The 71,271-nt window shown below is 38.1% G+C and overlaps 7 protein-coding genes and 1 pseudogene across 10 annotated transcripts; all 8 read left to right on the top strand.

Annotated features, from left to right (window-relative positions):
* Window positions 1-19,440: 19,440 nt before the first annotated feature.
* Window positions 19,441-20,930, top strand: hoxd13a (homeobox D13a). Its single transcript, XM_019109364.2, is given in 2 exon segments — window positions 19,441-20,143; window positions 20,552-20,930. Coding segments are annotated over 2 exon segments (783 nt in total). The 5' UTR covers window positions 19,441-19,590; the 3' UTR covers window positions 20,782-20,930.
* Window positions 20,931-23,728: 2,798 nt separating this feature from the next.
* LOC109095887 (homeobox protein Hox-D12a) lies at window positions 23,729-26,040 on the top strand. Of its 3 annotated transcripts, none has more exons than XM_042730735.1 (3): window positions 23,729-24,783; window positions 25,171-25,193; window positions 25,466-26,040. In XM_042730735.1, exons 1-3 carry the CDS (start codon window positions 24,222-24,224, stop codon window positions 25,601-25,603), a joined length of 723 nt encoding a protein of 240 aa, XP_042586669.1. In that variant the 5' UTR covers window positions 23,729-24,221; the 3' UTR covers window positions 25,604-26,040. The 3 variants fall into 3 exon arrangements, with proteins under 3 accessions (XP_042586669.1, XP_042586670.1, XP_042586668.1); XM_042730736.1 differs by having other exon boundaries at window positions 23,730-24,783; window positions 25,287-25,599; XM_042730734.1 differs by having other exon boundaries at window positions 23,755-24,783; window positions 25,171-25,599.
* Window positions 26,041-28,081: 2,041 nt separating this feature from the next.
* Window positions 28,082-33,244, top strand: LOC109095888 (homeobox protein Hox-D11a). The gene is made up of 3 exons (XM_019109555.2): window positions 28,082-28,358; window positions 28,608-29,898; window positions 30,695-33,244. Exons 2-3 carry the CDS (start codon window positions 29,115-29,117, stop codon window positions 30,925-30,927), a joined length of 1,017 nt encoding a protein of 338 aa, XP_018965100.2. The 5' UTR covers window positions 28,082-28,358; window positions 28,608-29,114; the 3' UTR covers window positions 30,928-33,244.
* Window positions 33,245-34,518: 1,274 nt separating this feature from the next.
* hoxd10a (homeobox D10a) lies at window positions 34,519-37,396 on the top strand. The gene is made up of 2 exons (XM_042730732.1): window positions 34,519-36,070; window positions 36,803-37,396. Exons 1-2 carry the CDS (start codon window positions 35,353-35,355, stop codon window positions 37,075-37,077), a joined length of 993 nt encoding a protein of 330 aa, XP_042586666.1. The 5' UTR covers window positions 34,519-35,352; the 3' UTR covers window positions 37,078-37,396.
* A 1,326-nt stretch (window positions 37,397-38,722) lies between these two features.
* On the top strand, window positions 38,723-40,572 carry LOC109096138 (homeobox protein Hox-D9a). Its single transcript, XM_042730733.1, has 2 exons — window positions 38,723-39,906; window positions 40,243-40,572. Exons 1-2 carry the CDS (start codon window positions 39,366-39,368, stop codon window positions 40,482-40,484), a joined length of 783 nt encoding a protein of 260 aa, XP_042586667.1. The 5' UTR covers window positions 38,723-39,365; the 3' UTR covers window positions 40,485-40,572.
* A 7,750-nt stretch (window positions 40,573-48,322) lies between these two features.
* On the top strand, window positions 48,323-63,925 carry hoxd4a (homeobox D4a). 2 transcript variants are annotated; one of them, XM_042730731.1, is made up of 5 exons: window positions 48,323-48,451; window positions 50,612-52,699; window positions 53,102-56,867; window positions 61,190-61,252; window positions 63,777-63,925. In XM_042730731.1, the coding sequence occupies exons 2-3, from the start codon at window positions 52,231-52,233 to the stop codon at window positions 53,401-53,403; spliced, it is 771 nt and encodes a 256-aa protein (XP_042586665.1). In that variant the 5' UTR covers window positions 48,323-48,451; window positions 50,612-52,230; the 3' UTR covers window positions 53,404-56,867; window positions 61,190-61,252; window positions 63,777-63,925. The 2 variants fall into 2 exon arrangements, with proteins under 2 accessions (XP_042586665.1, XP_042586664.1); XM_042730730.1 differs by lacking the exon at window positions 48,323-48,451 and having other exon boundaries at window positions 49,743-52,699.
* On the top strand, window positions 63,856-65,239 carry LOC109095885 (homeobox protein Hox-D3a). Its single transcript, XM_019109551.2, has 2 exons — window positions 63,856-64,330; window positions 64,491-65,239. The coding sequence occupies exons 1-2, from the start codon at window positions 63,877-63,879 to the stop codon at window positions 65,237-65,239; spliced, it is 1,203 nt and encodes a 400-aa protein (XP_018965096.2). The 5' UTR covers window positions 63,856-63,876.
* A 750-nt stretch (window positions 65,240-65,989) lies between these two features.
* On the top strand, window positions 65,990-67,568 carry LOC122138429 (annotated as a pseudogene).
* The last annotated feature ends 3,703 nt before the right edge of the window (window positions 67,569-71,271 follow it).

Genomic DNA, 71,271 nt, shown 5'->3' with positions numbered 1-71,271 from the left:
TCAGCCGTAAAACAGTGATTCAGTCCAAATTCCCTATAAAATCTTAAATTATTCCCTTTGAGCTAAATTGACATGTTTCCCTTACACTACAGAACTTGGCGAGCCAGCCAGGAGAGAGGGTGCAGCAGTTACTGAGGTGAATAATCATTGAAATAAGCACATACAGTGAACTAGACAAAAATGGATGTTGTGGAACGAGAAAATGTCAATGTGCAAAATCCAGTGATTGTTAGTGGCATAACTAACTGAACTAGATGAAGCTCTAGAAACATATCTGCAGAAGATTGGCTCTATTTGACAAAATGTATTAACTGATGACCCACACTCAGAGTTTCGTCGTAATGCAGTAATGAGTTCAGTAACACAATTCTGCTATGTCCAATCTCAAGCCTCAGCTGCCCCTAACCATCATAAGCCCCACTGATGCAGACACAGTGTTCCATGTGCACACACTGAGTAGCGTGTACACTCCTACCACTAGTAGCGCCACCAAATGTTACTTGGAGAAACTGCAGGCAATAGCAAATGCCAATGAAGAATCCATTCAGGATGTGCTCCAAAGAGAGTTGAATAAGATGAGTGAAATTAGGATTTCAGTTGATGCATCATCCAGAACAGAGCCCGAGACAGAGCACTGCCCTTGTAAATCAAGCTTTTTGCCACATACCACTTACACTCCTCAGCACCCAGGAAGCAAATCACCACCTCAACAGAGAACAGAGTTTCCTGCAGAGATATTGACTCACCCACCGAACAATAACAAACCCAAAAACCCAGCCAGGGAAGCCATGGGCACTGCATCACCGCACTGCTCAGAGGATGTTGATGACAGTACTACTGAGGCTGTATCATTGAAATTGCCTATGACTGCTGTACACCCTCCAGGTATCCAGAGGGTGGAGACGGAACACTTGCAAAAAAGAATGACTCCCTGTCTACACACAATGCCCTGTTTCGCCTAAGAGCCTTTTCTGGAAGGAGCCCCCATCCAAGCAATGAGCCTGATCACCTGGCCATCAAGTATTGACTACCTGTTGAATGATTCATCCCTTCCCGAGTCGCACAAGATTCTGGAAAGCCTACTACTGCCTGCTTCAGATATCATTAAACATGTGAACCCAATCGCCCCATCGTCAGAGTGCCTTAAGCTGCTAGAGTCTGTCTATGGTTCAGTGGAGGACGGAGACAAATTATTAGCTAAGTTTATAAGCACCCTGCAAAATCCTGGTGAAAAATCATCTGCCTACCGCCACAGATTGCACGTGATCTTGAGCACTACCATCAGATGTGTAGGTGTTATGGAGGGTGAACGAGACTGAACTGCTGAAGCAGTTCTGCAGTGGCTGCTGGGACAACACCCTGATAGCTGACCTGCAGCTTGAAGAGGAAAGCAGACTCACCTCCTTTTGCTGAATTAGCAATGCTCATCCGCACGGCTGAGGATAAGCAAACCTCTAAGGAGGAGAGAATGAGAAAGCATTTGGGTATGAGCAAGTATTCATAAGTTCCCCTCAAACAGAGGGTGGCAATGCACCAACAGTCTGTTTATCCGTCCAGCGCATTTGAAGAGGATGTTGCTGAGACCCCAGCTCCTAACAATGCAAAGCAGAAAGCATCTAAGCAGAAAGGCAAGGTCCAGTGTCCTGACATGTTGGAAGTGGGCATTTTAAGGAGGGAAATTGCTGGCATTCAAAGTCAAATTGCAGCTTTCAATGCAGCCGCTATGAAAGAAAAAGGACATTGTACTGAGACAAATGAGTCTGAGGAGTTGAAAAACAGATAGCGGCGCTTAAAGTCCAAGTCGCTGCTTCTGGAATGCAGAGAAACCAGTCTGAAAGATTCCTTAGTCAGAGAGAGAACCTGAGTAAACCTGGTGCCAGTGAAACCAGAAGAAACGGAAATGGGAAGCCAAAACACACTGAGATTAGAACCAAACGGCCTCGGCCATGGTATTGCTTCTGTTGTGGAGATGATGGCCATCTAGCCATCAACTGTGAAAATCCCCCAAATCTCTCTAGAGTTGAAGAAAAGAGAAGGAAGATGAGAGAAAGGCAGGCTGTGTGGGATCTCCAACATGGATTCGCCACAGAGTCTTTAAATTAAAGGCAGTCTCTGTTCCATGGCTGACGGGGACTGAAAAAACTAAACAATACCCTAAGCAGCGACGAGTGTTCCACAAACAAGATGACATCAGAAATTCATTGAAGTTACCAGCTGGACTGGTAAGAATGAAATACACTGCACAAATCAAAGTCGAAGAGAAGGAAGTGAGCTGCTTGTTGGACACAGGATCTCAGGTAACAACAATTCCACTGTCTTTCTACAACAGTCACTTGTCACAGCATCCCATGCAACCATTGAACCACCTGTTGGAAGTTGAAGGGGCAAATGGACAGGCTGTTCCCTACCTGGGATATGTTGAATTAACTTTGAAGTTTCCTCGGGAGTTTCTAGCAACAGAAGCTGAAGTTCTGATATTGGCCCTAGTAGTCCCAGACCTTACACAGGTGCCCCAAATCCTCACTGGCACTAACACTCTGGATGTCTTGTATGCAAATTACATGCAAGGAACCACACTCAAAGCTAAGTCATGCTACCATGGATATCAAGCCGTGATAAGTGACCTGGAGGCAAGACAGCAACGAGTTGGTGCGAGTGTCTTAAGCCAAGTAAAAGTGAAGGGAGGTATGCCTGAAGTGGTAACAGCTGTTCTAAACTGGTGTGTCAGCATCATCGGGCCACTGTCAGAGACTTTGGTGACCGTAGAGCCATCAGCATCATCATCTATGCCTGGTGGACTGCTAGTAGTGAGCTGCTTGCATTCCCTACCTCAGAAGCGCAATGTTCAGATACCGGTAGTTCTGAAGAATGAGACCCAAGTTGATTTAACAATACCTCCTAGAGCTGTGCTGGCCAAAGTGTGTTTGAGGGAAGAAACCCTGTGAGTACTCCTGTGTGCAAAGATGCGAGTCCTGCACAAGCTAAGAACGTCCCTGATTTTGGTGACTCTCCCTTATCAAGTTAATGGAAGGAGAGAAAAACAGATCTAGTGAACTCCAAGCCAGATGTGTTCGCGCTGCACGATTTGGATTACAGCCACACTGATAAGGTAAACACCACATCAATCTCAGTGACAACACCTTCAAGCAGAGGTCTAGGCCTATTCATCCCCAAAATGTTGATGCAGTAAGAAGGCATCTCAAAGAACGCAGGTGCCATCAGAGAATCAGAATCTCCCTTTGCCTCTCCGATAGTAGTGGTAAAGAAAAAACAACAATGTACGTCTCTGCATTGACTTTAGAAAGTTAACTTTCACATACCATAAAAGACACGTATGCTCTGCCAAATTTGGAAGAAGCCTTCTATGTTCTATCTGGCTCCAAATGGTTTTCAGTCCTCAACTTAAAGTCAGGCTTCAACCAGATCGAGGTGGAAGAGGCTGATAAACAGAAAATGGCATTCGTCTGTCCTTTAGGGTTCTATGAATTCAACCGAATGCCACAAGGGGTCACAAATGCACCAAGTTCATTTCAAAGACTAATGGAGCAGTGCATGGGCGATCTTAACAGGAGAGAAGTATTGGTCTTCATTGATGACCTTATAGTCTTCTCTAAAACTTTAGAGGAGCACGAAGCCCGACTCCTGAAAGTCTTAAAGCGAGTACAGACTGAAACTTTCGCCCACAAAATGCAAATTCTTCCAAACATTGGTCCGATACATAGGCCATATTAGATTAGATTAGATAAGATTAGATTCAACTTTATTGTCATTGCACATGTGGGTACAAGGCAACAAAATGCAGTACAGGGGAAGAAGAAATACAGCATAACATTGGGGAAGGGAGGAGAAAAAAACAACACCCAGACTATGCTCCTTTGGGAGTACAGTGTGAGAACAGGAAAAAACACCTTAGCAACAAAAGCACATAATCAATACAGCATAAACACATGACTTTGCAACAAGGGAGGGGAAAAGGGGGGGTCGAGGTAATCCAGCACAGGCAAGCCACCATCTGGTCCTGCAGCCCTATGGCGCTGGTCGCAGACCCGCTTGTCAGACTGGCGGTAAAAAGCAGCGAAGGCGAGGGATGGGGGGTGGGGGATTGAATGCATATTTGTATATATGTGCGTATGTGTGTGTGTGTGTGTGTGTGTGTGTGTGTGTGTGTGTGTATGTAAGAGTTTGTGTATTTGTAGGCCTGGAGAGCTGGCATTCAAATCTAAGTGCCTCAGTCCGCAGATTGTGATAGCGACACAGCAAGTTGCCATGGAGACAGCCTTGATCAGGTCCCAGACAGAGTCAACAATCAACAGGTGTCTGTGGAAGTGGACGCTGCAGTGCTCGTCCAGGGTAGTTGTTGTTCCCAACATTGGCCTTGGCCGAAGCCAGTGCTAGTAGAGGGGAGCCGAAAGAAGATAAGATTGCGATTGTTTGGTCTTGGGGCGAGTAGCCGCATTCCAATTTACCGGTTACTCTCTTTGTCCATTCTGGTCTCCAAATCCATCCATTTTCCTTTGCAAAGCCGTGAGATTCTCCGTGATGGTATCCATACTGCGGTTAATAGTCTCAGTCTCAGTGCTGACCACTCTGCCCACTGCTTCAATCATGACGGGCAGCCTTATGAGGCTTTGGACAGCTGTTCCCGTTTTCTGAATTCTTCGATAACCCAGGGCAAAGCCTAATCCAATCAGCAGAAGACCTGTTATCATGGTTCCGAATAGGTAGATGTCTTCAATGTCCTCCACGGAAAGAGCTGCCAGACACACGACCCGCCACCTCTCCCACGCATCCATCGTGTAGCCAGCTGCGAACGTTCTGGCAGGGCAGTCAGGTTCCCCCAAACCCAAGCTTCTTGTCAAGAAGATGGTGTCAATTGCGTTGAGAGACCAGTCGATCAAATCCATGATTTTTCAGTGTGGAGAGCAGTGCAGAGAGAGTCTCTCAAGTATTAGACAATAGACGAGACGAGAGAGCAAGCAGGGAAGGTAAGGGGGAGGAGAGGGAGAGAAAATGTGTCTGCCTTCGTTGAGAGTCAAATGAGAAATATAGTATCTCAAAATGGAGTTGAGATGGATCCAGCCAAGATTGAAGCTCTCAAGACCTGGCCAAGGCCCAGAAACCTCAAAGAGCTCAAATATTTTCTCGGATTTGCAGGATACTACAGGAGGTTTGTTCAAGACTTCTCTAAGATCACAAGACCTCTCAATGACCTTACTATTGGATAAGCCCCTCTGCAGAAAAAACAGAGAAGATGGTATTGACAAATTTGCACAACGGCATGGGCCATCTAGGAATCGAGAGGACCTTGGACCTGGTTAGGTCCCAGTTTTACTGGCCAAAGATGGCGATGACTGTGGAGGAGAAGATAAAGACCTGTGAGTGCTGTGTGAAGCGAAAGACCCCTAGATAATGACAAGCCGGCCCCCTCGAGCTAGTCTGCATGGACTTTCTGTCGCTTGAACCTGATCGGAGTAATATGAAGGATATTCTAGTAATCACCGATCATTTCACCAGGTATGCTGTAGCGATACCCACTAGAAACCAGAAGGCTGAAACCATGGCAAAATGCTTGTGGGATAACTTTCTAGTCCATTACAGGTTTACAGAGAAACTCCACAAAGATCAGGGGCCCGACTTTGAGTCGAAGCTGATCAAGGAACTATGTAGCATTGCAGGAATCCGTATAGTGAGGACGACACCTTACCATCCCCGTAGCAACCCTGTGGATCGCATTAACAGGATGCTGCTTCAGATGTTAGGGACGGAAGGACTTTGTAAAACTGTTAGTTCACTGATATAATTGCAATTGTAATGACTCTACAGGATTCTCACCTTACAAGCTGATGTTCAGGAGGAAGCCCCGGCTACCAATCGATCTGGCATCTGGTTTACCTGCTGACAAGTCATCCCCATCTCACTCATGTCAGGAATTTGAAGGATCGCCTGCAGGAGAGCTACAGGGTGGCAAGTGAGAACAACTCAAAAGTGGCAAGACGTAATAAGAAGAGATTCAATGAGCAAGTGGTCGCCTCATCCCTTGAAATCGGAGATCAAGACCTGGTAAGGTATGTCAAGCTGAGGGGAAAATATAAATTTAGATTTACATTTACATTTAATCATTTAGCAGACGCTTTTATCCAAAGCGACTTACAAATGAGAACAGTAGAAACAATCAGATCAACGAGAGAACAACAACGGTATACAAGTGCTATGACAAGTCTCAGTTAGTCTAGTACAGAACACGTAGCCAGGGTTTTTTTATTTTTTTTTTTGAATATGATAGACAAGAAAAAGAAAAAGGTAAGTACTAGTATTAGTTGGTTAAGTGCAGGTGAAAAAGATGAGTCTTTAGATGTTTTTTGAAAATGAGTAAAGACTCAGCTGTTCGAATTGAGATCGGGAGGTCATTCCACCAGCTGGGAGCAGTCCAGGAAAAAGTCCTTGAGAGTGGTTTTGAACCTCTTTGGGATGGCACCACAAGGCGTCGTTCACTTGCAGAGCGCAAACTTCTGGAAGGTGCATAAGATTGAACTAGTGAGTTTAGGTAAGTTGGCGCCATGCCAGTGGTCGTTTTGTAGGCAAGCATCAGTACCTTGAATTTGATGCGAGCGGCTACTGGTAGCCAGTGTAACCTGATGAGGAGAGGAGTAACATGAGCTGTTTTTGGCTCATTGAAGACAACCCTCGCTGCTGCATTCTGGATCAGTTGTAGAGGCTTGATAGTACATGCAGGAAGGCCCGCCAGGAGAGCATTGCAATAGTCCAGTCGGGAGAGAGAAAGAGCTTGGACAAGAAGTTGGGTGGCTTGCTCTGACAGGAAGGGTCTAATCTTCCTAATGTTGTATAAGGCAAATCTGCAGGACCGGGTCGTTGTAGCAATGTGGTCTGTGAATCTTAACTGATGATCCATCACAACTCCTAGGTTTCTGGCTGTGTGGAAGGAGTTATAGTTAACAAACCCAGCTGTATAGAGAAGTTGTGATGAAACGATGGGTTAGCTGGAACAACCAGCAGTTCAGTCTTAGTAGGGTTGAGCTGAAGGTGATGGTCATTCATCCAGCTAGAAATGTCACTCAGACAAGCTGAAATGCGAGCAACTACCGTCGGGTCATCTGGTTGGAATGAGAAGTAGAGTTGAGTGTCATCAGCGTAGCAGTGATAGGAAAAGCCATGCTTCTGAATGACAGATCCTAATGACGTCATGTAGATGGAGAAGAGAAGCGGTCCAAGTACTGAGCCTTGAGGAACCCCAGTAGCAAGTTGTTGTGACTTAGAGACTTCACCCCTCCAAGACACCATGAAGGATCTATCAGAAAGGTAGGAGTTAAGCCACTGGAGTGCGGTTCCAGAGATGCCCATCTTTCTGAGGGTGGACAGGAGAATCTGGTGATTAACGGTGTCAAAAGCAGCGGACAGGTCCAGCAAAATGAGTCGCAGGGCTTCAGTAACCGAGAGCAGGGCAGTCTCAGTTGAGTGGCCACTTTTGAAGCCAGATTGGTTGCTGTCCAGGAGGTTGTTCTGTACAAGAAACATAGAGAGCTGGTTGAACACAGCTCGTTCAAGTGTCTTTGCAATGAATGGAAGAAGGGATACCGGTCTGTAGTTTTCTAGAAGTGCTGGATTTAGAGATGGTTTCTTCAGCAGTGGGCTTACCCGAGCCTGCTTAAATGCTGAGGGAAATGTTCCAGAGTGAAGAGAGGAGTTGATAATGTGAGTAAGTGAAGGTATGACTGAAGAACAAATCGCTTGAAGGAGGTGAGTGGGGATCGGATCCAGTGGGCAAGTAGTAGGATGACTGGAGAGGATAAGTTTGGAAACGTCCGTCTCTGAGAGTGGAGAGAAGGAGGATAAAGAGTGAGCATTGGTCGTTGTGAAGTTATCCTCAGTCTGCGGTGTGGAGAATTGAACACTGATGGTTCTTGTCTTATTTGTGAAGAAAACTGCAAAGTCGTCAGCTGTAAGAGTCAATGGAGGAGGAGGTGGAGGTGGATTAAGAAGAGAAGAGAAGGTTTTGAAGAGTGTCCGAGCATCACAACAGTTGTTAATTTTGTCGTGGTAGTATGATGTTTTAGCAGTGAAAACGTTTGCAGAGAAGGAAGAGAGGAGAGACTGATGTCGGTAGAGTTTCTTGATTTATGCCATTTCCTCTCTGCAGCCCTGAGTTTAGAGCGATGTTCACGGAGTACATCGGACAGCCAGGGGGCAGATGGAGTGGTGCGTGCTGGTCTAGACGACAGTGGGCAAAAGTTGTCCAAGCAAGAGGTTAAGGTGGAACAAAAAGTGTCCGTAGCACTGTTCGTGTCCAGAGCTGAAAACTGCGAGAGTGAAGGAAGTGAGGATGAAACCACAGAGGATAGGCGAGATGGAGAGAGTGAGCGTAGGTTCCATCGAAAGGTTACCCGCGTTGGAGCGTGTGCCGCTTCAGGAGTAAGTGCTAGGTTAGCAGTAATGAGGAAGTGGTCTGAGGTGTGCAGTGGAGTAACTAAAGTGTTTTCCACTGAGCAACAGCGCGTGTAGATGAGGTCCAGTTGGTTGCCCGATTTGTGAGTCACTGTAGTAGACACTCGCTTGAGATCAAATGAGGCGAGCAGAGTGTTGAAGTCAGCAGCCTGGGGTTTATCTAGGTGGATGTTGAAGTCACCAAGCAGTACCAGAGGAGTACCATCTTCAGGATAGTTTGATAGAAGCACGTCCAACTCCTCCAAGAAGTTTCCCAATTGACCTGGGGGACGATAAATGACCACAAAGTGGATTTTAACAGGGTGGGTTACAGTAACAGCATGTGATTCAAATGAACCGTTACCTGTAGGTGGTGGTTGAAGATCAAATTTCCAATCTTTCGATATAAGGAGACCAGTACCTCCACCCCTCCCAGTCGTACGAGGGGTGTGGGAACAAGTGAAATGAGTGGAGAGGGCTGCGGGAGTGGCAGTGTCCTTAGGTTTGATCCAAGTCTCAGTCAGTGCCATGAGGCTGAGACCGGAATGAGTAGCAATAGAAGAAATGAAGTCTGCTTTGTTAACAGCGGACTGGCAGTTCCAGAGACCAACTGGAATAGAGAGCGTTGTAGTAGAGATCAGAGGGACAGGCCTTAGATTTGTCGGACAGGCCTTCCTTCGACGTACATAGCGTGATCTCCGAAGTGTTGGTAGTGATAGTAGAGATCTGAAAGCACATAGTGACTACAAGTGACCAAAATAAGTATTTGAGGATGAGCTGTACACAAATTGAAGGGGAGAAAACCAATACTCAAGTGCCCTGAAGGGCTGCCTCCACCGCTGACTCACGCAGGTAGAGTCGATGGTCTTTACACTCGTCGGTCTTCACACGAGGAGGCTTCACACGAGGGCTGCCGCGACCGCTGCCGCGGTGACACCTACCACTTATATATTTGCCTGATTACCTGTGATTGAAGTCAGCTAGTCACGCCTCCCTATTTAGCAGACCGAAACTGTCCAGTCCAGCAATAGGCAAACGCAAAACCAAACACCACTTCATACGTATTTACCAGGGTAAGACACACAGTAATTAAAGCAAAGTTTCCCTAGCAACGATGATCACGCAGTAGTCTAATGAGAAAACGAGGCAAAAACACTTACAAACTGCTGTCCTTATCTGTCGCTCGACTGTTTTCTTCTGACAAGCGCTTACAAAACAGCTCTTTAAGTAGTGCTTACCGGCTTACTGGCTATAGTCACGCCTCCCTGTTTAGCAGACCGAAACTGTCCAGTCCCGCGATAGGCAAACGCAAAACCAAACGCCACTTCACACGTATTTACCAGGGTAAGACACACAGTAATTAAAGCAAAGTTTCCCTAGCAACGATGATCACGCAGTAGTCTAATGAGAAAATGAGGCAAAAACACTTACAAACTGCTGTCCTTATAAATTGGCAGATAAGTGGGAGAAAGAGATTTACATCATGGTCAAGAAAGCTGTTGACTTACCAGTCTATACCATTCAATCAGAGGGCAAGGATGGACCACTTCGCACATTGCACAGAGACTTGCTACTACCCTGTGGATTCTTGCGAGAAAATGCACCTGAGGAACCAGTAAGACCAAAGACACCTTGCAGGCCTAGAACTCGAGCAAACCCTAGTAAAGAAAACCCTGAAAGTATGTCTGAAAATTCTGAATTTGAAGATGACTCTACAAGTTATACACCCGAGTACTTACCAATGAGCCAAAAAAAGCTCACTTTACTCCTCTCCTCATCAGGTTACACTGGCTACCAGTAGCCGCTCGCATCAAATTCAAGGTACTGATGTTTGCCTACAAGGCGACCACTGTCACAGCAACAATATACCTAAACTCACTAGTTCAAACTTATGTGCCCTCCAGAAGCTTGCATTTAGCAAGTGAACGGCAGCTTGTGGCGCCATCCCAAAGAGGTTCAAAATCACTCTCACAGACCTTTTCCTGGACTGTGCCCAGCTTGTGGAATGACCTCCACCGGAGTCTTTACTCATCTTCAAAAAACATCTAAAGACAAATCTTTTTCGCCAGCACTTGACCAACTAATACTAGCACTTACCTTTTCTATTCTATTCTATTCTTGGAAAAAAGAAGAAACAAAAAAAACTTGCTACGTGTTCTGTGCTAGACTAACTGAGACTTGTCATGGCACTTGTATACTGTTGTTATTCTCTCGCTGGTATGATTGCTTCTATTGTTCTCATTTGTAAGTCGCTTTAGATAAAAGTGTCTGCTAAATGATTAAATGTAAATGTAAATCCAAGTGTTGAAAGTAGAATTCTCCCCAATTCTAGACCTCAGAAGCAGTCAAGTGTCGGAATGATGACAGAAGTATCTCCTGAAATGAGAACTGTGATTAATACAGACCCTGAGCAACCTACTCCAGTGAAGTCACAAGTGAACTCACCCGACATATCTGTCACTGGGGAGAGAAGTCCGCTGGATGAGCCTGAAAGAGGGAATACAGAGGTGATAGATCTTGTAGGAGCAGATGTGTTAAGTGACTTACCTGTAGGAGATGACCCAGGACTAGTGGAACAGAGAGAGGAATTAGATGAACCAGCATCTAAGATCTCCAGTGAAGATGATAGGACTGACGTCCTGCCGCACAACGAAGTTGTTGATCAGAGAAACCCTCAGAGTGACCAGACAGTGGTTGACCAGTTTGGAGAAGGTGTCCTGAGGTGTTCACAAAGCTGCCATGAGCCACCAAGAAGGCTACAGTACCCTCAATCAGGTAATCCCCTTTCTCTGGTCATACAGTACTTACTGCAGGGACTCAGTACAGCGTTCACTGCATCATTGGAGGATTTTGACTGCCCTGGGGAAGCCTCTCCTATGCAAAGTTAATTGAAGTGAAGTGACATACAGCCAAGTATGGTGACCCATACTCAGAATTTGTGCTCTGCATTTAACCCGTCCAAAGTGCACACACACAGCAGTGAACACACACACACTGTGAACACACACCCGGAGCAGTGGGCAGTGGATGTCCCTCTGCTGTGATTTTGCAGCCTAAATGATGCAGTGGACCTGCATAGCTTCAAGCAGGGAGAATTTAACCTGGGTAACCCAGGCTGTCAGTGAAGAAGATAAAAGATAAGAAAAAATTTAAGAAAAGAAAGTATAATTCAAAAGAAAATATAGGAAGTTATTTGATCATTAACAGTGTCAGAATGAGGGTCTCTTTAAGAGCTAGTAATAGCAGTAAACTGAGTAAGCCCCACCTACCTGCCTCTTTCTAAACGTGTGAGAGAAAGTTGTCAATTTTCCTAAAGATGAGAGAGAAAGTGAGACAAGGCAGCTGCATGGAGTAAACTTCAAACCCCTCCACATTAAATAATTCATTTAGAGATACAAGTGATCGGATGCAACAGAAAAATAGAATTTCTGGGCTGATGCTATAACACAAAGAAGCTGTTGCCGGACTGAGAAGCGGATGAGACGGGGGCTTGTGAAATAGAGACCAATGCAGATGCACAGAGCATCAAAGTTCCACAACTGAACTTCCTTATCTGAAAATATATCAGTTCCTTTCCTTGGTCAGTTACAATTCAAACACTAACTTGATATTAATGCATGGAAAGTACCACAAATTTGATAGAGAATCAATACAAGGTGTGTTTATATAAGGCTGCGTGTGTGCCGAAGTTGATAGCATATGGGCTAAAGCTAACGCATGTGTGAAAATGCTAATGAGCTAACAAAGTATCATAAAGGATGGGAGTTAAGTGTCAGTGTGTTCAATAAGTGTTAAAGTGTTGAGTTAATTATTAGTATTATTTGAAGTGCACACATGATTTGATGCTGAAATTGTTTGTCATGAAGATTAATTATTGTTCTGTTTTTGTGAGATTTGAGTTCTTCTGTGATGAGTTTCCTGATTCATGGTGAACGCACAAGGTGCAATTTGTATGTGGCGAGCCACCCACGGAACCGTTTTCTCTGCTGAACTTTGTTTTTGAGCCACCAAACTGGTAGGAGAATCCTTTACTTTTTGCTTTTGGATAAACGGGACCTGAACTCATTGAGAACTGTTATTTTCATTATTTTTCTTCTGGATTCACGATCAAAGGACATTAACTTTGAACTAGAACTGTTTCAAAAGAATCAACGGTTCTTTGAACTGAATCATTTGAGTGTTCACAAAGCTGAAATGCTATTGATTTACAAAGGGAAAAAAGTAATCTATTGAATTTGCAAGAGAACTTACTGAATCACATTCTGTACATTGAATCACAGTGAGTGTTTATTTGAGTAATTGAGTAATTGATTGTAACATTTTGTTTGAGAGTTAAGTTACGTTTTTTTTTTTTAATTTAATTTCTTTAGGGTAACAAACAAACTATTTAAATATTTTCTCACCTGCAGTGTTGCCTTCCTCTCTCCAGTGGTCGCACCTTTCTTCTGATCAATTGGCCCATACAAAACATTATAATAGTGTGACACGCTAAACACGTTACACGCTACAAAATGACTAAATGTAAATGTTGGAAATTTTAACATTCATGTTGATAATACAAATGATGTATGAGGACTTGCGTTTACTGACCTAATGAACTCTTTTGGAGTATAGCAAAACGTCACTGGGTCCATTCATCATTTTAATCATACACTAGATTTCCTTTTTCTTGAATTGTGCATGCTGCGTATTACTGACATTAACTATATGGCTCCGTATTATTGTCCAGGAAGAACTACTGTTCCATCCACTAAAGATAGATTCAGAAATAACCTGCCTGATTTATCTCAACTGGTCTGTGTACCATAAATACACATAAACTAGACGAAGTGACTAGCAACATGGGTCTTCTCTAATTCATTAGAAGCTGTTGCCCCCATCAAATTGAAAAAGGTTAGAGAAAAACATACTGCACCATGGTGCAACAATAATACCCATTCTCTCAAGAAAGAAACTCATAATCTTGAGTGCAAATGGAGAAAAACTAACTTGGTAAAATAATTTTTACCATTTTGATAAAATAGATATCAGGTATACAATAAAAAAAATGTAGATTCCATATCATCTAATACTTCAGCTTCATTCATCACACCCAAAGAAAAACTGCAGTGCTTTACAACTATAGGACAGGAAGAGCTAAATAAACTTATCACTGCATCTAAACTAACAGCATGTTTATTAGATCCTGTACCCACTAAATTACTGAAAGAGTTGCAGCAGAAGAGCTGCTTCTCAATATAATAATATTAACTCATCGTTATCTTTAGGTCACGTCCCAAAACTATTCAAGCTGGCAGTTATTAAGCCTCTTATTAAGAAACCACAACTAGATCCTAGTGAACCGGCAAATTACAGACTCATTTCAAATCTTCCGGTCGTGTCTAAAATTTTAGGAAACATTGTGTCTGTTCAATTGTGCTCCTTCCTGCAAAAAAAATAAATAAATTTATCTTTCAGAAGAAATTCAGTCAGGTTTCAGGCCCCACCATGCGGGGGAAGAGAGGGGAAAAATGAAATTACGATCTTCTCCCAGAACCTGTGCGAACACTGAAAGCATGTGGAAAGTTGTGGGATCATCAGTGTGTTCCACCAGACTTCCATCCAGTTCTTGGGATGCTGCATTAGACCAGAGGTTGTGCAGATGGCTACAATAAAAGTCCAAGCTAAACTCAACAGACCACTTCCACCCACAATAAATGAAATTCAATGTTTCCTAGGTTTTGCCAACTTCTACTGATGTTTCATCAAGAATTTAATTCTGATCATGGCACCTTCAACCTCTTTCTTCTGCTCCAATACCAAGTCCAAACTGTCCTGGACCAAGAAAGCCTATGACTTGGGTGACCATATGGGCCATTTTAACGGGACATGGTTTGGCAGGTTTTGGCTTTTTGCAATGTGCAGATTGATCATTGTATGACATTTGCGAGAGCTAACGAGCGCAGAACAGAAGGCTTCTTATGCTTTCTAATCGCTCTCGGGGTACTTTGTTGTCATACAATGATTGGTGTGCGCAGCACCGCTTGAGGTCGCTGGAGCTGTCCTTTTTCAACACGAGAAGAATCAACCAAAACTCCATCCATGTGCCTTTTTTCTTACTATCTTTACATCCACTTATATCTTCCAGTTGGGAAACCTCTTCCTATGACCCATCTCTGGTCACACCTAGGAGTGAATTTTATTACCAATCTTTCCATCCAAGAAGGATTTACATGTGTGCTGATGTGTTAGACTGATTTTTATAAGTGTGTTAGCTGGAGTCATTTCCTATCTTAGACCTTGTATGCACAAAACTCCCTCTGGCAGGGAGTTTGCAATAATGCAATAATGAACGTGATAATGTGTAACTTGTCAGTGGACTATGGCTCTGTGTAGTAAATGCTGCTCCATCTGAAAGCAGTTGATGGAAATTGACTATTAATCACAGAACCGGCTTTACTGACGAGATACACATGATCATCGCATTTAATTATTTGCACAGCCCTAGGCTGTTGTCTGAAGATTTACTCTAATATTGTACCAGCCCAGGAAAAAGGTTTGGCTCTCCACCTGTTACATCCAGTTCTAGCAGCTCTCACACAGGTTCACCCAAAAATGGCATCACATTCAAGCCATCAAAGAGGTCCTTATCGATTTATAGTATGCAAGTCAAGGGGTGCCATCATTTTGTGGTAAAAAAGGAGGAACAGGAAACAAATAATTAGGAACCGGTGTTACCGAGGTGGTACTAAAAAAAGTACCAGGTACTGTACCCAGTGGAAAAACCCCAAAAAGTGAACCGTACCAAGCCATATAGTGCCTTAAGGGATAGTTCACCCAAAAATGAAAATTCTGTCATCATTTACTCACCCTCATGTCGTTCCAAACCTGTATGAGTTGCTTTCTTATGTTGAACATAAAATAAGATATTTTGAAGATTGCTGGTAATCAAACAGTTGGCGGTTGCTATTGACTTCCATAGTAGGAAACAAAAATACTATGGAAGTCAATGGTAACTACCAACTGTTTGATTATTGTTAAGAAAGGAACTCAAACTGCAGTGGAAACGCAAACCGTGCCGAGCCTAGTCCTACCATGCAGTGAAAAAGCACCATTAGAATGATTTCTGAAGGAACGGGACACTGAAGATCGGAGTAATGATGCTGAAAATTCAGCTTTAATCACATAAATAAATTAGCCTAACATTTTAAAATATGTTTAATAGAAAACCACTTTAAGTATAATATTTCATAGTATTAAAATTTGTTACTGTATTTTTGATCAAACAAATGCATCCTTCTTTCAAAAGATAAATGAATAAACAAAAAGTATTAATTATTTTAATCTTTTGACCGCCAGTGTGTGATGCATGTAAAACAGGCTAGCAAATTATATTTTTTAATAGGCTATAATTCCGAATCACGGCTCTTGATGGTTGTTACTAAGTCTTCAGATTTATAATGTTCTAGGATAAGTTTGATAATTATATTTTATGGATTTTTAAAAACTTTTTCTTAGACAAGTGAAATTACAGAAGACAGCCTGGATATAGATTTACAAACATTCACTCTTATATATTGTGACGAATAACGCAAATGGCATTAAGAGATTCGAAAATGCCAGTAGTAGTTTGTATCCCTGAAAATTAAAGTCTGTCTTTTAGCTTTTTTTTTTTCTTATTGTAAACAATTGTCAAATATTGCCGAATCGTCTCGCTATTCAGCAATTCGACTCGCCTTCTTCAATTTGATTGGCTAATTAGAATGTTTGATTCAAGTGGGCCATGCTGGCCATTCGTATGGGCCGATGGAAGGCTATAGGCTATACGTACATTTAGCCTACTATAATTCATTCTTCATATTTACGCAATGGGCCTGCCCACATTGTACAGCGGCATTGTACTGATGGCATGTCTGCCACTGGCCCCAAGTGTCTTCTTCTGAAAAGTGCAGGGTTCATGAACTGCAAACATTCTTTATCTTTATTGGGTCTGCACTTCAAAAGTATCCAGTTAAATATGTAATCCACCTAAATTTGAAAACTTGTATTAGCATTATCACGCACCCTTAAATCATTATAAAGTCATGTGGACCAATTTTATCATTAAACATAAAAGAATGTTCACACTCTGTTCAACAATTGAAACTCTGTTTTATAAAATGTCAGAGGAGTGATCTCCAAAAACAGACAAATACTATAACCACTAAAAAGGCAAGATACATGGCGTCTGCACAAGATTCAAGCCCTGCGTATCGATGTTCATATCCTAAATAGTATTTGAGATTACAATAAGTTTTTCACAAAGCATAGTATGTTGAAAAGAGTATGCTAAAAGTCTCCGGATGTTCTACTATTTCAGGTCAATTTTTGAAGTGTGGAACTGTGCACACTCTAATGGCTAAAATCGCCCATACTCCATTGCGCTTTGGCGAAGGATTCGGTCCAGAACTACAAACACGAAAAACGCGTTAGAAAAACTACAAATGTAGCGGATGCGCGCGATCGACGGTCAGGTAGAGAGGTTTACAAAAAGGGGTTTGAGTCACTAATAGTCAACATTTAACCTGGAAATGCGATATGCCAGACCCAAGAATTCAGAAGAGCTGAAGGTCACTATCAGAGCAACCTGGGCTCTCATAACACCTGAGCAGTGCCACAGACTGATCGACTCCATGCCACGCCGCATTGCTACAGTAATTCAGGCAAAAAGAGCCCCAACTAAGTATTGAGTGCTGTATATGCTCATACTTTTCATGTTCATACTTTTCAGTTGGCAAGATATCTAAAAATCCTTTCTTTGTATTGGTCTTAAGTAAGATTCTTATTTTCTGAGATACTGAATTTTGGATTATAATCATCAAAATTAAAAGAAATAAACATTTGAATTATATAAGTCTGTGTGTAATGAATGAATATAATATACAAGTTTCACTTTTTGAATGGAATTAGTGAAATAAATCAACTTTTTGATGATATTCTATTTATATGACCAGCACCTGTATGTGTGTGTGCATATATATATATATAAATATATATATATATATATATATATATATATATATATATATAAATCGTTATCCGTGTTTTATCTCATCTGCAACAGCAATGTGAACTTTTATAAACATCCATTAGGTCGTTAACTTTTAAATGCATCATTATGCAGAAAATTAGCAGAGTTCTCGCATGAAAGACCCGCGACTGGCAGATCAACGAGCTACTTCTTTTCTCTACGGTAGGAAGTTTAATTAAATGAAATGTGGAGGATGTTAACTGTGTCAAGATGGTTAACAGGCCAGTTTACAGTGACAGGGTGCGTGTAACAGGTGCGACAGAGCGGTCCCTTAAGACGCAATGAATGACGTGAATTGTATGTCCCAAAGCTTGCCTACTCTTCTACTACACACTCAAAAGTGTGTACTTTTTCTTCACCAAAAGAGTACATACATTAAGAGCATAGTAACTAGGCACATTGAGACGCAGGGAAGGTCTTCTGAGGCCACACCAGAGAGTTGTCATGGACTGATTTTATGGTGTAGTCCAACTTTAGTGATATTGAACTCTCCTATTTTTAACAAAGGCCTAATTATGTCTTAGACTACGCGTTGTCTGTAATAATAATAATAATAATAATAAAAAAAAAAAAAAAAAAAACTTACCTCAATGTTTTAGTAACCTATTGTATTATTATGCTAAGTGGTGTTAACATTTCTCTGCGCATAAATGAACCGGTAAGTCACTTTTTAGTCACAGTCCACCAATTTATACGTGAGCGTAGCAATGTGAAAAATGATTTCAATGATATCGTTATGGTTTTAGTGTGGATCCCGTTATTCTATATACAGTTTAAGCGAATTTAATGTTTATAATTAAAGTTATAGTTCAATCTTTTAGAACTGTGATTTTGACGATTTGCTTTACGACACGAAGTAGGGACACACAGTTAATGGCACAGTTACCATTAAAAAGTACAGTAAACACACTTTTAAACAAATAAAATCCACCTGTGAAACAGAAACCCTACCTTAATTATATAAAACCATACCTTTGCAAAAATATATCTACAAATTAATGTAAATTGTCTCATTTTCGTTTACAATAATAACATTAATTGCGTTTCCATGTAATTTTTCAGTTGTTTAGGAAACGGCATCACTTGAGTGTCGGACATTCATAGTGGGAGAATTATCCGATTTGAATGAACGCGGCAATCGCCGGGTACTTTATGGCATTGTGAAAGGCATGTTAGTTTTACTGCTTTCTGTGGAATGTCAACAAACTACAGGCTTCTTGTTAGGGCACTACAGAGAAAAAAAACTGCAGGTTGTCTGGTTTCGTCTCTCATTGTGTGCTTTTGAGGGCTCACAGGTATTAAGGAATAGGGCCTACATGCGCACAAAATCCCAAAAGCGATTGTAGATCTCAAAGTTTTCAGGAGTATTAGAATGCTAAAGTGCATCATAAGCAGACAAACTCCTAACCACAAAATTACACTTAGCCTACTCTTACTTTTAATATATTCTTTATACAGACTTGTTCAATTCAATTCAATAAATTTGCTGTCGTGCATGGAAATCAGTTATGTGTTGCGCAACACAATTGTCTTTACATGCATTTTCACAACATCGTCTTCCTCTATGACGCTGTTATGACCATCATTAACAATGAACAAAGAGTAGGCTGCTGAAGGCAAAGGCAACTTCTCCTCCGTAATACTTTCCAGAACCCTGTCTATGTATATCTGGATCTTGGAGCCCTGGCTAATATATATATATATATATATTATATATATGCAGGTCTAATATGAGACATTTCCACTGCTGTGCTGCCTAAGCTATACAAGCTTTGATTGTGATTTAATAGTTTTAAAATATACCAAATAAATAGTTGTACCATGTTTAGTCCCTTGATTAAACTGCCTTAAACTAGGTTCACGCAAAGTCAAGTGAAAACTACACTGTGGTGTTGTCCAAATTCAGCTTAACTGTTTGCATGTCACATGGTGACAACTATCCAATCAGGTAACAGGTTATCTGACCTACGTAATTAGTCCGGAAAGTAAACATAAAAGCTATTTATAAATGGAGATTGTTCTCTGTGCACAGTTTTCTTGGTTTGAGCTCATAAAATACTATGTGTTAAATTACAAAGCATATACAGTGTGTGCAAGTAAATATGGAAGCAAGGGGGTTAAATGAGGAGTTCAGAAATGTTTACCCGTATGCCTTTGGGGCGCACTCAAGCCGGTCTGTGTCAGAAACACCAATGCTCTCCTCGGCGGAACGACCGACTGCGACAAGCGCTGAGTCTCTCACTCCTTACGTTTCTTTTCCAGCCAACATCGGCACTAGCTCCTCGGTCACTTTTGGATGTCGTTTCGGAAATAGTTGTTATGGTTGCAAAGTTCCACAGAACGCCGTGTTTCCGTCTAGTGTTGTAAATCAAAATGCGAATGGACAGTCTGCCAGTAAACCCGTGGACTATAGTGATTGCTGGCTTAAGGAGTTCGCTTTTTACCAAAGTTACACAGGTTCCTACTCAAGAGGCCACCCTGCCTATATTGATTTACCTGTAGTTCATAGGACAATGACCGGAGATTCCAGACATGAGACTTGTTTGACAATGGAAGGCCACCAGCCGTGGAACCCTTAAAACAACCGAAGTCCCAAACATCATCACACAAAAGACCAGACGCAGAGCCCGCATTTCTGGAAGCCATCATTAACAGGTAAGACTTGTGAGATCTGCTCAGTGAATCACTCCTCGCCTCTTTTCATTAGTTTTTGACACCGCCTTATTAAATCACATGATCATGTCCGTATTAAAGCAATTAAATGAATTCTTAAAATAAATAAAATGCACGGGGTAAGTACGCCGAAATTAATCAGGACAAAAAATAAAAACGTTCCCTGTTAAGTAAATAGAGTTCCTTTGAACATGACTTTCTTTGGATGGAAATTTACAAGACGCCATTATTTTGATTTTACATTAATGTTTGCATTTAGATTATTGGAAGGTGTTTCTTTAAAAGGCCGCGTTAAGGTAAACTGCAATAAATGTTACATCATTGTTAATCTTGGAATACTGAAAAGAACAAAAGACAGGCCTGTGATTATAATGATTTGTATTTCCTCAGAGGGGAGAGCGGTTTCATTCTGTCAGCGCGGGAGAAAGAAGCGGGTTCCTTACACAAAGCTGCAGCTGAAAGAGCTCGAGCGGGAGTACACCAATACTAAGTTCATTACAAAGGAGAAGAGACGGCGGATCGCTTTTTCTACAAACCTGTCTGAGAGACAAGTAACTATATGGTTTCAAAACCGTCGAGTAAAGGATAAGAAGAGACCTGAAATCTGCAAAGAATTTTAAACCCGTAAAGGTTCATTCGTGCATATGCTGAAGAGTTTAGCTCTTTGTTCTTTTTTTCATTAACAAGGGCGATAGCCTATATTATGTTATTATTTAAAGCGTTGGATGTATTCATACCCAGTCGTAGTTTACTCAGATAAACTGGGTTTTCCCCCAGTTGTTTATATATTTAAGTATTGTTTAATAATTATATATATATATATATATATATATATATATATATATATATATATATATATATATATATATATTTAAGTATTGTTTAATAATCTTCATTAGTTATTTCTACAACATAAGCCAGGCCACTGATCTTTTATTTCAGTCAATATGTTATGTTTTGCTTTTCGTTTCATGTGAGTGCAGTACCTAGTCATGTTCAGTTTTATCGACGGATCTGTAACATTGAAGCTAATAAAAAAAGAAAAGAAAGAACGAAGAAGAATTTAAGAAATCCGAACGACTAAAAATGATTTGTTTTAAACCGTAAGACTGTGGCTGGTTTCCCCTAAGCACCAAGTAAAACGTTAATAGCGTGAAAAATTGGAGTCGTTCAATAATTTTGTATTTCTGATTACTTTTGCATTTATCATAGAGTTATTAAAGTGTTTTATTTTATTTATTGCCATTGTAAAGCTACTGAATGAATGAATGTATGATGCATTTATATAGCGCTTTATTGCTGTACACCTCAAGCGCTTTACAAACATGTACACTATTCAACTGCTTGAATTTAATGTTTAACAGTAATAGACACACGCTTTTTTGTAGCTTTACTTTGAGATACATAAATGAATCTCAGTAGAGGATTGATATTCATAATAGTACGGATTCGAAAACTGTTTAGGCCTGCAACGGTCTGTAAATGTATTTTAAACATGAATAAATGGGAACTCATAGGGTAAAATGTAAGCTATGCCTCAGATTTCCTCGAAATCGCTTTGGATAAAAGCGACAGCTTTTTTCCAAATGTGAATTAATTAGTAAGCCTATATGTAGGCTAAAGCACACTATCATTGCGTAAGCGTGATAAATGTGAAGAGTAAAGTATTAGTTACAATAGCATATTTAAGTGCGATATCCATGCACAGTTATTATTTTGCTAAATAGGCCCACAAATAATTGTTTTAGTGTTTGACTGATTATTTAAAGGTTCATTAAATCTTTGAAAAGCAAAAAAAAAATACAGGAGAAAAATCTACACAACACAAGCTTTATTGTTTTCTTTCCAGTTGGATTTCATTTTTTAAAACATGAACATATTTTGAAACTGGGTCTTCTCACTGAACTTGAGACGCATTGTCAGACTAGACCTTGACTTCAAGAGGTCTCGTGAATAAAACTTGCCACCAATTCATGAAGCTGTATCGCCACCTACCGGTTAGCGTGTGCCTTGCATTAAGATCAAATACATTTTTGTATAAAAAAATAAACCATTCTGAAAAATCATTCAGAAGCTCTGATCATTTATTAGGGAACATGTTCCATGCATGGCGCTGTAAGTTATAAATAAATATGTAATATACGGTGGCAAATGAAAAAAAAAAAACCTGTAATGTAGAGTTAAAAAGTTATATTAAGTTATATTTGTTGGTCAGAAAATACTTCCCCCAAGGGTGGGGACTCTCCTGGCAACTCGTAGCTGTTTTACGTTTTGCAGAATTGCTGGCAAATTCATGCGAGGGTTTAACAACGGCAGTAAACGGTATCATTTTAAAGAATATGTTTATAGTTCTCTGTCACGCTGTTTTCAGCTTTTATAAGCGACGCTTTTCATCAAATTTTCTGTCTGGTTGTTTGGGACAAATTATAAATGAAATTTAGACTATATAACAAACGGTTTACTGCGGCTTTTAAATGCACTTGGACTTGTTTTTGGTAAATCCGCGTCTGGACTTTGACCTTGAACTATACTGATGTACCATATCATTTTCATGTACACATTTTTGTTTTAAGGTTGAACAAGTGATTCTGGACTTCAGTGTTGTCAGTACGCAACAGAATGTGAATTTCTAAAGCAATCCGATTTTAAAGGTTTTCTTGAATTTACTGGACCCGTAAAATGTGGGCGGTTGTACTGTCTCCACTCTTTCCGGAAATGGCCTGTTTACAATAGTCATTTTGCCTGCACGTGCGTGTATGTGCACATTCTTTAAACCGTGTTTTGAATCATCTGGACAAATATTTGAAGGTAGGATAAAATAAAACTTGCATATCCTTCATTGTCAATTTTGAGAGACAGATTACAAAGAGAATCCGATATCTAAAGTATTGTTTAATTTCTTGCACCGATAGCTCGGAATCTCAAGACAGCCGACTTAAATGTTTATGTAAGATAGCCTATTATAAAGAACTGACAGTGTTAGGCTTTTCTTTCTTTTCTATTCTATTTTTTTTATTATTATTTATTTTTTATTTATTGTTTTTACTTTCCGTATTTGCTTTTACAATACATATTTCATAAACGTAGTGAATAATGCGTTACCTAAACCTTATTTTACAGTATATAGAAACATTCATAGATTTAAATGAATTAATCGAATTAAGATATCAGCCACTCGGTAACGAAATGTTTAAAAATATGGATTTTTTTTTTTTTTTTTTTCAGGCATTGGAAAATTTTCACATTTGGGATTTATTTTTCATTTATTTATTTTTTATTGCATAATACTCTATCAAAAGTGTAAACAGGCAATTGCACATTGCACATGGTTAAACCCTTAACCATGTGTTTGTGAGCTTTTTTTCAAACCCGTTTATATATAAAACCCGAACGCAGCTCTTTTGCCTATGTAGCCAAACCAGCTGTAATGCATTACTTATATATATATATATATATATATATATATATATATATATATATATATATATATATATATATAGATAGATAGATAGATAGATAGATAGATAGATAGATAGATTAGACATAGATATAGATATTTAAAACACACACACACCATCCAAATGCAAGTTTGCCCCCAAACAAGCCATAGGCACACCAGTAATCTTACTTTCTGTGGCCTATAGCATTCATTGTTAATAAACGCTATCATTTTGTACATTGTAGATTTACTGACAGAGTTAGGATTTTTTTATTTTCTATTATTTTTTTTTATTATTTTGCGTATTTGCTTGTACAATACATATTTTACAAAAAAAGTGAATCATGCGTTACCTAAACCTCTATTACTATGAAAATTCATAGATTTAAATAAATGGACAAGAAATTGATTTGTGATGTCTGCAAATGCTGTTTACTATTTTATATGCTTTTTATGCAATGCCTATTTCTGACTGCAGCACGACCGTCACATGGGCGTGGCCAAACATTTTGCTTTGCATAACACGTGATGGTGCATTAACAAATCAACAATTACCTTGCTAGTATTCTTTAGGGGTAACTAAAAACGGTTTTAAGAAGCGTTCGGGCAAGCTCGTCAGAAATGTGCGAGCACAATCTTCTAAGTTCTGGGTATGTTGCTCCCCTTTTGAATTTTCACTCTTCCGACTCCCTGTACCTCCAAAACTTGCGAGGCAATGGAGTCCATCTATCTGGGCTTCCGCAGATGTCCTATAGTAGAAGAGAGGTGTGCTCGCTCCCGTGGACTTCTCCAAATTCGTGCACTACACCGGCCCAGAGCCGCGCCTACAGTGGCTACTCTCAGCCGTTCTTCGGCAATTCAGCCGCTGTGAGCGCTAGCCTCAACACTCACAAAAAGGGCTCACTGGAGGAATCCGGGAGGTACTACTTCCAAGATGTCAGCCACAAATCAGAGGAGCCTGGACGACCTAATGCAGCTTACGCTAGTGAACAGAGACTCACTACTGACTCCGCCAGCAATGAAGTTTCAAACTCGGAAAGGCGACAGCAGAACAGGGTTGCACAGAATGAACTTCACTTCATTGAGCAGCCAGTGACTGATGCTTCAAAGCAGTCTGTCAACTCCATCGCTCAATTTCAACCATCGCTGAACACCCCGACTGTTAGATCAGCCTTCTCCGATGGTACGCAACTTCTTCCTTGACCCTTCCGTCATAGACACCAACGCTGTGCCTAAATGTCATTCTTGATTTCAGTGGATTTTACTCCGTAGTCTTTGTATGTGTGATGTTATAAAACCGTTTGCTTTGTTCAGTTATAGGCAAGTTATTTCAGCCATTGAGTTTGCCACGCCTAACTATTCAACACTATAGTTTGTTTTCAGACAGGGAAATAAAGACAGAAAAAACACTAAATACGCATGCTCCACGATATAGTAAAAATGACAGAGGAGTTGTCGTTGTGTTTTTAAGGGTTAACATGAAGATGCTAATTCAGTGGTTTGCCAGAATGATGAGAAGTATGAATGGTTCATTCATTTTTTTTTCTCTCTCTCTCTCTCTCTTTCCCAGGACTGCCGTGGTGTCCCTCACAGGTGAGATCAAGAAAAAAGAGGAAACCTTACACGAAGCCACAGTTAGCCGAACTGGAGAACGAATTCATGATGAATGAATTTATAAACCGACAGAAACGAAAGGAGCTTTCGGACAGATTGGAACTGAGTGATCAGCAAGTGAAAATCTGGTTTCAGAACCGCAGGATGAAGAAAAAAAGACTTATGATGCGCGAGCATACCTTCACTGTTTACTGATTTTTCTTTTATTTCTTTCTTTTTAAATAATAATAATCTAGGATTTGTTTTTTTAGGTGATGACATCATTCGTACAGGTGACTTTTATGACGGAGATGCAAGTCCACCAAACCCCTCTATCTGGAAACATCATCTCCCGAACACCCATGAAATGTAATTTAATATTAAAGCTGAATAGGCTATTGAATAATTAAAGCTAATATATATATATATATATATATATATATATATAGTTCATATTTATTAGCCAAGAAGTCGCTGCATTTGTATGTGGCTGATGTATGTTTTTGGTGGAAAAACGTTAGCTTGCTATATATAGTCTAAAAAGAATGCTTTGTAGCTTAAAAGCGCAGCAAAATCTAGAGTAGGAACGTCATGTGTCTATTGGGTTCATAACATACATTCTGGCGTCATTTAAAAGTACAATGGGCAGCTAACATAGCTAACTGAATGGAGTCAATAAACTGTCAGACATTCCAACCTTTATTCATATTGTTAATACATCATTTGTATCTTCCGATCAAAAAAAAAAAAAAAATGTAAGTTTTGTTGTATTTTAACCAAAAGTGTTACGTGTAATATTTATTAAGTGTTCTGTAAATTCTGCATTATATTAAACTTCTGCTTCTTGTGCGATGTTTGTCTGGTTTAATTCGATGGGTGATTCTAGAATGCTCTACTAAAAAGCAGTGGTGCCTCTAGTCCAAGCTCAAGTTCGTTTATGTTAATACACAAACTCCGGTGTGCGAATTTCTTTATTCTATGAATCTCTATAATTTTATATTTTCTGAAATTTTATCGAATAGAATTAAACTGAACTTTAACGAGCTAAGTGCTGTAACCAAGCGGCAAGGGTGTATCAAAAAAGTCAAAAAAGTCAAAAAAAAAAAAAAAATTGGACGGCTAAACAATTCCTTATTTAGTTGCTACTAGTATTTAGCTAGTAGTAAAATATTTAGATATGTAGTAAAATCTTATTAATTTATATATTTTTTGTTCGTTTCAAAGAATTTGTTCACATTGCGCCCATAAATAAACTTTCTGATTATTCATTGGAATAATGATTCATTTTGAAAATAGTATATGGAACAGATAAATCAGTGGTACCATCAGTTGCGTGCGAAGATAAAACTGGCCTATACCAAATATAAAAAATATATTTTAATATCAGCATGACAAACCAGTGACGTAGACATATAGACAATGTTTGTTGTTTAGGCTTTTCAATCCCACCTTTCTAATGCACACGCAATGCACTTACTGTTTTTCTGCCAGATATATTGGTAAACAATGTGGTACAATTATAGTATAATACAACAGTAGGCGTATGTGTGAGAAGATGTATATATATATATATATATATATATATATATATATATATATATATATATATATACATATAGTACTAAAGTATAGTACAACAATAGGTGTATGTGTACACACACACACATAGGCTATATATGTATATATATGTAGGCCTATGTAGTTACCTTGTAAAGTGGTTATTACTCTCCGCAACTTAAAATCGTGATTGCACAGCACTGCTGCTGTAAACCTCCACCAAATATATTATTAGTACATTATTAACAGTATATTATTATCATTAATATTGTCAATTATTACCACTTTTTTAATTTAAAATTCACATTTCCTGAATATATATAAATAATTAAATACACACATTAAAAGTAAATAAGACACAGTTAATTTTGGTCCAAGTTAATTGTCTTGACAAATCCTTTTAAATGTGATAAAGACTGAACTGTGTTGAAAGGCTGAACAAGCAAGAAACAAATAGAATGGAATTTTCTTGAGATCACTGCCAGACGTTTTTCGACGACTGTAGTAACTGGGGGCGGTAATACAAAGTTAAGGTCAAGTTAGTGACCGAAATTGTTAAATGAAGAAAAATATAGGAACCATTCACATATATATATATATATATGTGTGTGTGTTTGTTTGTGTGTGTGTGTGTAGAAGAGTTTTGCACAAGTAAGGCCAAACAGCATTATAATTAATTTTATAAAAGGTTTACAAGGTTAAAGGGTTTACATTATTGCGAAAATCGTTTTATTTGGTGTTGAAAAATCTTTGGACATCGACTAGTACACAGACTGTGTACACAAAGGCTGTGCTCTTAACACTTTGGGTTCTACCCAGAACAAAGGATCAACACATGAAAAACCTCAAAAAAAAAAAAAAGAAAAAAAAGAAAACAGTTTGGATCGTACAAGATTTCGTTAAAGACTTCTCTGCGCGATTCAGCTAACTTTCTATTTACGCACACGTGAACTTTTACATCTGTTAAAGTTAAATCAGATTTGTATTAATTAATTAATTTATTTTGTGGAATGGTAAGGCACAAATTTAGTTTTTCATTGTAAATCTTGAAGCCGTGCTAAAATTTACCAATAAAACATTATCATCTTTATAAGTCACTATAGGCAGATATGCAGATTAAATAATAATAATAATAATACATTTTAAAATAAAAACATTTAAAATACAAGTCAGTACAAAAACAATGTAACTACTTTGGTTGTTTATTAGGTTTATAAGCTTAACGCCAACTTTGTGTCTCATAACGGTATGAGTTATGTATCGGGGGGAAAAAAACTGTAAATTTGAACTTTTTCTATAGTCTCTCGGTAGGAATGTACAAGTAAACACGTTTAACCTCCACCCATGACACTCCACCACAGCACATCCTTTTGCCTGTGCAATAAAATGATTTGGCTGGCGGTTGATGGTGATTGCCGGGTGCGCATTGTCTCAGACCACAGACGTTCAAAGCCAGAACAGTTGTTTTGTACTTGGCAGTGTGAATCTGTGTATCTCTTCCTGTTCTCCCTTTCAATAATTGCGTCGAGGAATTTTTTTTTGAAATCGTGGCTACTGGAAAACATTATCGGACTAAAATGGAGATTTTACTTCACGCTAAAAAGAAAGGTACAGTTGAAAATGTTATTACGCTTTACTAGCAAATGCCGTTTTTGGAAAAGCATTCTTGTACACCGTTTACACTGTGACTACATTTTTTACTTTTTGTAGACTGTGTAGAATAATCAGAAAATGTTTTCGCTGGCATCACAACAGAACAGATAGCTATTTGATGAACTACATTACCTTTCTGTTGGTTTCTGTGTCAGCTCCAACATTTTTTCCTACTCATTTAATTTTTTCCTCTCTCTTTTTCAGTCTTCCATATGTCTTGTCTGTATAGCCTAAGGAATAACAAAATATGGACTTTCCAGGAAATTTCTTAAAAGAGTATATTACAGGTTCAGAAACGTGCATATAAACCATGTGTTTAAAAATGTGCAGTGCATTTTGATCCAAAGGCATCTCAGTTACCGAGTATGGGGAAAGAAAGAGGTTAAAACATTGCAGTTTTACTTCAGTCTTCAAAGTTTTCCTTCGGCCGTGAGGGTAGGAGGTTGGGAAACCTAGGAAAATCTTAAAATAAAGCAACTGAATGTGGTGCGTTGGAAATAGATTGCTTAACGTTGTGATAAAGTTGCTTTATTTCATGAAGTATTGTATGATTTTAAACGAAATATTTGATGTGTTTTTTCTGTGATTGTTTACTAATGCCTTGTAATACACACTGGGAAATCAACAAGGGAGTTTCAAAAATGTAGGCAACCAATGACCTTCCCCATGCGGTTACCTATGAGTCGCTCACTCAATGACTGATATTGATATATGCTAATTTTTTTTACCGGATCACATGACACAATTACCTCAAGAATCGATCAAGATGAATTGCACGTCAGCGTACGTTTCCGATTTTTTCTTCCTTGCGAGTCCTATCCACACGCATATGGTGCAATAGATGGGCAAAGTTTAACAGTCAAGCAGACGATTTTTCCTCTAAGGCTAAAGCGAGCAATGACGGACTACGATGATCGCAGCAGCTGTGCATCTAATATGTATTTACCTTACTATGTTTCTGCTCCAGATTTCTCGTCGGTCTCGCCGTTTTTACCACAAACTACGTCGTGTCAAGTAAATTTCCCTTATTCTTCCAACCTAGCGCAAGTCCAACCTGTTCGTGAAGTGACTTTCAGGGACTATGGACTGGATCATCCGAGCAAATGGCACTACAGGGGCAATTACGCTTCATACTATTCAACGGAGGAGATAATGCACCGAGATCTCCTGCAGTCATCAAAAAGAGCGGAAATGATTTTTAAAAACGATTCCATGTATAGCCATCACGGTGGTACTAACTCCTCGTGCAATTTCTTCACCAACGCCGGCCGAAATGGGGTACTTCCACAAGGATTTGATCAATTTTTTGAGACTGTAAACTCTGAGAAGCCCAACCCTGAGCAGTCCAAACAAAAGCCAGATACGAGTGTCCCCGGAGATGCTGCATGCAATGTGTCTACAGACAGCGCGGAGCAGACAAAACGAGACCCTACGGAAACCATAGAGGAGGAATCCTCAATATCAACCTGCGATGAAGAGAAGAACAACGAATCAAGTAGGTCCACGCTTTTAACGGCGATTCAATTCACATTACTTTATCGGTTAGCTTTTATGTGCCGCTTTATAAGCATGCAAAAGTTTTTATGTAGCTAGTAAGATTCTCTTTGCTGTTGTAAAAATCTTTACGATGTGGAGGCGCTTTCGTCGGATCGTTATATATATAAAAATGTTATATGAACTATACATATATATTCATCCGCGAACATTATATATATAATATATATGTTCGGATGAATTGTTGCAAAGACAGAAATGATCGTCGTGATACGAATCGAGAAAGACCACAAGGTTTTAAAAACCTTCAGCTTATTGCTTGTTTTAGTGGTAATTACTTATATTATCACAAAAGATATTAACTTAGAATAGAAACACTTTAATCGAACTGAAAACACACCTACGGATTACTCGTGTGCGCTTGCATGCTTTTCAACATTACGCGCGCGCGCGTGTGTGTGTGTGTGTGTGTGTGTGTGTGTGTGTGTGTGTGTGTGTGTGTGTGTGTGTGTGTGTATGTGTGTGCTTGAGCGTGTGGGCCGCTTGCATGCTTGAGTGTATTTCATGTGGCAGAGCTTGTGTTGTTTTATAGTTTATGTATACATAATCTCGTTTCTCCAATTTTTTTGTTTTTGTAACTGCAATATGTGGATTGCACAATAGGCCCGTTATTGTGAAAACAATTAAGGCACTGCATTAGTAGCCTATCTGTAGTATCCTAGTTCCTGCAGTTGTATTGCAACCGAGTTAGACTTCAAATTCACTGTAATGTAATCAAGTTACGTTTCTTTTTGTAGGTGCAACAAAGTCCAGAAAAAAGAGATGCCCATATACGAAATACCAGATCCGAGAACTTGAACGAGAATTCTTTTTCAATGTGTACATAAACAAAGAGAAACGTCTGCATTTGTCAAGAATGCTCAGTCTTACGGACCGACAAGTGAAGATTTGGTTCCAGAACCGAAGGATGAAAGAGAAAAAGTTGAACCGAGATCGTCTCCAGTATTTCACTGGAAATCCATTGTTCTGAAAGCCATGATATTGGCCGGGACGATGAAGCGATGGCTATTCTATTATGACATAATTGTGGGACATCATCCATTCGTCGGACACCTGGGTTATTTTCACGTCAACTCTGTATTTTAGAACTATGCAAAATATTTTGCTGTCAAAAATTAATGTGATCTGCGAATAAATTCTGCACAAATGATCTACAACAGTGTATTCGCGATGACGGAAATTATCAGTTATCCGGAACATATAGGTACCTCGACAATCTCTTCATACTCTGTGTTAATGCCACTGAAATGCAGTAGCTTTGTATTTGTATTTATTTATTGTGTTTTGCATTGTCCCATGAAATACATTCAAGTTCTGCATAAGCAACAATGCGTTTGGTTACATCAAATCAGTACGTAATTACATTGAGGTAGAACTGTGTATGCATTTATTCGTTTGAAGCATGTAATGTATCTATGTATTGAATAAATAAAAAAAATACACCATATTTCTATCTATTGCTGTGACGCCTCTTGTGTGTGATAGTGCGCGTGTAAGTCAGCCACAGAATTCGTTATTTAAAAGTTATTTGTTGTTATTAAATAACATTCAAGTTATTTAACAGAGTTGCATTTCTAACTGTGCGGCCTACTTATTTTTCAAAGGAATACTAAATGTTTTTGATTATTACAGGGGAAGAAGGAACGTGAGGTAGACAGAGAACTATTTTCAATGGTAACTTTATAGGTCTTTGACTAATTCCTTTCCTTATATGTTGTTTTACACTTAGGCTATTTACTAAACCTTGAACAGTCTAGACAGTACAATAAACTCGGGGCAGTAAATTAAATTGGGGCTATTGGACCCTCTATCCACTTCAACTGCGACTTTGCCCTGAAACACAAAGGGTGCAGATGTTTTGTTTTTCTGTATAGAAAGATGTGAACTTAGTATGTGTTAAAATAAAAGTGAAGATATAATAATAAAAAAAGTGTTATGTCTTGAAATCCTCAATTTGAAATTCTGCGCATCACACATCACCGCATTTCTACAAGCTGTACCGAGTAGCTTTATGACACATGCAGCACGGTAATACTTACAGTAACTGGCTTTTCCACAGTGGTTTACAAAGTTAGATGTCTTCAACAAATGTAAAACTTAAAATGAAATATTGCATTTGAACTTCTGTAATGTCAAGGTCGTCACCCTTAACCTTTTTGAATAAGTAAAGGCGCCTTTTTGAGGTTCTCTTTGAAAAACTACGCCCTCTCAGAGGCGCCGCAGTGCAGCACGGTCCAATATGGCCGCTGCATCCACTCACACTGACCTGCCTTTAAAGGCCTCCATACAGCTACCTCTTACAGGGCTACAGGCAGCTACACGTAGACGCCGTTTGGCTGTGATATGCTGTAAAATAAAATCATATAAATACAATCGTATCACTTCCTCCACAAGGGGTTTCTTTCATAACGAGGATTTAGGCAAGAGCACCAATGCAGTAATATAAGGCTACTGCGAGTGTTTCGGTGGTGTTTTCTTAAGAGTATACTAAAAGAAAAGACTTAAATTGTTTGTTGATAATTATCTCATCAGTAGACATATATTTAAGAAGCGACTACCTCTGTGGAGGCAGAATATACTGGAAACACAAATTTGAGTTCTGTAAGTGCTACGCATACTAACTAGTTTTTCCCCCCTAGATGTGAGTTTCCTCATTGCTTTTTTTTTTTATTATTTTATTTTTTTTAGCCGTGTATACAATATACCCAGTTCACTTCAATATTGTTGTGTGTTTTATAATTTATTTCCTGGCATAATAACGAATCTTAGACATCCCTTTGTTTATTTACATTTTGTTGATACTGCTTGAAGCCACGAGAGGGCGAAATTACAGCAATGATTTGACCTGGTGCTGTGTGTAATCCAAGTGTAGCTGTTCTCAAAAACAATGACTATGATCTTCAGCGGAGTTATGGGATCTAATATAATGTTTTAACGCCCGCACACTGTTAATGGCAATACGTTATTATTGCTATTCACTCTTATCCTTAATTAGATTTATGCTGTATTATTTTTCAAAACAACCAAAAAAAAAAAAAAAAAAAAAAAAAAAACACACACACACAAAAAAAAAAATTGAAAACCCAGAAAATATATTTTAGTTGCGCACGGAGGATTTTTTACTTGGGAAGACAATTTCAGTATACATCTGCCTAGTCTCAGTGCCTTTTACACGCTTTAACATTTGGTTATACAGTCCCTTTTTTTTCTTTCTTTTTTTTTCTCAATAAAGAGATCATACATAAACAGAACCGCTACCATTATTATTATTAAAACTATTATGATTGTTATTGTTGTTTTGTTGTTAATAATAATAATAATAATAATATCTGTCGTCGTTGTTGTTATATCATCCTTTATATTGCAAGCATAGCCCATTATAACGTAGCAGATTTTTGAGGTCTTCACCAGCTTTTAGTTTTATAATATATTTTGTAAGCCGTTCTTTGCATGGGAGACGGCAGATTTGAAAAAATGAAATAAAATACTTCTAATGATACATGCATAATGGAGCTGGAGCCCACTGTTATTTATGTAATTATTAAACTGTACGCATCTCTACGGCATCCTCTTATTAATCGTAGGTCTATTTTTTTTTTTTTTTTCATTTCATTTATTTATTACACACCAACAAATTAAATAGCCTAGACAAAACCTTTGTCGAAGAATCATTGCCTGCACTATTTACTAGAGTGTAAATGAATATAAATGTATTTACCTTTAAATTCAAAACCGAGATAAATTATGCATTTCGTATAGTTGTCGGCCTATTTGTGATCATCAAAACATTATACTTCCAGATAGGAAAATTGTGTACCGGCTTGGTGTTTATGTCTGTTTTCACGTCAGTCCTATGCAGTGATTCTGTTTTTTTTTTTTTTTTTTTTTTTTTTTTTTTTTTTTGGTTTGTTTTTTGGTATTATTTATCTGGGGAAACGATTTACTTCAGGAAACCCTTATCGCGTGCATGCATGCTTTTATGTTTATTAAAATTATGTAAAGAATCTGGCATTATTGTTCCTTAATCTAAAAATCATGTTAAGGTTTCTATACAAACAAGTTCATAACCCCGTAGAGCTATTTTTATATTTTAGTTTTTTTTTATGTAGGCTATATAACGACAATATTACTGCTTTGTGACAATACACACACTGCCGATGATTAATTCAACGGCATATAAAGATAGCATTTAATGATGTGCGCATTTTCATTGTATCAGGTTCTGAGATCATTTGATAACCTTTGTAAATGCTGTTTCATTCTGCAGACATATTTGCATATTTAGTCATAACGAATATTAGTGTACATCTTTTGACAATAATTGTATTGTTGCATATAACGTTATTGCTGAGTAAGTGAAGATGTAGGCTAATTATTTTTAAAAGCAAAGTGTAAATGCGTTTAAAACTCTATTTTTTTTTATAAGACACACGGTCATATAAATTGATTTATAAAAACCCTCTTCAATCTGTACATTTAAAAGAACTGCATTATTTACGCAAAGATGAAAATTCATTTAAACCCTTGACTTCCACTATTTTTCATATGGCTATAGAAACAAATAGCCTTCCTTACATCTTTATTATGATAATGTGAAGGATAAACTGATAAAATACACTGTCTGGCTAACATATAATTCTGATTTATCAAGCACAATGTTTACTTTAATTTAGAAATTAACAGCAAACAACAAACATGGTATTACACGAATTATTATATAGTAATCACATTTTAATTTCATTTGCGTACGACAACACGGCCTGACTGCAAACAGGCAACATCAGTGGTGTATATTAGAATATAGATGACACAATCAAACAAAGAAAAGATGTAATCGTTGCTTTTCACCCTTAATCCAGTTAGCGGTGTTAAGGTCCGCCGCCTCAATTTGTTCTGCATTGTTCTGTGCATTTTGCCTGCTGAAAATGAGAACTACGAGAAACTCCTTAAGCGGTGTCTGCCGACATTTCTTGTCTTGACCTTGAATTGACGTTAAAAGAAATGCAAAGTAGACTGTGTTGAATGCTGTCATTTATTTCCCTGGTCCTTGCACTCAGGAGTATATATTAGTCCAATTTCGTCACATTTTGTCTTAATTGTATATGGTATTCTGAAAATGGATTTAATGTTATTTTGACCGTCTTGGAACCAATTTCAAGTCCTTGTTCTAGGTGTCGCTGTTGACCACGTCTAAAACTTCAAACCGTGTCAGTGCGCCCACGTGACGGGGAAGAGCCTGCGTCTCAAGGCCATTTTCAAATTTCATTGGTGAGAGTGTCATGTGGTTGCAGAGAGGCTCTTTGGGTTGTACAGGGATTGTTTTGCTAGATATGTCAGCTTACAGGGGACACTTCTCTGCTTCTTAAAAAAAAAAAAAATCCAAATACTCTCCAAAATGTCCTTTCCCAACAGCTCTCCTGCTGCAAACACGTTTTTGGTAGATTCCTTGATTGGCGCGTGCAGAACAGATTTTTATTCCAGCAGTAACATGTACATGCCAGCCACTGCAGAAATGGGAACCTATGGAATGCAAACCTGTGGACTCCTGCCGTCTCTTGGCAAACGGGGGGAAGTAAACCACCAAAACATGGGCATGAACGTCCACTCGTACATACCTCAAACTGATAACTGGGCAGATCCAAGCAGGTCCTGCCGATTAGAACAACCGCTCAACCAGATGTCCACCTGCACATTTTCACAAAGCATAAAAGAAGAAACTAACTGTTGTATGTATTCCGACAAGAGAGCAAAGGTCAGTTCGTCCGAGATACCCGCGTACTCCAACCTGATTCCCGAAACATGCGTTGATAGTCCCGAGATTCCGGTCCCTGGCTATTTTAGACTAAGTCAAACTTATGCGACGGCGAAAAACCCGGACTATGACAGCGAGACGATGAGCCCGAGCACTACGTTAATGCAGCTGAACAGGGTGACTCCAAAGGCGCAGTCAACGCCCTTCGTCGAGGTGGAAAAGAAGCTTTCGCATGATCGGGACACAAGGAGCTCTTCCCCTGCGCTGAGTCCAGAGCCCAAAGTCAGCACGCTGGAGGAGAAGAATTGCTCAACTGAGGCGTCTGTCTCCAGCCCCGAACTGCCACACAGAGAAGGCAAAGGTGGGTACAATAAACGGATTAATCGCGTCTTGGTGTAATGCGAACGCTCCGGCATCATAAAACCCAATATAAAACACAAACAACCCGAAAGTCGTAATGTTTAATGGGAGTCTTACTCAGGTTGCAGTAAAAGCTTTAACAGGAAACAGCGCTGCGAGGGCGCGTTAACATCAAATACCTTTTGTTGCAAGTGACTTGACAATCTTTGCTCAATATAAGCAGCAGTGTCTCGGTGAAATGTGTTTGCAGCTTTATCCATTCAGCACGAAAATGAATGTACTTTTGATGTCGGAATCATTCATTGCCATATATTTGTTAACTGCAACATGGTTAGAAGGCTATAGCTTGGCAAAATCATAATTCTGGTAGTTAAATATAAAAATGCGTGTAGGCTATAAAAAGTGCATTGGTTATAAGGAGTAATTTAGCTTATTAAAACTTATTGTTAACTGAAAAAAGAAAAATAATAATACTAACAACAACAATTCAGTAAAAGTACACTGAACGACACTTGGCATTGTGTGCTGAAAGACCAAACGAGGCCGCATGGGCTATATATTATTTAGACTCAGTAGGCAGCATTAATTCTAATGAACAGTAGGAATAGGTTTAATTCTGATAACTGTTTTAAACAAGCATACGCTTTGTATTTATTTTTTTTTCATGCAAAAACAGTGTCTTAATTTCCCTTTTTGTTTTGCTGTTCGTTCACTGTGTCTTTTTGTTTTGCAGAATCTAAAAACGACACACCGACGAGCAACTGGTTGACCGCGAAGAGTGGAAGGAAAAAAAGATGTCCGTACACAAAGCACCAGACCTTGGAATTAGAAAAAGAATTTTTATTTAACATGTACTTGACTCGGGAGCGCCGTCTAGAGATAAGCAAAAGCGTCAACCTCACTGACAGACAAGTGAAAATCTGGTTCCAAAACCGCAGGATGAAACTTAAGAAGATGAGCAGAGAAAATCGGATTCGTGAACTCACATCCAATCTCACTTTTTCGTGAGCATGCAGACAAGAGCATTTCAAAAACTTACCTCCCCGTTTCGGTCCATCCGTGTTCTCCTGTATAATGCTGACATGAGGGCAGTGTGCATTGTTTTGGCTACTTTCACGTTCCAATGTTGTGATAGTTGCTAAATCTTTGTCATTTGTTGCTACATCTTTGATTGCATTTGAAATGTGAAGCCTTGTGTATTTCAGTATGTTTCACAGGGTATAAAACTGGTGTTAGGTCTTAACTTATATAAGAAGATAGAAACAGACTGTTCCGAGCGTTTCATTTCAGCGGGGACAGAGCAAAAATGTCGCAGAAACATTTGCGCTAAAAAAGGACACTAAAGCACATTTGAAAGTAAAGGGTGCCCATTCTTTCTCCAGTGAAAACGTACATTTATCTGAAATAATTACGTATAAAGGTTTCTGTATAATAGATGTTTAAATATGTCTGTATCAGTGCATGTTTGTGGCATGTGGTCAGTGGAGTAATAAATTCAATATGTCATAATAATGTTTGTTGTACAATTTGTATAAAAACGTTTTTAAACCACAGTTTAATCAGGACAATATTACATTCCCCAATACTACCCTCAAACACACACACGCACAAAAAAAAAAACTATGTTAAATATGTGGGCAAAACAAAGTCATTTAAAAATATGATCTTTTGTTAAAATACAGTCCGTGTTTGAGCCTGAATGTAATTTTCTACATTTATTTTTTGCCTTTATTATTTTTTTTTATTTTTTAGTCCATTGTTATATAAAAAAGGCCCAGAGCACTTTAAATGTTTTGATCTACGAGAAAGCCATGGAATACTAACTTGCTTTGCACTCTTTAATTCTTTAAATTAAAATAAAAAATAAAAAAGTGACTTACGGACGTCAGTGACAACAAATCAACAAGTTTTCTTAATTCCTGTATGCCTAGAAAAGAAACCAGCACATAATAAAATGTAACTCTAACTATACATGGATCAAGCTTCATCCTGATTTTATCAAATTTGTGTTCAAAAGAGACCAAATACTTATTTCGTATCTTATTTTAAGATTATAAAAATTATATGAATGCTCTGCATTTTTCTTTCTATAGCATTGACCACTCACTCTCTAATGTGCATACAAACAAACACAATTCCACACGTCTCTATAGGCACATGCTCAGATGCGTTCAAGTGTGTGACCACAGATGGGAAAGCAGATTATAATTTTGACCAAAACTGTAACAGCTGATTTCTCAGTGACAACTTGTCGACAAATAACCTTTAACCACATTGTTTTCTCACTCAGATTATTTTCCCAAATAAGGAAGACATCTGCAATGAATTGCGTTTAACCTCTCTTCTCGGTCTTGAACCTTTTTGTTATTTCATTGTAATGTGACGTAGCAACATGCGCTTTATTACCATCAGTTATTCCACATAGTCTTCGCCACCTTATTCATTGCTCGACGTGTATTATCTAAAAAAGACGAGAATATTCCCATATTTATTATTATTATTATTATTATTATTATTATTTAATGACAGACACGTGGGTCAAGACACTTTGAAATGCCAAGAGTCTTTTTTATTAAGGGAACATTAATACATAATCAAATGCACCTCATAACATTTTTACTGATACACATAAAATAGGCTACTATGACTCGCTTTTCAATAAGCACCGAAAATATACGCAAATATTATTTCCTGTGTCAATCTTACAACACCTTACAGTCAGTATCAAACTTACAACAACTGAATTGCAGATCTTAACCTTAAAGCAGCGAGGACCTTTTATAAAATATGAGAATTTGTGAGGCTGCGGTGGTTCGTTGTTTTACAGCATGTTATTACATTTATTTTACGAGGACTTGCAACTCGGTACTCTATAAAATACTTTACAAGGCTAGAGTATGACATATCTTATGACGATATTTTGCTAGATTTCACGCTGCTGGAATCGTCTGCTAAGCTATCTGGCACTGAAATAAATGGATGCATTAATATGATCTTGTTAAAAAAAAAAAAAAAAAAAAAAAAAAAAAAAAACATTCGTGGTCTAAAACAGGTTGGATGCAGAATACCACTACAGCTAAGTTAAGATGAAAATAATTTCTTATCTTATTTTTTTAAGAGTACAAATCAAACATACAGTTATCAGCGGACTGATTTACTCTCTGTATTAGTAAATATGATCACGTGATTCACGTAACCAATCACTGGAGTTGAAGGCAGCAAAAATACTATGATTGTTCAGAGGCAAGGTTTCGGAAACAGAGTAAGGTTTTATATGCGTTCGAAGGGATCCAAAAATGTCGACTAGTTCAGCTCTCAGTAGCTATTATGTGGACTCTATTATGGGGCACGACACGGAGGATGTGTACGGAGCGCGTTATGTCCAGGGCTCACACACGGTGAGGCCGTCAGGTGTGGGGGAAAATGCGGACTTCTCGTCGTGCAGCTTCGCTCCCAAGTCAGCCGCGTTCCCTGCGTCCTGGACCTCGGTTCATCAACCATCTCCTGCTGCTGTGTCCGGACTTTACCATCCATACGTCCACCAGACCCATCTTTCGGACAACAGATACGTGCGCTCCTGGATAGATCCAGTCTCAAGCCATATCTCTCTATCGGGGCTCCACTCCAGCAGTCGGCACAGCGGCACAAAGACTGAAAGTTTACCCTCGAAAAGGACTGAAAGCGCGGCGTTTGAAACTGAGACACCGGTGGTTCCCGAGTTTAGCTGCAGCGCTGTATCCGAGAGCGTAGACAAAGCTACTGAAGAAACGGTTGCAAATGATATTTCGAGTCACGGTGAACCTAAAGACGAACAACAACAACAACAACTTGACCCAAGTAAGTAAAATGAATTGCCCCTTGATTTACAACCTTCCAACTGTCCTAAACTGGAGGTTTTACAAACCTATAAAAGTGTCCGAGCTCTTACCACGGGCCGAGCTTATATTACCTTCGTCCGTGAGAATGCTATATATATATATATATATATATATATATATATATATATATATATATATATATATATATATATATAACAAAACAAAAAAAAAGTTGCATTCACACTCACGTTACAATATTTTAATGGATACATAAGGCAAAGCTCCCTTTGATATTGTCATTAGTGGTCTAATCAGTTGTGGAAGTAAAGCTTATTTACGTGTTTTTTTCTTTCAGGCAACCCGGCAGCAAACTGGATCCACGCGAGGTCAACAAGAAAGAAACGTTGCCCTTACACAAAATATCAGACTCTGGAATTAGAGAAGGAGTTCCTTTATAACATGTATTTAACGAGGGATCGTCGTTATGAAGTTGCACGAATCCTGAATTTAACAGAGCGGCAGGTTAAAATCTGGTTTCAGAACAGAAGAATGAAAATGAAGAAGATGAACCGAGAGAGGAGCAGCAAAGATCCTTAGTGAACAGTGAACAGTGTGCTTCAGCTCAAAAGCTAATGCGCGTTCCTGCAATATGCTTGGTTTCGGATAAATTTTTTTTTTTTTTTTTTTTTTTTCTACTTATTCAAAATGTCATTCATTCTGTTTATATATATATATATATATATATATATATATATATATATATATATATATATATATATATATATATATATATATATATATATATAATTTATTATTTGAGTGACTTGAAATAAATGGATATTCCACAATAAATTAGTTATATTTGGTTTAAAACGCCTAAAATCTGTTTCCCAGCACCATGGTGGAGTACTTCATTCAGGATCGGATAATTCAGTTTCTTAAGTTACTTATCCTTACTCATAAAAATCCTACCACAAAAAAAAAAAAAAAAAAAAAAAAAAAAAAAAAAAACTCTTCTAGGAACTTAATGGATATGGTTCGTCTGTTAATGCATGCAAAACCCACCCTTCGTGTGCCTTTAATTTATGTCTTTTTTTAAATTGGATATTATGTACAATCTCTTTTCTAAACTAGTGTATTTCTAGTTTGAGCGCTTGCTGGTGTGGTAGATGCACCAATATGGTCTAAATTATATAAGAAAATCGAACTTTTTAGTCTGTTTTATTTCTTCTTTTTTCGATTTCGTTTTATTTTTCACAGTGAAGCTTGTCTTCAGTGCTGTATAGTGAATTTGGGTGTAGACAAGCTTTGTTAAATACTCTACTGGTGCACCTACTGTGAAAATGTTCCCTTTTTTAGACCATGATTTACAAATAAATAGCAATTTCGACTGCACACTACTGTATGTACATAGCTTTTAAATAACAGCAATACGATTTATGTTGCTATGCCCTGCAACAAGACTTAACACAAAACACAAAACACAGATTCATTGTTAGACAATATTGCTAAGAATAAAAAGGTGTTGCAAAGAACCCCAATTTATCGTCAAACCTGTACCAAGAATTGCTTTAGAGCAGGAAGAAACTGGGTCCAATAAAGCTATAGAAAGACCTAGACGTCTGGTCTAAATGAGTTTATGGTATAGGACTGTAATTGCTCTTCTCTTTGAAACTAACCTCACTGGTTCTTTGTGTCTGATACTTGCACACAAAAACGTAGACACTTTTCTACGGGGTGTCTGGTCGATGTTGAGACTAAAGCAACATCGACCCCCAGTACACTGAAAGTCACGTTTATTCACGAAATGCTCCACTCTACAAACCTTAAATCTGACACTCTTTTGGGGTGTTATTATTGCAACAAAATGCAACAGGAATATGTTCATTTTAGAAAAGGGTCGCCATAACAGCCAATTAAATACTCACGACAAGCTGGGAAGCTAATGTCAGTCATGCATTCGTTGCATCACCCATTTTAGATTCTGAACAAATAGACTTCAAAATATATTTAAATGTCTGGGAACGTGACTGAAAAAAATAAATAAAAATAAAAATAAACATGGATGCATCCTGCAATTTTCAAAGAATGCAAGATTAAACAGGGGAGCACATTATTGCCACTAGAGGGCACAGCTGATCTGTGAAAATAATGGGCTGCCCGTGGTTGTGCACATTTACTTACAGGAGCTTAATCAGATATCAAAACAGGATAACTACTGGAAAATGAATTAAATTCAGATTTGCTTCTAGAAAGTTCATATTTCGGGACAAACATATGCGTTCAGTTTTCCCAGTTTGCATCTGTACTTTTCATGGTCTGTTTTGAATAAAACTGGGTCGAGAAAGGGTAAAAACAAAGGAGTTAAGCCAGTGAGCATGTATCTCAGTATGGAGCAATGTGTGGCTAAACAGATAAATGTGTATAGATGAATGTTGTGGATATAATGTACTATATAATGATGACGGGGGGGTTGAGGTCTCTATCAAATGTGTATTTGCTTATTATATTTATAATGACACATAACAATTGGGCTAAAGGAGTTTAGGTATAGACTATTAAGTGAGGTTAGCCTACTACAGTTTATTTCACTTTACTTTCGCTTTGAGATAATGTTTATTTTCTTTCAACTAAAAGTGCAATACAAATGGAATCATCAGGAGAGCAGCCATTCAGAAAAGAAAATTAAAAATGAAGGCTTTACTCAAAACAGCATAGAGCAACGTGTTACAAAGCCGTTTGTTTTATTTGTTTTAAGCAGTAAGGCGCGCTGAAAAACAGATCATAGCCTATTATAGATATCGAAGGTTTGTGTTTGTTATATCGTAGAATAGCCTATATATTCTACTATTCATGCATCTGTTACAAAACAACTAGGCCTGTTAACTAAATCTAGTTTTAAATATATAGAGATTTGTTGTTACATTTGAAAAAAAAAACTATATAGAATATAATGCTGATAATTCAATGTTTCAACAAAACAACACTTTCTAATTATTATTAGTAGTAGTAGTAGCAGTAGTAGTATAGTAGGCTAGTAGTAGTTGTTGTATTAGTACTATTTTTATTATGAACAGTAGTGGTAAATGAATGCATGTAAATGTAATGTAAACGCAGTATACGCCGAACAAGTACAGCATTTTGCTGACTCCAAACGTAGATGGAAAAGAGCAAAACATACTCTTAATCTAATTTTCCTTTCCTTTCCCCCCTTTCCCTCCCTGTCTGTCATGTGATCTATAACTAAAAGCAAACGTGTTTTGAGGCATGCTGTAGCACCCTGACCGCAGAATTTGGCTGTGGGCCTGTTCACCAAATACACCATTCAATAACAGCAGCTCTCAATCATATCTAATTCCACTGGCATTAATAAGTAACGATCTGACACCATCAATGAGTTCTCACTTTGTCGACCCTTCACATAACACACTGGACGAAGTATCCTGCGGATCAACATTTCCACAAAATGCTGAACGGTAGGCATGTGAAGGCTTATGGCGACGGCCAGCACTGACGCAATAATTTTATCTGCTTGGGAGATCTGCGACACAGAGCGCCAGTTATCAGTCGAATCCCGGTGGAATTACGTGTCACTGCGACCGCTCTAAATTTTACGCACACGATATCTTTCAAAGACAGCGCGTCTTTACGACACTGCGAGAGGCCGGGTCGCTACAATACAGAGCCTGTAAATCGTCCGGTGGTAATACTGGCTCGGCCCCAGCGTGCCTAAATCAGCGCTCGCCTCCGTCTCAGATGTTCCCTTGGATGAGACTTCAAGGTTGTCGGGCATAAAATCCGTTTTCAGATTACTGTAGCTGCCCTTTGATTATTAAGGCATTCAAGACCCCCCTACCTCTCCATACCCCCTTTATTCGAACCTTGAAATAAATTATACATTTCTGAAAGAGATATGTCAGAAAAAAGGAATATGCATTGTACCCCGAGAGAAGGTAATTATTACTATTATTTTATTTTTTATTTTTTTTGCTTAATTCTAATTAATTAATTTATTTTTGTATTTAATTTAGAATTTTCAGAAGCACGCATGCAAAAATGATATTTTTCCTCAAGTAATATGCAATAAATAAAACATGGTGAGTGCAAGCAATGGTAATAAGCCCGCGTTAAAAAAAAAAAAAAATTAAAAACTGCAGCTTTTAACTGATATATCCAGAAAAAAGAAGAGAAAAAAACATGAAAATTCGATTTCTTTAAATAATAATGCATTTACTGTAAAATAAATTTAGAACAAAAAATGAGAGTGTTATTTGATTTTAAATTAGCAGTTTAAACATGAAGAATGAATGTTATTAATTTTAATGTCATTATGTATTAACAGTTTTGCACGATCAAAATATATACAGTCACGATTTCTGTATGTTAAACCTCGTGTTGATCTGCAGCTTACAGCTCTTCTGACACCTCCAGCCGCAGAAGTGATAATTAGTAGCCTACCAGTGCTTTTGACACACAAACAGAAACACAGGCAAATGTGTTTAGCCTACATTTTAAACGCCGACAAATTATTACTTTCCAAAATTTTCCAGTTCTAAAAACCAAATTTATGAATCGATTCTCTGTTGATTGTGAGAACCATATTCAGAACTGTGTATTTCGATTTTCGTTTATAAAATATATGTATATATAATGATAAATTAATATTATTCAGTTTAAATAAATGTATTAGCCTACACGTTTAGCTTCCTCACAATTCCTAGCACATTTTCTAATATTATGCATTGTGAGCATTAAGGTAGTTTTTTAAGTAGCTAATTATTACATATAGCTACAATTCTTTATTGATCGCCGGTGCTTACTTTTCTAGGATAATAGGTTAAATTATGTCAGTTTCTAGGTAGGCATTAACTGAACTTAAACGAATTTATTTGACATATTTTATACTTACAAAACAACACAGATGAAGAACATTTTAGCGTGTCTTTACAATTTCTCTATCTGTCTCTCTCTCTCTCACTTCCTCTCTTTTACTATCTCTCACACACCCTCAAACACACTCTCTTTCAGCAGATGTCTGTGACTGTATTTTCTTTGCTGAGGAAGCGCAGCTGGCTCAGTCATTATGCGCAAAACACTGGAGGCTTTGCGGCAGCCTAGATTCCTTTTTGTTAGAATACAATTTACAGCTTTGTAATAGATCTTTTTATGAGCCTATTTCGTCTGTCATTGGATGCCACTGGTCATGTGCAAGACGCAAACGTCTTCATGACCCCTTTTCCTGATTTCCCAAGCGATTTTTCCACTACATTATGTGGCTAAAGGCTCCAAATCCAAAATACACAGTGTGCTCATATATTTTTAAATATGTAATTTTGCTGTGTACTGCTATCTGTGTCAAAGATCGAGAAGACAAACTCAAGGCTTTGCTAACGTGCGTTACCGATTACGTATGTTGTCAGATGCTATGGGTGCTACAAGAGTTGCATTTCTAAAGAGAGCAAGCAATACAGCACTGGACGACTGATTTGAAAGAAGCTTCATAATATTCACCAGCAGCGCAGGAGGCAAAACATGGATTACAGGGCTTTGTTTGGTAAGTTTATATTTTATTAAATTGAACATGCTGGACAATATGTGCCATCGTCATAGCATAGTCAGAAATTAACAGCAGGTTTTTGGTTTGCGATAATAATTTCAGATTGTTGACAGCAGCATAGGCAGGCTGATAAAAATAAAAATAAAAAACTCAGAGTATTCCCTGTTTTTGCATTTAAAAAAGAAATCAGATAGTAAATGTTTAAAGCTTCCTTTTTGATTCTACTTAAAGCTATGCTCCTTTAAAACGGCTTGTTATATCTTAGGGTAATGTTTTTAATTTTTTTTTTTAATGTTGGCCTAACTTTACTAGATCTTAATTTTAATTATTTGACAGAAATGCTTGATTTGACTCACAGCCTTGAATATTAACTATACGAACCTTTATGAAAGCATCATCAATTCAAAATAACTGATTTTAGTATTATTATTAACAGTAGTTGTTGTGCTATTTTTTTCCTCGTTCGGAGAATCAAGAAGCAAATCTTCAAAAATTAAAAACAATTATGTAACAGTTATGTAAACTTCCAAATGATGACTGTTCATCAGTTAATTGTATGACCGATTCAAACATTTCTTGTAATTTTTTTATTTTAATGTTGACACTTCTCACTTATTTTATTTTTGCCAATTTGTATACATATATATGAATTGGAAAAATAAAATAAGTGTCAACATTAAAATTTAAAAATCGCAAGAATTATGTATACATACTGTGCATTAAATTAATACATCAGTTTTTAAATATTCAAACGTTATTATTTATCTAGCTTTAATTGCTGGATGAAAATCCACAGCATTTATGAAATATTTGGAGAAATAGAGAGATTCTGAAAGTCTGTGAAACTGTGGAGGTGCAGTTGCTGTGTGTTTTAATGTATGCCTCCCTTAATGGTGAGAATGGCGCAGTTTTTAGGGAAGGGAGACAGGGTCTGCGGAACAAAGAAAGTATTTCACAGTCAGCTGACAGGCCGCTGCAGAGGTATTTACAACCTCACTGCAATGCGGCAAAAGAAGCGAGAGGAGCCTACAAACGAGATAACCGAAACCAGAGCAATGCCCACTTCATACAGGCCTACACATTACATTCAGTTACTTTAGAACGCACTTCTTATCAGTTTTTTTTAATTTTTTTTTTTTATTGCAATACAAACTTGAAATGCTAGCAAATAATTGAATATACTATTAAACTGGAACTCTAGGCTACGTATAATTCTTGTAGAATAGTTTAAAATTATTTTCATCTGTTGATAATCATGCGATATACGCATTGTTGTTGATGTATCTTTTGTAACCAATATACAGTGTTATTTACAGTGTTGCCTTTTAACAAATCAGATCACATTACATTAGATATTCTTTAGGAAAAAAACAACTGTGCATGTGCAAATTTGTATAGCCTAATGTAGGCCTAAGCTGTATTGTGTATTGATACATTATTTGAATAGTGATGATATTCAAAGTATTCATGTAAAATAGTAATTTAAGCACTTCTTGTAGTTGTTCATTGCACTATTTCTGTATGAGCAGCTATGCAAAAGAATATCTGTTCCGTAACTAGGTACGTGTGCCATGTACAGAACACCTAGGCAGTGTCTGCTTTGGTCGGCAGGCGGCGCTGTTGTCTAACACTCTGGGACTTGCTTGCCCGCTATCTGCAGCTTTGTCCTCGAGGTCATTTCCTGTAACTGGGATTGGTTGCCGCAGTCACGTGATACACCAGCCACACAGTTCTCTTATTAACTGATAGAAATGCAAATTTTTAGAATTCTTTCAGGTTCCGCGCGAGAATAGTCGGAATTTTTTCATATTTTATTTAATTACTGATTATTATTTAGCTAGCCTATTCAATTTCACGTCTCTTCATTTTTTCACTGTTGGTTTACAAACAAAAGTTGATTTACATTTTAATAGTTTCAACATAAAAATCACAGGCTATAACTATCCAAAATATTAGCAAAAAGTATTATTAAAATAATCAAGTGAGTTTGAAAATCTCGAAACACTCACAGTGACTGCCTTGTACACATTTCATGCACCTTGAATTAGCTGTAAAATATTTTGAATTAGGCTATCAATCGATTAATAAATATGGTTAAAACAACAACAACCAAAAAAAAAAAAAAAAAAAAAACTCTGAGGTGAGAAAACTTATCTTACCAGTAAATGTTACTTTTATAGCCTAGGTTTTTTTTTTTTTTTTTTTTTTTTTTTTTACTCAGTGCACAAAAACTTTCCCAATGGCCATTTTACATAAATCGAAATGGCTCTGCTGTGTGGTTTTCTCTCTCTCTCTCTCTCTCTCTCTCTCTCTCTCTCTCTCTCTCTCTCTCTCTCTCTCTCTCTCTCTCTCTCTCTTTCTTTCACCAGGGATGCAATAGGAGTATTTTTTTAACCTTGAATTTACAGTCAGAAAAACATCTCCCATTAGTTCACACATCAGAGATTTTCTAAAACACCTCATTTATCCTAGCGTGAGCTGTGGCAAAATAACGTGCCAATTTAAGCAATGCCTTTCCCCCTTTTTTAAGAAATTGCCTACTAAATGCTACAAATTTAATTCTTGGATAAGAACTACACAAAGTATTTGCTAAAATAGCCTATATCGCAGACATTAGTCTAGTAGGATACATAAAATAGTCTCTGGTTTTCGACAGCGTAGTTTCCCCCCTCTGAGTGCAGTGAATGCGAATTGAACCCCGTGTCTTTATTTCCTCCTGAGATCAGAGTAATCGCCATTATTGAATAAGTGCAACTTTCAGGATTATTTATGGCACCCGCGCTCTGTCATGAATGGCTGTGGGGAAGCACGTGATACCATTAAACTTTGTTTTATGGCCAGGGAGTTGACAAGCCAAAATATAATTCACATTGTATATTAGAAAGGTCGTTCAGACGGTTTAGAAAAGATCCCAGTATCGCTGCAGAGGACAGAGGCTCCACGCTTGTTTTGATCATGGATATACAAACTTATCGATACGCATTACGTGATACTCCTGCTTCTGGAGGTAAGCTTGTCCTCAGTTCGTGTCACTGAACTTGTGCGTGGTTGAATTGTGCCATAATGTTTAGGGTGGTTTCATTTAGTCAGCCTCCAAACCAGCGCTGATGTGTTTCTGTGAACTCCTCTTGTGTTGTTGCGCACAGTTTTGAGTGGTTGGATAACTGTGGAGAGAAAAAATAGGTTGTAATGGAGATGACGTAAATGTTATGCAGTAGTCCGGTTTTGGTGCAGTTGTGGCGCCATGAAAGATTGTTTCCGTCGCCCTTCATGGGCTTAACTTATATATACGAATTAAATTATTATTATTATTATTATTATTATTATTATTATTATTATTATTATTATTATTATTATTATTATATAGCCCAAGTTAAAATTCACATTTTCAATACAACGAGTGCAAAATTATATTGCTTTACTTTCTAATTAATTGTTAATAATTGTTTTGTTGGATTCCAAGTGCGAAATACACACAGGCCTATATCGAGAGCTGTCTTTGATTACCACATATTTAAAAATACGACCAAACTTGTTTTTTTTTCTTTTGCATTAGACCTGCAAATTATTGCTACGTATTTACACCTGCTGTGCAGTGCGCGTCATTGTGGTAAAATAGTGTAGCCTACTGTTCATTTTTAGAGATAAATATGGCTAAACGAAAACATCATTTATATGTCGATACACGCGCTTTCATGCCATATTACTGAACTTTGTAATAAGCAGGGTTTCTGGTTATTATTGACCAGCTCTCTAGCGCCCCCAAGCAAAAGAAACCGTTCTGGCCCTAAACAATCTATACTTTGTGTTAATTATTTTTTTCCTGAATAAGTTTAGATTGTTGAGAAAAACACAAAAGAACAAAAGTCCTTTTCATTAAAACCTGAATTAAATGGTCTGAATTAACAATAGTAAAGATGTGCAATTTTATGTGCATGTTATAAAGGTAGCCTAAACAAAAAATAAAAATAAATAAATAAATAAATAAAAAATAATAATTTAGTCACTGTTTTATCCAACTATAGCATTTCAGTTAAATAATGATTGAGAGTTTTGATTTGCTAAAATTTTAAATTAAACATTAATCAGTTAAAATATATCTGTGCATTCTATAAAGAGTAATCCAGATATTTTGAACTAAAGCATTTGCGAAAGATCAGATATTTCATTCGATGATAGCCTAACTCTCTTCTGAGTCAAACATTATTTTTTTAAGGAATTAAATCATAAAAATGTCGATTATAAAAGAATGATCGTAAATTCTGCATACAGAAATTAATTTCCAACTTTATTTAAGTAGGGGGTTAAAATAATAAAAACGGTTCATACCACAGAAACCCCTATATACATGCACTATAATTTTGAAAAAAATTAAACAGGAGATCTTTTCATTTAAAATCAGAGGTCACTACAATTGGTGGCTGTCTCATTCTTTTGTTCATCAGTAACTCGGCTTTGACCCGCCTGAACAAGTCGCAAAGCAAGGTGAAACACGGGTCACGCTGTCTAACAAAAAAAATTAAAAATAAATTGTATTAAAACATGTATTAAAATGGTACACTGTCTAGCTACGCTTGGTAAGTATATAAAATACAAAAATTAATATATATATATATAAAAAATCTAATATCAAGAATAGATGGCCTGCAGAATTTCGAAACTATTATCATTTCTCTTAAATCTAAAAAGCTATGATCAGCCGTAAAAACATCATGCTCTAACACAGTTAAACAGTTAAGATACAGCTGGTCAAATTAATCAAGCTATGTATTTGGTATGTGAACGGAAATTCATAAGATTTATTTTTTTTTTTTAAAGAAAATAATGCTAAATCCCTATATAGGAAAATAAATTAAAGATAACGTCTTTGTTAACCAAATTTAAATGCAACGACAATCATTGGTAAATATTTTTAAATACTGAGAGTTTTGATTCTTACATTTTTTAATAGATACAAGGTTTTGGGGTAACTGTGCTCTGGTGACCGGGAGCGAAGGAGCTGGTTATCAGAGGAGGTCATGTATTATCCATGAACTTTCCTCCTTTTCCGCTACCGCTGTCGCCTTGCAAAAAATAATGAAACTTTGTGATGTGTGTTGTAAATGATTCGGCTTGACCTCTCGACCTTTAGCCTTCCTTTATATGCTTCTTCACGGTATCCAAACAGAACACGGTTTTGACGCCACCTGATCAGTTTGACTGCCATGACAGCATCTCACAGTGAGTAGAATTCAGCACAAAAGCCTCTAATCCTATACCTGGATGAATATAAAAATGTGTTGTACAGAGATAGGCCTATAGAATGAGATAATTTTTATTAGTGTGATTAGTCACCATTGATTACATAAATTTGAGCGCAGTGCGTAATGTCTGAGAAACTGAGCTACGGGCCTCTATTTGGAGATTTTTCCCCGTTAAACAACTGTATTACCAAAAGAGTGTTAAAAAGCACCGAACCTCGTTTTAAAATCAAACTTAAGTGTAATCTTGAAAATGAATTATTCGTAATGGGGCACTCTTAGAACGGTTGCAGTAACGAATTCAATGTATAAGGAATTTTAATGTGTTTTTTCGAAGGCGTTTTGTCTGCTGAGCGAATACATGCCGTCGTCTATATATACCCTGTAGAACCGAATTTGTGTGAAAAAAAATGACAGTCACAGATTCGATCCTAGGGGAGTATATGGTCGATGCAAGAACTTCGAATAAAACTTTGTGTGTTCTTGATTTTTTTTTTTTTTTTTTTTTTGCCATCCAATGTACGGCCAATGCATGTAAAATGCTAATAACTGCTTTGGAAACCGGAATCTTTCTTACTTTCTTACTGGAGAATATGAAATGATAAGCATATAATTGCATGGTTGCATAATATGATTATATGATTCTGATAACGTGAACTGTCATGAAATGCTTTGATCAGTTCTGTCAACATTGCTTCTGGTGGTTTACGTGGTGGTGCTTTGTGCTGCGTTTCTTCCTGTTTTCACTAAAACAAGTCAACATTTTTAACCTTTTATAGCGTTGAAATCTGAGTGAGAGACAGGACAGAGAGCAAAAAATAACGTGAACAATATTGTGTAAAAATTTTAACAAACTTTGCACATCCATTACTCCCTAGTCTTACCTTTATGAACTCCCAAGTGGCAATTCTCTTTTATGTGGCGTTTGATTATTGATTGGCACGGCGCATTGATGGCGAACCAGGGCGCTCTATACAGCGAGCTGAAAGGATGAGAAGCTCTGGAACGATGAGACTCCAGTAACTTCTGCGTGACCTCTACATGACAAAGACGGTCTCCATCAATTGTCTGCTGGCTTTATGTGACTCTTTTTGTGCCTTGGGCCGTTTTTATCTTTTGTCTTGTTTTGTTTTTACCAGTCAAATTCCCTGGGTTGGGTTTGATTTAGCTTGGTTGAATATTAATTTACCAAATGGGCCACATACACATATATGTGATGCACATACGTGTTTTTATATGATATCATGAAATGTGTAATAAGCAGGGATACTCCCATGTGATGATGGGCAGTGCCAACTGGGTCTCAATACACAAACAGAATTTGCCTTTTTTTTTTTTTTTATCGCAGATCGGGTATTAAATCAATTCATTTTTATATTATAGCCTATTGTTACCGTCCTAATTGAGAGATAATGTGAAGTTTGTGAAATCAACTACTAGGTGTGCACAGCTTCTTCTCGGTTGATGAAGTCCCTCCACCTCGATTGGCCGAGCTGGTCACATGGTAGCCTAACTTTATTCAGTTGACAGCAAGTAGGAGGGCTTTATGGAGGGAGGAAAAAAAGACAACTCGAGAAAAATTAGTATTTCCTACCTTCAGAAATTAATGGCCATGAGTTCGTACATGGTGAACTCCAAGTATGTGGATCCAACATTTCCTCCTTGTGAGGAATATTCTCAGAACAGCTATATACCTGAACAGAGCCCAGGCTACTACAGTCCGTCGCAGGACACTGATTTCCAGCATCCCGGAATCTATTCACGGTCAAACTACCCTGAACAGCCTTACAGTTGTAACACTGTCCAGGGCTCGTCGGTGCAGCCGCGGGGTCATGTGCAGGATCAAGCCAGCCACCCTAGCCCTTATCCCGCACAGACAGAGCAGTGTCCTGCGGTCCAGATCTCCGGACCGAGGACTTGTGGACAACAACAAAACACAAAGAGCCAGAACGGGATTCCAGCCAAGCAGCCTGCTGTAGTTTATCCATGGATGAAGAAAGTGCACGTTACCACGGGTAAGATTGACTCTCTTGCTGTCTGCTTGTAGGCCAGCCCTATTCTGCTGTTTTAGTCACAGTTAAAATCATTCAGTGAAATATTTATGGGTTCCTCTGAAGGGGCCGCCAATTACACCAGCCATAAATTTTTATTGCTTAGGAAATAGGCCGCTAGCTGTGTTGGCCACTATTGCAGCCCATTGAGTCCACTTGGCCCAAAGCTTTGAACTGAATAATTTAGCAGTGGAAAAGTTTTAAATAAATTCACCAAAACTGAAATGTTTCCAGTACAAAATATTTGTTGGATCAAATTCGAGCAAGTGGGTATTTTATTTTGTTAAAGTTCAAGCATTAGGAAGCGATTGGTTGGGTTGTTTTTTGTTTTGTTTTTAAACATAAGTGTGTTTTTGCCTTTCTCAGTGAATCCGGATTACACAGGACCGGAACCCAAACGTTCTCGGACAGCCTACACAAGACAGCAAGTTCTCGAACTAGAAAAGGAGTTTCATTTTAACAGGTATCTAACAAGACGGCGTCGCATTGAAATCGCGCATACTCTCTGTCTCTCTGAGCGACAGATTAAAATCTGGTTTCAGAACAGAAGAATGAAATGGAAAAAGGATCACAAACTTCCTAACACGAAAGGGAGATCGGCGTCATCTGGAAATCAGCATGCACAACACGCTCAGAAGGACAGCCAGACAGAGATTACAACTTTATAAGTGGATATCTCTCCCTCCCGCCAGATGTAGGCTACAGATGAACTGTATGTAACAGACAATGCTTCATTTGACATTGCATGGTAGCAAATCATGACATGTTGGGTACAAGTGCCAAAAACTGAGAACCAGAAGCACACACCATGACTAAATGCAGCGTAAAAGCTGCTATGCATTAAAATCCCCAATTTCGATATTTACAGTATTGTAACCCTTTGTAACTGAGGCAACGAGGATATGAGGCATCGAATGATGATTCACGTGCCACCACGAGGTACAGTAAAACGTTATAAAGCTCACGCTATTTTACACAAACTTGCCAAATTTGTTTCAGAGCATGGATCGTTTTAGTGACCCTATTTACACTTTTTTTTTTTTTTTTTTTTTTAATCTCTGTATATCACCCTTTTCCTCTTTTTAAAATCATTATGGCAAGTTTACGCCTATGGCGAGTCAATTTATCCTAACTTAATCATTAAAGAAAACTTAAGTAATGTGCAACATATAATAAATTACGAATGTCCTAGGTGTTTTTGTACTAAAGTCGAGTGGGTGCAAGTGATAAAAACTAAATAAAATTAGTTAATTCTAAGGGAAAAAAAATCGTTGCCTGGGAAATTATTTATTTGTAGACTGAAAAACTGAAGACATTTCCTTCTCAACCTCGTTTATTGTGCGCTCCCCATTAATGGTTTACTCTCTAAAAGACTATATTTGGGTCAAGGAATTTTATCATGTTCATGTAATTTTTAAGAATTTCGTTATAGACATTTTACATTTGTTTATTGCAGCTTTTTTTTAAATGGCGTATTTAATCGAGAAAAAAAGTCTCTTTTTGACACGAATATTCCATGCCTTATACTCCACTATAAATCCCGCCCGACATATTTGTAAACAATATAGCTACAATTGCAGAAGCAGTATTCCTGTCTTCCAGATGTTGCCTGAAATTCTTGAAAAGCAGCTTTGTATTTGGCATTTTAGATACACGTTTAGTCCTCAAGATGTTTGAACCTTCTATTTATTAAATGTTAAAAAGATTTATGTTCTACGTGAACGTAAGTATCCGTTCAATGATTTTCAAATTCACTTTTTAGTTTTTAAGTTCTCAAATATATGTATATATTTCTGTATATTGTGCATATTTTCTACATTCATATTTTGCAGTAATTAAATAAATGATATGCAGAGAGGTTTCACTCAAACTCCGTCATATTGTGTTGAAAATAGAAACTCTTGAGATAGGAAAAACACGTATCAAGCACTTCCACACACATGATGTTATTTCTGAAAAGGAATTGGTGTTAAATCTGAAATGGTTTTCCAACAGTGATTAAACTTAGACGCTCTGCTATCATTGTGGTGTCTTTGTCTCCTTGAACAAAAACACGAGGCGTACATGCATTGCGAAGGAGTCTTCACACTGAAGCCTTCACGTTGAGCGCATGAAAAGGTATTTTTACAGAAGTTCAACAAAAGCCTTGCGGGCAGGTTCATCTAGAGGACAGAGTTTCTGTTGCATTAGACGCTTTTGAGCCGCGAGCATTGACCTCTACACTCCTGACCTGATGGACCTTCAGTCAGTTCTCTAAGACGCTTTTGCGCACAGATGCACCAAAAAATGTGTTCTTGTGGAGGAGGGGTTGCTTTTTAAAAAGAAAGAATAGAAAAAAAATAAAAAAAAAAAAATCGGCACGAAATTTTGGTTTGTATTAATATTTGCTTACCTTACACGGTGATTATTTGCTACACCGTTTGACTTTAGAATTTGTAGCGTACTTGATCAGTTTCCGCACGAGTCCCGCGCATTAAAACCATGGTTATGCAGCAGCTGCCCACTGATTATGATATTTGTGAAACTACAATCCATGAATAAACCTCTAGGTGTATTGCTTCATCAAGAAAAATATCAAGGCAAAGCATTATTGACAAACTGGAAGACATCCATTTTGGTATCCGTGTATTATTAAAAATACAGTGAGTTGTAAGCGATCATTAGGCTACTATGCTAAATAACAACAGAGTTTATGACATTTAAATATTACACAAATTTCTCCTTGTTTTGATCCTTTTCTTTCTTTTGTTCTCAATGCCTAAAATCGTTGTCCATCAGCACTGAAAATGTTTGTGCTTGCGGTATGTGTGTGCGTGTTTGTGTACCACAATTTGGGGAATAATATGTACCCTGAAGTGAGGTTAACATGATAAAATCTCTCAAAACCTCCGTTTGGAGGCGTTCTCGTTTGTAAAAGCAGTAGGCCTATATGAAAATAGTAAATAGAGGCTTTTTAAATTGTACAAATGCTTAAAGTTATCTGTTAGAGTTAGGTTATAGTATTTATAACTAGGTGTATATAAAAAACATGTCCCCATTTAAAGGTGTATGAGAAACAAAATACTAGTACTAATAATTTTATCAATTTTTTAAATTATTTGTAAGTAAATGTCTGTAAATGTGTGTCTGTAATTTAATGTTACCAATGCTGTGGAAATGTAAAGACCTTTTATGTCAATAAAAGCCACTTCTATCACAATCAGAAAGAGAGAGAGAGAGAGAGAGAGAGAGAGAGAGAGAGAGAGAGAGAGAGAGAGAGAGAGAGAGAGAGAGAGTATAAGAAAAGCAATACACACTTTCAGGGAGGACAAATGTAAAGTTTATTTCAGGCGAAACATCTACAAACATCTACCTTACAAACATGCATGTGGAGAAGTTCTCTGAAAGCATATTTTACAGCAATTATTTTGCTGAAAAAGGGATTTATATATTGCATATGCATGGTCAGTAGTGTACAGACTATACAAGTGTGTGTGTGTGTGTGTGTGTGTGTGTGTGTGTGTGTGTGTGTGTGTGTGTATACATAGCCTATATATAATTTCTTATTTATATGTTGATATGTTCGTGTGTGTGTGTGTGTCAAACAGCACATATACAACATTCCAAATATCTGTTTTTGTTTAATAAGCCTTGTGCCTATAGTGAAAACACGCCACGCAGGGGATCGCTCCATTGTCTTTGCTTTCAGTAAGGCTTTCTGAGTATTGACCTGGATGTCTGAACAGGATAAATGAGAGCCATACGCAGTTCCATTTGCAATGACACTGCACCGACTACTACCGCCGCTCTCACAATGCTTCTCAAACGGCCATTTTTGATTTCCAGCTGTTCGTTTAAAATGTCTTCGCCCGTCGAGACAACCCGTTAAGATAAATCAAACTGCGCTGTCGACATCCCAAGATAGAATTCGGTATATGGTTCCGTTCTAGGCTATATCTTTTTTGTTTGACCACGTGATTGTCTAAATAATTAATGCAGCACGTCCCCTAGAAACACGGCGTCGTCATTAATCGCGAGGACTCTATCAGACTTGAAAACTGAAGAGATCCAAGAAAATAATATCCAAACGGTCCTGTATCTCACACCACCGCAACCTGCACATCCGTACAGCTTTTCAGCCAGTGGAGCATCGGTAGGTAAACATTTAAGATTAATATTTGCACTGAGACAGCGGATAAACATATCTGTCACGATTTTGATAAATAGTGTCCTTTGATTCGGTCTTCCTCGCGGACAGACTGAAACAACTTCAGGCTCATTGTGATTTTTTTTTTTTTTTTTTTTTTTTTTTTTTTTTTTTTGCTTAAAGAGCCTCAGCATGAAGCGCTTCCAGTCTAAACCTGTATCAATAATAATACAAATTGTGGAGTAGCACTACTTTTATTTTTAAAGCATTGAAGGCAGACTTTACGGTAATTATTTTCTCATGTAATGTAATGTTATATTGATGCATTTGTGCATGAAAGATGTGAAGTCCAGTACGATAGTGTTTATTACTTAGCCGCCAGGGCTTTAACGAAGGCCTCTTTGTGATTTATAATCCGTCAGAGATGCAGTTCTTTCCCGATTTAGTGGCGATTATTTGCGGAGACCTATGTGTTTGGTTAGACAAAAAGATCACATGCTAGAATTCATTGTCTATCTGGAAAATCATCACATAGTTATTGACGTGAAGTATTGCCTGAATAAATGCATGCTGGATACTGACAATTCTACATCAATTAAAACATAAACAGCAACAAAAACAGCATAAGTAGTACACACACACACAGAGAGAGAGAGAGAGAAAAAAATGGCATCTATCCAAAAACAATACATTTCATTGATGTCAAAAACCCCACAATACCCACTCGTTTAGTAATGGAGCGTTATGATCGTAGATCTATCCATAAAGTGTTTGGAACTGTTGGAGAGGGATGACGGCGATCTGCATCGTTGTAAATCATGCTCAGTAATTCCTGAAAGGGTGAGAGGCTGTTGGGGGCCGGGCGTGGACTGTAAATCTTTCACTTTTATTAGCCCGTGAACATATGCTGCAAGGGGAGACGACTCGCATCCTCTCCTCAGGACAATCCTGCGCTCGGCCGCGTTCCCAACCGTTTCATCTCCATCTTACCATCCAGCTATATATCCATGCAGCACAACCATACAAGCATTCTGATTCAGATTGCATATAACATAATCATCTTTCATTTAACCTCTCAAATTATGTCTTATTGGTAAAAAAAAAAAAAAAGCGTAGGGTCTCAGAATTTGTATGTATTTTAGAAGCAATTGGAAAACATGGATTGTAAAAAAATAACAACAACAACAACAAAAGTATTTTGTTGCATTAAAAATCTAGACACTGAATACTTAATTTTACATTTCATGCTTGCATATGGATCAATACACACACTTGCTTTTTGAGAAGAACAATATAGAATTTGGGATGATTTTGATGAATCTCTTTGGTTGAGGAGGTCATACATTGCTGTCATTGCCTAAACCATAATAGTCAAACAACATTTCAGTGGTTTCTTGTAGCCTATAATAAACGGATTTCTGTTCTAAACAGTGAGCAAAAAGGAACGAATACATATCGGATCATCTTCATTTTTAAATAAAACTAAAAATGCATAATGATGTTGCTTTCAGCAACGGTCTAATCCACAGGCCTATTACACCGCGTTATATGTAAAAATAAAAAATAAAATGAATAAAAATGTGAAGATATTTAATGAGGCATTGTGGTGTGAAGAAAACAAAATCAAACATTTCACAGATTATCCAGTTATCCAGTTATTATTATCCAGGTATAACGTTTGTTTTTATTATTATTTTATTATGCCTGGGTTTCAAATCCATAATAAATAGCAAAGTAGCTTTTGTCTTAACCATACACTCCGATACAGTGGCTGAGGAAGGAGCGAGTTCTTGTGCAAAATGATTGTACAGTGCTGTGAGGCTGGAGGGAATGTTAGTGCTCGTGCTTTTAAAATGTATTTGTGAGGTGAAGCTGGTTGGAGTAGCAGTCTCAATCAGGACAATCTGCGATCCGGATCACGTGAACAAATATGCTTGTATTTTAAGGCAGTGCCTTTATTTGTCATGATAAGGTTTCCGAAATATACTAATGTTGACTCATTCGGCGAGCCTGCCTCTGTAAAACGTTTACTTTTTTTTCAAATGGGAAGTTGATTGCTAGTAATATTTCGTTTTGGAATAAGAAGACCTTCTTGGCTTTTTATTGGTAGCTGAGTGAGTGGCTCCCATTCTTTCGGGAATACTGTCTGCATTGGTATATGGAAATGCCTGGAAAAGCGCGAGATCAGTTTTAAGACAGTACTGTCTATAGACAAAGGGTGAAGGATATATCCGAGCAGCCGAACTGAGAGATATTGAGACTAAGAAGCACGGCTATATAATAAATTGACATCACAGGTAAGCAATTGCATGGCAAAACGTAACCTTTAAGCGTGGGTTTACATTAGGCCGGCGTAAAAATATGATTTATTCCATTCAAAGCAGCTGATCTTTATTAATGTCGTCGCCTACCAACTAAGCAAGTGCGTTTTGAAGACAAAAACTGAGACTAGTTTACAGGTTTGCGCAACCTTGACTATTTTAGATGGTTTGCATGTAAGGTGATTTCAGTCATAGAATAATAGAGTTTATTTTAGCTTTAGCTTTTTTACATATTCTGGTAGCTTTTTGGAGTTGGCCATACACAGTATAAAACATATGTGTCATACATTGTGAGATCGTTAATCACAACATGCATTTATTCAGGCAATACTTCACGTCAATAACTATGTGATGACATATGTGGGTTAGGGCAGGCTATTCTTTTAAACATACGTTTCCATAAAGTCAAATCATTTCAGTCTCTGATTTCGATTTAGTCCAAATTACTAAGATTCAGCCACTCAAAAAATAACATTGCATGAATTCAAATTCTGAATGGAAACCATATTTCGCATGCAATAAAATAGTCTAAATTAATTTCATATGTAAAAATAAATTAAGATACGAAGTAGTTTTTTTTTTTTTTGTTCAAAGGAAGCAAAAGCATACCAAGACAATCTAGATGTTTGAAATCTAAACTAACATGGTGGTTTAGAATTAGGTTTTAAAACGTAATATGATTTCTAAACTATTCCCGTGAAGAATTTTTTTTTTTTTTTTTTTTTTTTTTTACCTTCTAAGCCCGTTGCAGTTGAACGGTATTATTAATAACAGGTTTTTGGTTATGAGTATTTTGATCATTTATAAACAATTATGAATTCTTATAACATATATTTCACAAAACATTAAGTTCTGTCATTGCATTATTCTGCATTGAGCTCAAATCCAAACTTTAGAATTAAAACCACAGGAATTTGTTTTCAATTCCTCGCATTTTATACACATTTCTTCTAATATAGAATTTAAAATACTAGGGCCTAAAGTGTTAGCTATATTATATATATATATATATATATATATATATATATATATATATATATATTATATATATATATATATATATATATATATATATATATATATATTCTACAAAAGAGACAGACTTGAGCATGCAAAACAGAAACAAATATACATGTATATATTCAGAGACAGACTTACAGAGTCCATTATTTTTACAGCCCATTGTTCTATTATGAGTACCAAACTTACCGTGGGAGTGCGTGGGCGAAAACACTGTTGCCTAATAAAGACAGACCGTGTTCGGCTGCACTGTTCGCTACATTTATCCCATTAAGACTTTGAACATGACACACAAGTTGAAAATAATGGCTACATACATTCTCTTGTTACCGGTACTTTTGCCAACGTAGCGGTCCATCACCAAACAACAATAATATTAATAGCCTACTATTATAAATCCCATAGCCTTTATAAATGGTGTTGTCCTCGTCTCATGATTTCGAAAGGATTTTCAGAGAGGCTCAGAACAGGTCATCTAGTAGGATGAGGATTAAAATCTCGTCTTCAGGCTCTCTCTTGGTTTTAAAATCACCGGTGAAAAAGTTGTGTGGTGTGGATTGCATTGTGACTTAAGTCCCTTCCGTCCGTTGTTCATTAATCAGTGAGTTATTGGAGAGGAAGCCAAAGGTCACCCAAAAGGCTTATGAGTGCTAAATATTTTGGCCAGAATCTCTTTGTGGAAAATCGCTTATGTCAGTTTTTTTTCCCCTCTCTGAGCTACAGCTTTAACTGCTCCTAAAACCAGTCAAGTCTTCTTTAGGGGCGAAATAAATTCTTTCATTAATAAAAATTAATAAATTTGTGGTTTTAAGAACTATCAACGCAGATGGCCGTGAATTCACATCCAGAATGTGAATTCCGTCATCTTGCAATCGAAAATGTAAGGTGTTGACCATATTAGCAAATTACAGAATGCTAAATATAACGGGGAGCTGGAAGAAAAATCCGATCAACAACTGAGATTAAAAATATTTTTTTATTCTTCAGGTCGCCGTCTAAATTATGAAGATCGCTTGAGGAGAAACGGAGGAGAGAAAACCACAGACTGCGGTAAGATATGTCTTAATATTTTAGTTTAAACTGAAATTAAATAATAGTAGCTTTATAACCCGCGGTGTATTGTCCTGTGACCCTTATTTCACAGCTTACATCATCGACAATAAAAGGCCAGAAAAAGGAATATGCATGGTTTTTGTGTAAATACAAAATTATTTTGGTGCTCTGGGCTTAAACAACAAATAAACAATTTAACTTGAACAACAATTATTTACGTGCTTTTACCAATGCATTTTGAGGTACACCATATATTGTACACATTAAACACAACGTTTACACTTAAAACAAAGTATAAAATGCAAAAGCATTGTTATCTCGTAGATATATACAATACATTTAACAAATAAAACAAACAAGCGAGCAAGCAAGGGAAAAAAAAAACAAGAACAAATATTCCCATCAGCACTTTCTTCTTAATTTTGAGCATGTCCTTTACTAAAATCCACACCTATCCGCGCAGTTTGGCAAAAGTGTGTTCCATTGCAAGCAGTTAAAGAACGTTCAAGACAAGAGTGTGTGAATTACTGCAGTAGCCGGATTTATACTGGCGGGCTGCAGCCTCTGGCTTTAGCGGGACATTCTTGCCCCCAGCCATCCTCCTACGCTTAGAGTTTTACCCCTCTGACGGTACCAAGTCTTGAGGAGTGCCTTTCTTCTCACCCCTCTGTGAGGCATTTACGGCTGTAGTATGGCCAGTCATAAATTTTGTCGGCCTCCACAATGACAGGTGCATTGATATGTATTGTGCAGAGCTTCACGCCGTCTAATAACTACTGTATTGAGCACGAGCTACAGTCACTTGGGTGAAAGACTATCTTTAGAATAAGACTAGGAAGAAGACGACCAAGTTACACAGAAAGAAAGAAAGAAAGAAAGAAAGAAAGAAAGAAAGAAAGAAAGAAAGAAAGAAAGAAAGAAAGAAAGAAAGAAAGAAAAAGATAGATAGATAGATAGATAGATAGATAGATAGATAGATAGATAGATAGATAGATAGATAGATATAGATCTTGTGTATTTGTGGTGTATTGCATATTTGGATCTCAGTTTGTTGCTAGCAGACTTTGCTACACATACGAACTAAATCTTATCCGCATACTTGGGTGATCCACCTCTAACAACTCACATCACTCTAACAAGACTAACTCCGAACCCACCATGCCATATAATACATATTAAATATTAACTAGGAATTTAAGAATCGATTGAGTCCCGGTATTACAGAGTGTTCCAAAAGCTGCCTAACAAGCTAATAAAAATTCTACACTGTTTATATGTATTAGGTGCGAAAGGATGACATTACTGACACTAATTTGCTTCCCTATAATTTATATCTCGGACTTTGATTTATTTTCATAAAGTATACGGGGAGTATTTTCGTATAATGTTCCCAAATCCAAGAAATAGAGTGCATGGGCCCCTGCCACCAGGTATATCAAAATTCACTCGATGAATTTCATTAATGTAAACCGATCAAACTATGCTACAACGCCGAATCTTTACGTAATCTCAAACTACGTGAAATATGCACAGTTTCAGGTTTTAGACAAACAACCGCTGACCTTATATATTTTTAGTTGTATTACAACTAGGAGATTTATTCACACACAAATATATGTATTTTTTTTTTTTTTTTTTTTTTTTTTTTTTTTTTTTTTGCTTCAATTACGCTTAAAGTCTCAAAGAGTCGGGAAAGAATGGGATATTGTTTGCAGAGAAATGCTGATTCTCCTTCTGCTGCTTTATATTTTCACTCAATGGGGTACTTTTAGCACAAGTTAAACTTTAACCGCCTTGTTGTATTCATGCCGAAGTTCTGAAAGTGAAAAGCTGAAGGGGTTTGGCTTACCAAAAACAAAAACAAAAACAAAAAGAAAAAAGAAAAAACAGAGAAAGGCCATAGGTGAAAGATGGAAGATGGTAGTTAACAACATAAGAGCTATTACTGTTATGATATGATGATCTTTTAAAGTGTTTTAAGTATCCTAAAACATTTAATTTAAAACATGGTGCAAAACTGTACAATCTGCCCTTTTTAACCTGATTTGAGAGGCAGGAGACCATATGTTCTAGAGCAATAAGACATTTTGACTGGGCACTTAAACAAGATGACAAAAGAAAACTACAGCTGAATAGTTCAGTCAAGGGAGCAACATACACTGAATACTATTTTTTGAATACTATTTTTCACTACACAACTTTGTCCTGCCATCTTTACCATAGTGCATTAAGAAAACAACAACAGGTAAAGGAAAATGAATGAAATCAACAAAGTTAAGAGGAGAAAGGGAATACTGCTGACACCAGAAACTATAGAGTTGGGTAAAAATCTATTTCCATCTCATATTTAAATATTGAAAATGCTATGGGCTGTTCTCAATTGCAGTGTTATGTGTTTAGAAGGAGGAAGTATAGTTCTGTATATGCAAATATGGAGGTTTTTAGCATATCACTGTAGTACCTCACATCTATGATTGTTTGAAGTTTAAAATCTTAACTGATGCATTTTCTTTCTTAACAGGTCAAAGGACAGAAAATCTGTGGGAAGCTCCAATCACGTGATTGACAAGTCCATGCAATTGGACAGGGGTTCACAGGCTCTCTTAGTTTGAACCTTAGCAATGCAGAAAGCCACTTATTATGACAATGCTGGACTTTTCGGAGGATATTCGTACCCTAAGTCTGACTCCTATACATACGGCCCTACACACCAGGGCTTCTCATCCTCCAGCATAGAGAACGACTATCAAAATCCTATCTGCCCCATCCAAACCACGTCAGTCCGGCCACCAGCACATAAAAATGGAGACATCAATGGCAGTTGTATGCGACCAAGTGCCAGCCAGAGCAACAGCCAAACAGAGAGTATCAGTGAGCAGCAGCAGCAGCAGCAGCAGGCTGCTCCTTTAGCAGCCAGCTCACCCAGCCCTAACAGCAACTCCACACAAAAAAAGAAATCTCCCAGCACCACTGGCTCCAGTACTGCCACCCCAGTCATCACCAAGCAAATCTTCCCTTGGATGAAAGAGTCCCGCCAAAACGCAAAGCAGAAAAGCACCAACTGCCCAGCTGCAGGTATGGATTGTGTGTGTGCAATGCTTTTCTCTACACTGGAGAGAGCTCCTATGATTATGACCTTGTTGCTTTTGTTTACAGTAGGCCGTCTCTCTTTGGCCTTTAAGTGATGTAATAGGCTGTATAACAATTAATCCATTGCGCTGCTCTCTGTGTTCAGGCGAAACCTGCGACGACAAGAGTCCACCTGGCCCTGCCTCGAAACGAGTGCGCACTGCCTACACCAGCGCCCAGCTAGTTGAACTGGAGAAGGAGTTTCATTTTAATCGCTACCTGTGTCGCCCCAGAAGAGTGGAAATGGCTAATCTGCTCAACCTCACCGAGCGCCAAATAAAGATCTGGTTTCAAAACAGGAGGATGAAGTACAAAAAAGATCAGAAATCTAAAGGCATAATGCACTCTCCCTTAGGACACTCTCCGGACAGAAGCCCGCCGTTAAGTGGCTCGAATCATATTGGATATTCTGGTCAGCTTCCAAACGTAAACGGCCTAAACTACGATGCGACATCTCCTCCGTCATTCGCCAAACCGCAACAGAACATGTACGGCTTGGCAGCCTACACGGCGCCACTGGGCGGCTGCATACCGCAACAGAAAAGATACCCGGGAACAGAGTACGACCACCACAGCATGCAGGGGAACGGTAGCTTTGCGAATGCCAATTTACAAAGTAGCCCTGTTTACGTCGGGGGAAACTTCGTTGATTCAATGCCAGCGTCGGGCCCAATGTTCAACCTCGGTCATCTTCCCCATCCCTCATCCGCTAGTGTGGACTACAGCTGTGCGGCTCAGATTCCGGGTAACCACCACCACGGACCGTGTGACCCCCACCCCACATACACAGACCTCAGCTCTCACCACGCGTCTCAGGGAAGGCTGCAGGATGCACCCAAACTCACGCATCTGTAAGGATCCCATCAGTGTGCTTAAGCGAAACGTCGCTTTTTTTATTACCTCACTAGTTAAACTAATTATAAAACTACACTCCGAGAGAAACATAACGTATTATCCTGTATTATTCTGATTGATATTACTATTTACTGCTACGATTGTAATTATTTTAATAATGCTGAGGGTCCATTCTCTTGACTGTTGAAGATACACACACGGTGTTTGTTGTCAGTTGTTGGTTCTCGGAAGGACTGTATTGGCAAAATGAAGTGACTGGGCACTTAAACAAGATGACCAAAAGAACTACAGCTGAATAGTTCAGTCAAGGGGAGGCCTAGCAACATACACTGAATACTATGTTTTGAATACTTATTTTGTTCACGACACAAACTTTGTTTACCAATAGTTGCATTAAGGAAGAAAACAACAACAGGTAAAGGAAAATGAATGAAAATCAACAAAAGTTAAAGAGGAGAAAGGGAATACTGCTGACACCAGAAACTATAGAGTTGGGTAAAAATCTATTTCCATCTCATATTTAAATATTGAAAATGCTATGGGCTGTTCTCAATTGCAGTGTTATGTGTTTAGAAGGAGGAAGTATAGTTCTGTATATGCAAATATGGAGGTTTTTTAGCATAATCACGGTAGTACCTCACATCTATGATTGTTTTGAAAGTTTAAAATCTTAACTGAATGCATTTTCTTTTCTTAACAGGTCAAAGGACAGAAAATCTGTGGGAAGCGCCAATCACGTGATTGCAAGTCCATGCAATTGGACAGGGGTTCACAGGCTCTCTTAGTTTGAACCTTCGCAATGCAGAAAGCCACTTATTATGACAATGCTGGACTTTTCGGAGGATATTCGTACCCTAAGTCTGACTCCTATACATACGGCCCTACACACCAGGGCTTCTCATCCTTCCAGCATAAGGAGAACCGGACTATCAAAATCCGATCTGCCCCATCCAAACCACGTCAGTCCGGCCACCAGCACATATAAAAATGGAGACATCAATGGCAGTTGTATGCGACCAAGTGCCAGCCAGAGCAACAGCCAAAACAGAGAGTATCAGTGAGCAGCAGCAGCAGCAGCAGCAGGCTGCTCCTTTAGCAGCCAGCTCACCCAGCCCTAACAGCAACTCCACACAAAAAAAGAAATCTCCCAGCACCACTGGCTCCAGTACTGCCACCCCAGATCATCCACAAATTGCAAATCTTCCCTTGGATGAAAGAGTCCCGCCAAAACGCAAAGCAGAAAAGCACCAACCTGCCCAGCTGCAGGTTATGGATTGTGTGTGTGCAATGCTTTTCTCTACACTGGCGAGAGCTCCTATGATTATGACCTTGTTGCTTTTGGTTTACAGTAGGCCGTCTCTCTTTGGGCCTTTAGTGATGTAATAGGCTGTATACCAATTAATACCTCCATTGGCGACTGCTCTCTGGGTTCAGGCGAAACCTGCGACGACAAGAGTCCACCCTGGCCCTGCCTCGAAACGAGTGCGCACTGCCTACACCAGCGCCCAGCTAGTTGAACTGGAGAAGGAGTTTCATTTTAATCGCTACCTGTGTCGCCCCAGAAGAGTGGAAAATGGCTAATCTGCTCAACCTCACCGAGCGCCAAATAAAGATCTGGTTTCAGAACAGGAGGATGAAGTACAAAAAAGATCAGAAATCTAAAGGCATAATGCACTCTCCCTTAGGACACTCTCCGGACAGAAGCCCGCCGTTAAGTGGCTCGAATCATATTGGATATTTCTGGTCAGCTTCCAAACGTAAACGGCCTAAAACTACGATGCGCCATCTCCTCCGTCATTCGCCAAACCGCAACAGAACATGTACGGCTTGGCAGCCTACACGGCGCCACTGGGCGGCTGCATACCGCAACAAAAAAGATACCCGGAACAGAGTACGACCACCACAGCATGCAGGGGAACGGTAGCTTTGCGAATGCCAATTTACAAAGTAGCCCTGTTTTACGTCGGGGGAAACTTCGTTGATTCAATGCCAGCGTCGGGCCCAATGTTCAACCTCGGTCATCTTCCCCATCCCTCATCCGCTAGTGTGGACTACAGCTGTGCGGCTCAGATTCCGGGTAACCACCACCACGGACCGTGTGACCCCCACCCCACATACACAGACCTCAGCTCTCACCACGCGTCTCAGGGAAGGCTGCAGGATGCACCCAAACTCACGCATCTGTAAGGATCCCATCAGTGTGCTTAAGCGAAACGTCGCTTTTTTTATTACCTCACTAGTTAAACTAATTTATAAAACTACACTCCGAGAGAAACATAACGTATTATCCTGTATTATTCTGATTGATATTACTATTACTGCTACGATTGTAATTATTTTTAATAATAGCTGAGGTCCATTTCTCTTGACTGTTGAAGATACACACGGTTGTTTGTTGTCAGTTGTTTGGTTCTCGGAAGGACTGTATTGGCAAAATGAAGGCAATTTCCATAACGTACTGTTGTACTTGAAGGTAAGTTCTGTAGATTTGACAGTATAGGCATCCGTCTTTATAGATATGGGATTTGTTGAGGAAAAAAAAAAAAAACATTGCGTCTTTGTTAAGTCGTCTGTTCCTCATGGGTTCTTCATTTTATTCATTAAAATACCATTATTTATTGTTTTCCTCCAAGATTGTACGACAAACATTTATCTTGACTGAGTATTATATTTATTATTTATCGTTTTTAATGCACATTATTTATCTTCTCATGTATATTATTTATATAACAATTGTAGAATTTATTTTGAGCAGAAGCCGACATCTCGTTGAACTGGTGAAAACAAGGTGATAATGTAGGACTGGTGTATTTATTTCTTCATTCGGTAATAAAATATTATGAAATGAAGAATTAACAAGAATCTCGAAACTGTTATTAATATTATTACACCCAGTAATTGGAAATTTGGCAATCTCTGATTATCGCCATATCATCATGTTGCTTAAAAACACCAGCACGTAACGACACATCCTCACGTTCATTATAAATGTTATTTTGTAAGTTGCACTGTCCATGCATAAAATGATGAAATGGTAACGATATGGAAATGTTATATTTTATTGTGTTAAACATTTTGTAAATAAAGTGCTTAAGCTAAACAAATGCAATTGCAAATGCTACATCAATATTAATGTATTTTCATTTTCATACTTAGTAGCTATATTTTTAGTACTACAGTATATTTGAACGTTTTCATATTGTGTGTGGATATGAATGGATTTCAAACTTGGATTTTGCTCAATTCACAAGACAGAGACGCCATTTTGGAAACATAAGGATAGTAAACAAAGGAGGCACCTTCGCTCTCACCCCCATCCAGATGCGCGTGAATGTGCGCGCACCCGTATCACGGCTGTTCACAAAACACAAAAGCATTGCATTTATCTTAAATTTGGTCATTTAAATTTGAAGAGAACCGCATAAACATATTACGTGAAAGAGATTAGCGGAGGGTTTATTATGGTTATGAAACTGAGATTTCACAAATATAGCTAGATTTCAAATTTCCCACTGGTTAGGGTACTTATTAAATACCTTAAAGTAAATATGATGCCTTTAAACTGGTGCAATGTGCAAATCTAGATAAAGTTATTGGCTATTCTCGTTGGTGTGCCCAAGTGTTGTAACCTACATCCCAAGATTAAAGTATTCCTAATACTTTTTAATGTTTTTATAGACTGGGAGCTCAGTAGAAATTGTGATACATCATAAGGCCCAGAGCAAGTGTTTTGTCTTATAAACAGTTTGATATAACGTTAACCTGCACCATTGCGCAAGCATTAATACATATAGGTCTATGTATTTTAAAACGCACCTTATAATGTGGTAATGAATAGCCTAAAGCGTCACTGCCTTTGTAAGCACTGGCAAGCCGTCTCTAACAGAATAGGCTCTTTCCCGGCTTCCCCCTAGCGAGGCATTTCAAAGCTCATTAATCAAAAACTCGTCGCTTTCAGTCTCGCTACTGATTCCAGCTCCTTATGAACAAAGCTTTTTGCTTTCTCAACTGTGGAAACACATTTCAAACTGCAAGAGGCCAAACTTTTTCCTGAGAGAGAGAGACTGTGACAACACACTCTGCCTGCAATCATGGCATGGATGAGAGAGAAGTCAAAGCGTAGTGGCATAGAAAGGGTTTAACCACAGAGGACAAGGACATAGATTTTTTTCACAGTCTCGGTTGTGAATAAAATATCGGTCTATTTAATAACGACTATAAGCAAAGGAATTGGCCTACATCAAATGGGGAGGTGGGGGGGGTGATTTGGGCAACTAAACAAAATTTTCTTAAGATTTGTGCACTGGAGGAAAGTGTGTTAAAAGGAAAATAAAGGCCTCTTGTTATCAAATGTAACATTTGTTTCCTGTGGCTATATATGTTGTTTTGTTCAGCGTAAAAGAAAAAAAAATTCTTCCATCTTTATAATGATTTTTGGTTGCGCTATATAGTGAAATGATAGGTTCTAATAGGTTCAGCAAGCGTTTTCTTTGATCATCGTCAATTTGTTTGCATTTTTAGTATTTAGAATTTGTATTTACATAGGCAGGTATCAATGAGAATGTAAAAAATAATAATAATAATAAAAAAAATAAAAAAATAAAAATCTGGTAAGGTTTCATTGCACTGCCGCTCAGGAAATAAATTATTTGACACAATAATAAGTTAGGCTAATCAAAAAAGTGAGTCCTGACATTACACGCATCTTTCTACTTCTGTAATAAGGGATAATAATCCATAATAACATGTACAGTCCGAGTAAACCAAATAAAAAATAGCCACATGGCAAAAATATTCATAGTATATTTTCAGAAAGATCGGGACACGATTTTATTTTTCTGATGAATTGGGCCACATCAACTGGAAGCCAGCTTGCTTTGATGCTGCTAATGAGAATGTTATAATTAAAAAAAAAAAATACATTTAAAATATCAAAGTGATCCAGATGTAATTTAGGTCATCTTGTCTCATCAGAACAACAAACAACCCCCCCAAAAAAGGCCTGTTAGATTTGACTATCAGTCAAATCGTTGTCTGCTGAGCTCAAAAACACCAACACACCAGTCATCGTTTGCCTATGTGAAAATCAGGATTTAACCGTGCATTTGTCTTATGGATTCAGAAAACCATGCTTTCCCTCCATTTCTCATGGGTCTATTCTTGAGCAAGACGAACAGTGCGGTTTGCTCATATTTTTAATGGGCTTTGACAGAAGCAACCAACTCACTGTTACGTCGCGTAATGTGAGCCATTACGCTTTATTTCACAATGTTGTATCGGCTTAAACTAAAATTGCTCGATAAGACGTTGCAGAAAAATAGTGCAAGTCTTAGTTTGAGCGCTGCAGTTGTCATGGGTATTTGGTAGCTTGAGGTCATCAATCACTGATTGTGCACAATTTTCCTCGACAGCAGTTCCGAGTCTTCCGAGGGCAGAAGCCAGATGCGCTGCGTCTATCTTCAGCTCAAAAGGGACAAAAAACGCAGAACCAAGCACTCAATTCATCACACGCTATAATGATGAGAGAAGCATTTAGAATATTTTATATTATTCTTACCTATGGGTCTCTAACAAAGCACACGGTATAGCCGGAAATAAACATATATTAGTTGAATTTAATAAGTATAAAATATGGCATTAACCCCTGTGAGGAGAGTAATTCATTCGTTTCAGCTAAATAATGTGCTTTACTGTTAATGGCCTGTGAATTTGACATTGAGGCCCCTGACAATCCTGCAAAAAGAATTTCAGTTCGCGTAAAAAGCAAATAATTTATTGGGGTTGGTATATAAATTCATAAAATGTATCAGATCCAGTTTATATTAGGCTACTACGCGGTGAAGCGCTCTGAAAAACAAAGATACAGACTGAGCACTACTCAAGCCCCTAGGCCAGCCGACACATGGGTCGCTCTCGATTGGTCAGAGTAAGGCGAGGCCCCTCCCCTCGTTGTTGTAGGCAATATTTACATGTTGAGCCAGAAAGTACAGTTAAGTAATGAAGACAAGCAACGCGAGCTATCATTCACCGTT

The sequence above is a fragment of the Cyprinus carpio genome, chromosome B9 (genome assembly GCF_018340385.1).
Source record: "Cyprinus carpio isolate SPL01 chromosome B9, ASM1834038v1, whole genome shotgun sequence".
Classification (NCBI taxonomy): Eukaryota; Metazoa; Chordata; class Actinopteri; order Cypriniformes; family Cyprinidae; genus Cyprinus; species Cyprinus carpio.
Note: the sequence above shows the minus strand (reverse complement) of the source record. Positions and strands in the feature narration are given on the sequence as shown.

What these genes read in the sequence shown, in the direction of transcription:
- LOC109096138 (XM_042730733.1), top strand. Translation starts at nt 39,366, where the DNA reads ATGTCGACTAGTTCAGCTCTCAGTAGCTATTATGTGGACTCTATTATG. An exon ending in ACAACAACAACTTGACCCAA is followed by an intron (nt 39,907 to 40,242) that starts GTAAGTAAAATG and finishes TTTTTCTTTCAG; the next exon opens with GCAACCCGGCAGCAAACTGG.
- LOC109095885 (XM_019109551.2), top strand. Translation starts at nt 63,877, where the DNA reads ATGCAGAAAGCCACTTATTATGACAATGCTGGACTTTTCGGAGGATAT. An exon ending in CACCAACTGCCCAGCTGCAG is followed by an intron (nt 64,331 to 64,490) that starts GTATGGATTGTG and finishes CTCTGTGTTCAG; the next exon opens with GCGAAACCTGCGACGACAAG.
- hoxd4a (XM_042730731.1), top strand. Translation starts at nt 52,231, where the DNA reads ATGGAGGGAGGAAAAAAAGACAACTCGAGAAAAATTAGTATTTCCTAC. An exon ending in GAAAGTGCACGTTACCACGG is followed by an intron (nt 52,700 to 53,101) that starts GTAAGATTGACT and finishes TGCCTTTCTCAG; the next exon opens with TGAATCCGGATTACACAGGA.
- hoxd10a (XM_042730732.1), top strand. Translation starts at nt 35,353, where the DNA reads ATGTCCTTTCCCAACAGCTCTCCTGCTGCAAACACGTTTTTGGTAGAT. An exon ending in GCCACACAGAGAAGGCAAAG is followed by an intron (nt 36,071 to 36,802) that starts GTGGGTACAATA and finishes TTTGTTTTGCAG; the next exon opens with AATCTAAAAACGACACACCG.
- LOC109095887 (XM_042730734.1), top strand. Translation starts at nt 24,222, where the DNA reads ATGTGCGAGCACAATCTTCTAAGTTCTGGGTATGTTGCTCCCCTTTTG. An exon ending in TAGATCAGCCTTCTCCGATG is followed by an intron (nt 24,784 to 25,170) that starts GTACGCAACTTC and finishes TCTCTTTCCCAG; the next exon opens with GACTGCCGTGGTGTCCCTCA.
- LOC109095888 (XM_019109555.2), top strand. Translation starts at nt 29,115, where the DNA reads ATGCTAATTTTTTTTACCGGATCACATGACACAATTACCTCAAGAATC. An exon ending in AGAGAAGAACAACGAATCAA is followed by an intron (nt 29,899 to 30,694) that starts GTAGGTCCACGC and finishes TTCTTTTTGTAG; the next exon opens with GTGCAACAAAGTCCAGAAAA.